The sequence below is a fragment of the Entelurus aequoreus genome, linkage group LG02 (genome assembly GCF_033978785.1).
Source record: "Entelurus aequoreus isolate RoL-2023_Sb linkage group LG02, RoL_Eaeq_v1.1, whole genome shotgun sequence".
Lineage (NCBI taxonomy): Eukaryota > Metazoa > Chordata > Actinopteri > Syngnathiformes > Syngnathidae > Entelurus > Entelurus aequoreus.
The window spans coordinates 53,479,140-53,551,228 of record NC_084732.1 but is presented as its reverse complement, the minus strand read 5'-3'; positions in this window follow the sequence as shown (position 1 = coordinate 53,551,228).

The following is a 72,089-nucleotide window of genomic DNA, read 5'->3' as shown; positions in this document are numbered from 1 at the left end:
CGCTAAATGTTAAATCTAAAGCTAAATCTTAAATCTAAATCCAAATGTTAAATTTAAATCTAAATGTTAAATATAAACCTAAATGTTAAATCTGAATCTTAATCTTAAGTGTAAATATTGAATATAAATGTAAGCACTAACTGTTAAAACTAAACCTACATGTTAAATCTAAACATAAATGTTCAATATAAACCTGAATGTTTTTTTCCTCACTTTCTGTCAAGTATGCTCGAACCCTCCTACCTAGCCCTAGACATTTTTACAATTTTTTCCTGGATTACTCACTTTTATTTTGGACTTTTTTGAAAGCTTTTTTGGAGAAAGACCCTTGCAAGATTTGTTGGTGCTCTTGGATTTCAGACTGGATTTGTTTGCTTTTGATCTGAGCTATGTACACTGCCGGTAACGAGCAAAGCGGACCTGTGATAGCTGCTAGACAACCCTTCTTTCGACATCCCTCTTGGTGCAGCTACACTTCTCCATCGTGGTCCGGACAACGAGAGGCTGGCAAGCAGCAGAGGGTGGCTAACAGCAGAGGGTGATAATCCCTGAGCGAGCGGCTGGAGCAAAACCGCATTCCGGAGCAATTCCAGCAGCGGGGTCGAGCAAGAAGCACCGGCGGCGGCCCGGGAGCAACTCCGACGTGATGACATTGTTGACTTTTTGTTGCTGTCCATAATTTTAAGGGCGTGTTTGTAGATGGATTCTAATGGCTCAATGGTTGTTTTGTTTGCTTGAGGCCAGCTAAGAATACAATAAGAGAAGTGTGACAGCATTTAAGTAGCTTTTAGTGCCTCAACGGAGAGCAAATTTCGTATACTTTGAAGGTGGCTAGATTATATTCAAGTGTTTTTGTCATGTTTTTTAAATGTCTTTTGAAATCGAGGGAGGGGTCAAGTATAAGTCTTAGGTATTTGTATTCTGTAACAGTTTTTGTATAGGTTTTTCATTGACAGTGTGTCAGATTCAAACACTGATAACATATATTAAACAGACAAGAAGCAAAGAATCATGCAGAGACAGAGTTACATTTTGCTCAATGAGGAGAGACGTATTGGGCTGTAGACTTAGTTACAGTTCCAACCTACGCTCTAAGGTACAGTCCCACATGCTCCTGTATTTATTTGGGAGGTCCCTGGTTACATCACTGAGGCTGCTTCTGAAGGAAGGTGGGTAACTTCAGCAGCCTCGGTTAGACACAATATATGATTATTCAGAAATGCAAATGTGCTGACACTCGTTATATCTCCCTGTCTCTGCTTTGTCTCCGTCACAGTACTTGATGTTCGCCAACACTGTGCCAGGTCTGGACACAAACACTGATACGAGACGACTCGCAATCCAAGATTGCGAGTTGTCCCTTTGCACAGATAGAAAAGTAAAATTTCAGCACAATTGATAATAACTATAGCAACGGCCTTTAAGCATAAGAGTTGTGTGATAACTTAGACATAATTATTCTAACACAGTGACAGTAGGGTAGTCATCAATAATACATTGTCTAGTATTCACCTTAACTGCAGAATTATAACAATATGATTAAGTTTTTGGGACTATTCAAAGAACCATTCATAGTGATCGCTATATTGGAAACATGGAAAGGGCAAAATATCGAACTGTAAGTATATGAACTGAATTAACAGAGCAAACAAGAATGGAGGCGGTGTTGCAATTGATATGATGAAAGACTTGCATTACAAAGTAGTAAAAAACATGTAATTTGCTGTTGATAATATGGATTAGTTGTATGTACAATGTATAGCATAAGTTCATATCCTAAAATCACATGGCCAAGCAGAATCAAAGGACATTGTGCCACACTTATTGATAATATTTTTACTAATGTTTTTGACAATAATACTATAAGTGGTCTGCTTATTTTTGACATCAGTGATCACCTACCAGTTTTTACAATCTATGAAGGAAACTACAGGAACAGGAACAAAGATGACAAAAAACATTTCAAAGACTATGCACCGAGGAAAGAATGACATTTTAATAACTGATCTGAGGGAACAACGTTGGCACAATGTGTACAGTATAGATCAGTGGTTCTCAACCTTTTTTCAGTGATGTACCCCTGTGAAAAATTTTTTAATTCAAGTACCCCCTAATCAGAGTAAAGCATTTTTGGTTGAAAAAAAGAGATAAAGAAGTAAAATACAGCACTATGTCATCAGTTTCTGATTTATTAAATTGTATAACAGTGCAAAATATTGCTCATTTGTTGTGGTCTTTCTTGAACTATTTGGAAAAAAAGATATAAAAATAACTAAAAACTTGTTGAAAAATAAACAAGTGATTCAATTATAAATAAAGATTTCTACACATAGAAGTAATCTAAAACTTAAAGTGCCCTTTTGGGGATTGTAATAGAGATCCAACTAGATTCATGAACTTAATTCTAAACATTCCTTCACAAAAAAAGAAATCTTTAACATCAATATTTATGGAACATGTCCACAAAAAATCTAGCTGTCAACACTGAATATTGCATTGTTGCATTTCTTTTCACAGTTCTTTTTGACAGACATTTTTAAAAAATCTCACGTACCCCTTGGCATACCTTCAAGTACCCCCAGGGGTACGTGTACCCCCATTTGAGAACCACTGGTATAGATGATGTAAATGAAGCATATGATAGTTTATTTCATGCTGTATGACAATCATTGTCCATGCAAACAATTTAGTAAGAAACAAAAGAAGAACAAACAACCGTGGATGACAAAAGGACTGAAAAATGCTTGCAACAAGAAAAATACGTTTTATAGGAAAATTATTAGGCTGAAAACAAGTACAAAACATATAAGAACAAGCTCACTGGCATACGACGAACATGCAGAAAACAATATTACAGTCAATTATTAGATAATAACAAAAACAACATGAGAGCAACTTGGGGGCATCCCTAAATAACATTATAAAAATAGTGCTAAAAAGGATCATCCTTAATACTTTTTAGATGGACAAACAAAACAGGACAATATGAATGAAGTAGCAGAATGCTTTAATAAGTACTTCGTAAATAATGGAACAAAACTAGAGCAAAACATTCTAAAAACTGTGTCTGTTAAGGACTTAAATGACACAATAGATATAAACCTCAACTCCATGTTCGTCAAAAATGTGACAAAAGAGGAAATAATCTAAATCCTAAAGAAATGTAAATCTAAGACCTCAACTGACTTCCACAGAATAGATATGAATGCGATCAAAAGAGTTATCGAAGGAATTTCATAACCTTATATCAGTAACCTATCAAACAGGCACATTCCCAGACAAAATGAAAATAGCAAAAGTTGTACCAATTTAAAACACTGGAGACAAACACTAATTTATGAATTACTTACACAATTTAAAAAAAAAAAACATTTAATTATTCAATACCGGACTGGACAAATTTATAAACAAAAGTGGATCACTCGCAGAGAATCAATATGGATACAGACCTAACATTTCAACATCAATGGCATTAATCAAAATAACAGAAGCGATTACCAATGCAATAGATGACAAACAGTGTGCAGCAGTAGTATTTATGAATCTGACAAAAGCATTTGATACAATTAATCATTAATTCTTAATTAATAAATTAGAATGGTATGGAGTGCACGTCTTGAACTGGGTAAAGAACTACTTAACCAACAGGAAGCAATACGTGAAGCAAGGCGAACACACGTCTACAGAGCTGAAAATATCTCGTGGCGTAGCTCAGGGATCAATACTGCGACCAAAATTGTCCAATCTTTATATAAACGACAATTATAAAGTTATAAAAAGACTTAAAGTTAGTATTTTTTGCAGATGATACAACTGCGTTTTGTTCAGAAGAGAACACACAAAAGCTAATACAAATAATAATAGAAGAAATTAACAAATTAAAAAGATGGTTTGACAAAAACAGACTATCTTTGAATCTCAGTAAAACTTAAATAATGCTTTTCGATAACAGTAGAAGAGAAAGTCAAACACAAATACAAATAGACGGAGTAGATATTGAAATGGCAAAAGAAAACACGTTTTTAGGTGTAATAATAAATGATAAAACAAACTTGAAACGTCATGTAAAAAATATACAACATAAAGTAGCAAGAAATATTTCAATAATTTATAAAGCTAAATGTGTTCTAGACCGAAAATCACTCCATATTCTCTACTGCTAGCTAGTGTAACTATATCTGACTGAGTTATTGTGCAGAAATATGGGCAAAACTTTACAAAAGTACGATGTTACATAATGTTGGATACAGAGAACATACAAACAATTTATTTATTAGATCAACAATATTGAAATTCAATGATTTGGTGAATTTGCAAACAGCTAAAATTATGTACAAAGCGAACTATAACCTGCTACCCAAGAATGTACAACAAATGTTCTCAACAAAAGAGGAGAACTATAACATTAGGGGAAAATGCAACTTAAAACATTTGCTTCTTTGTTTGATTTCATTCATTTAAAATAAAACAAAAAGCAATCAACATAACATTTAAAATAAATAATGAACAAAAAGGAGGAGAAAAGTAAAAATTATAATAATTGCACGTTTTTATGCACGTACAACCCTTAAAACCTTTAGTATATCAGTATGTGGGATTCAATTATGAAATGGATTAAGCAAAGAAATCAAACAAAGCATTAATACAATTCACTTCAAGAAACCATACAAACTACACGTGATTACAAAGTACAGAGAATAATTATGACAAACGCATTGAATTTATTGAAAATTATAAATTATTCATCTCATTATGTGAATCATAACTGACTTAACTATTTATGTATACAACTGTTCTATTCATTTGTACATAATTGTAAATTATGTACAAATGAAGAACAGGAAGTGAACATGTGTTAGTACTGGAATTGCTATAAGGTAGAAAAGGGGTAGGATAGCTCTGCTACTTCCTACTCCTTTTCGGACATGTTGTAAATACAAATAAAAATATGTGATGTATCATATTGAAATTGTATACATGTTCGAAATAAACTTTAACCAACCAACCAAATGTGAGCACTAAATCTCTCGCCAAGTGTAAAGATAAACATTTGTAGAACTTCAATATTCCACCAATCCGAGGCCTCTCAGCTGCCTCAAATCTGTCTCTCAGTGCACGACACACCTACATCTTTCTTAGTGCGGAAAAAAGGAATAATGACAAATAATGCCAATAATGTTACATATTTTTGATAATGTTAGCTCCAAACGTGTGAGTGTGCATAGTGTGTTGCATAAAGACAAGATGCTCAAACACCTGATCGCTTCACTTCCGTGTTTGACAAGAAATGGAATTTATTCTTACAGCAAGTCATGCAGTGTGCATGAATACGCCATGACTGTCATATAAGTTGCTGCCGCAGCCAGTTCACATGCTTGCTTTGTAAAGGTTCTAAAGAATGTGTCTTAATTGTGAGCTAAATGGTAAAAACATGATCATAGTGAGTATGAATTAAAGTCATCTTTCCTTCATCTTCCTTACTTTTAAATCACACTTCTTAGTGAGCCAAGTCGTTCCCATCACTCAGACGGTGGTGCTGTGTTGTGCTGCGGAGCAGGAAGGAAGATGGAAAAGTAACATATTAAAAGGCGCATATCGGCATGCGCCGGATCCTAACCTCTGACCAAAGATGACTTCACGTTCACTATGAATATATTGCAGTTTATCAGAAGTGATACATGTGCATATGTGCATTTCCCTGAACATGTGTATCCAGAAGACAATAAAAAAAAAAACTTTGAACACTAAAACATTTCAAACTGTCAAGTACTGTACATCAGTTTGAGAGTTCTTTAATGAAACACACTTACCTTAATTCATTATTTAAATCAATGTTGTCTTTTTCATATGATCACATTGAACTGCAATGCAATTTGCCAACAGTGCCAAATGCACAGAAAATCAACGACAAAAAAGGAGATGATTCTGATGATATTGTTTTAGTGGCTGCAGTGTGGCCTTTTTACACTGCACATCCTTTCAAATCTGGACTTCAAACTTGATATTGTTACTCTTGCTCAATTATAAACTAGGATCTATACTTTTTTTTATTGCAACAAAAGTAGAACAACTCATCTCACTGAGATTGGGTTTTGCACAGGTTAGAATGGCATCAAACTAACACCAATCTTTCCTCATTTCCTAATGTAGCTACAGTGAATCCAAAGGTTACCGTGTGTATGCTTTGTTGTACTGTACTTCCGTTTTTTTTTTATTCAGGTTCTCGTCACCTGTTTTCCTTGCTGCTGACGACTCCTCCTTTTTTCCTTTCATTTCTGCAACAAACTTTTCCATCTTGCCACCTCTGTTAGGTTTGTATTCATGTTCCTTTGTACTTACTACCTCTACTGGGTAGAATAGGGAGCCTGTTGATTAGATGGAGCACTGCTGCCACCTAGCCGCAGGCATGTGTATTGTTTTAACATGAATACTAGAGTGTAGATATAAATAATGAAAATACTCTCTGTCACTCATTATTTCCTGACCCACTATTTGAGGAACACTAGCTTTGTGTACATCAGCAAAAAATGTTTTAATCTGATCATAATCCAGATTAGAATGTTACTGTGTACGTGGACCCTGAAAAAAATTATCTATTATGACGTTAATTTTCATGCATCACACCTTAAATCAGAATACATTATTTTGACATGCACAGCACATGCCGAAAACGAGAGTGGAAGACAAAGAAGCAATGACTTCCACTGTAAACAAACATGGCTGTGTGCATGTCTGCTTGTCCGATGTTGTCCCGTTATTTATTTATCATTTTCCTTCTGTTCACTACTTTTGTTTGACCTCTCTTTTTTAAATGGAGCTGTTCTGTGCCCTCCATGTTGTGATACATACGAGTTGCCGCCCGTCTTCATGTTACGACATTCTGTGTACGTGCCTGGGGCTAGCTGTTAGCACTTGGAGTAGCTGTAAGGTTGTGAATAAAACAACTTGTTGAGATGACAACTGTATCCCTTCTTTTATTCTTACATCGACACATGACACACCATGCCATACTTTTATTTTTGCTAGTCTTGGCTTGGTTTTCGAGCCATAAAGTCAACAACAGTATATAACGCTACTTCTGTACATATTGAATGGGGAAAGACAGCAAAAAGACAATCCCTTCATTCCGAGAATATTTAATTTAGTCCACCCTTCACCACTGAAGTAAAGCTGACGTCACAGACATGCGCAGGAAGGATAATTTCGACCCGAATTCCAAAAGTGTTTCATTGCGCGCCAATCTTAATGAATATTGGCGTAAACCACCCGCCTTGATCCAAATGAAATTTTGATCCAACGGTGTGATCGGGTCAGAATATTCCGAATGGCGTGTTTACATGAAGCATTGTTATTTCGGTTAGGCTTTTAATCTGATTAAATGCGTCCATGTGCACATAGTTACTGACGTTAGGATGTTGTGGAGCCAACAGACACCAAAACGAAGAAATATAAAGTATCTCCTATAAGAAAAAACTTATTCAAAACTGTGTTTTCATGCGCACAATCACAGTTAGTGCCGATTTCTCTCAAACTGCACTTCTGGCATGCTAAAGATTCTGGAGATAAAAGCCCAAGAAAGGTGGCGATGATAGTCGATGTGTGCTGCTGTTTTACAACATTGCAAAACACCGGAGGTTGGAGAATGATGCCATGAATGTAGCGATAAGCTGGCTCCATGGTGACAGCCAGTATTACATGCAAAACCCTCATTTAAAAAGGGCAGAGTGGGACACAATTCACCCCCCAACAAAGCCAGCGTGCAGAGAAAGATCACATGTTACAGACTCACAATTACTTTACACAACTATCCAAACACTGCAAGTAAGGAGGCACTGTGTAATGACAGATTCATTATATTTTTTTCCCTCAGTATTGCATTTTCAGGCTAAAAAAGTTTATCTACCTGATGTACGATTGCAAAATATAACTGAAGTGTTTTCCATAGATGAATGGCAAAACATACATATTTGCATGTATGTGACTCAGTGAGAGAGACTTGTGTGGCTTATGTGAAAATCCACAAAGTACAGACTGCCTCCTCACCTCTTGGACCTGACGCCAAGGCTGTGGCTAAAGAGTCTCTTTCACCCTCCTCTGAGGATTTGTTTCCACTAGAGGACACGCTGGAACACAGTGCCATGTTTGAAATCTACTGGCACGTTTTTTCAAATAGCCGCCACGGCCAATTGGAGAAGCTTGGCTAATGATTTTATTCAATATTTAACATCCTTGAGCAGACACCCTGGCAGGGAGGGATGAACAACCAGCGAACTGCATATGAAAAAGATAACTTAAACTGGTCGTTTCAAAACTGAGATAACAAATCCCAGGAATGAGGTTATTGACATGCCTATGGTTTTGTTACAGCTTTATCTTCAGTATCAGCAGTCTGTGTTTATTCAACTTTCAATTAACAAAGGATCAGCCGGCAGGCCTTTAATTGATTACTTTAATTGATTGGTGGGGGCAAGGGAGGGGGGAAACCATGGTTGAAAAGCAGTTTGTCTTAATCAGTTGGGTGGAAATTTAGAGAGGCCTTGATTTCCTCCAGCTGATCACCCCTGCGTTGCATGAAAGTACTGAGTGGTAGGCGGTGTGTAGAAATTATCACAACTAAGACTCTCCTAGATAAATATGCATCGTTTTCGCTTGGCTAAGGTTGCCTTTCATGATTTAACTTTGTGTCCACAGAATGTCTTGAACAAAATATAACTATAGATCTCAACATCGTGTAAGTGCTGAAAGCTTCATTTATGATTGTGGTCTCTAGAAAAAACTTAACTCTTTAAGGTTTTGCTCACATTTGATTTTTTTTACTCAGACTTGATGAGTTAGTACTTTACGGAACACTCGTAGCAAAAATGTCTCTTAAGAAATACAAACAATATAAAGACAAAACTCGAATGGGAAACGGCAAACGTTAAAATCATATCAAACAAACCTTTAATGTAGTGATCACTGCAATCTCTGCTCCCTTGTACTGGAGTGCGTGGTACTTTGGTGAATTTTTTCATAAAATCTTGCACTTGATAACCTCTCGAGGAACGTTTATCCTTTTCGCGATTTAAACGGTTCGCACAGCCGCAAGCATAGGGTATTTTTCATCGAGAAAGGCTAAATGGCGCCGAATACCCATTGACAACAGATGCTGGCTTGACCACCACGCATATTTGACGTCATTTTGAATCCAAGCAATACAATCTCTCTCAACCTGAATAGACTGTAGATGGGATTTATGGCTCTTTGAAGGGAACTAGGGGGATCTGTTCAGAAGACTGCCTCGTTCAAAAGACTGCCTTGTTATAAAAAACAGCTCCCAAACGAACGGCTCGCAACTGCAAATCGGTTCTCATCGTTCACTTGAAAGAGCCGTTCAAAAGACTCGATTAGTTTACAAATAAGACATCTCTAGAACAGACAAGCGTACGTGTTTATGTTTTAGCCCAGTGATTCTCAAACTGTGGTACATGTACCCAAAGTGTTAAGCGAGCTCCAGCTAGTGGCAAGCCAAATAATCACTTGATTAAAAGTACAGTGTTTTATGTTCCTTAGTGTTACTGTTCAAACCATGTATAATGTTACAGTAGCCAAAAATATTAAATACACCTGTTAAATAAAACCTCAGCCTTGTTTTTAATGACTACTTAGGCCTACTGCGTTACTGTATTTTAATGTTGGTCATTATGGTGGTACTTTGACAGCCAAGTGTTTTCTGAGGTAGTACTTGGTAAAAAAAAAAAAGTTTGAGAACAACTGTTTGGTGTCAAGATATGTGAGCCTAAATACAACAACATTTTCTGAAATAAACACAATTTCATTTGATAATATATTGAAATAAATAAATATGTCAATTTTCTTTCACTTTTATCTTTTCTCTGTCAGGATTTGCCATTGTAAGTCAATTGCATGAACAGTTTTGGCGTTGTTTTTTACACATAGTGGCCTTTCTGATGCAACACTGGCCGGGAATTGGACCCCTGCCTTCTGCCATGGAAGACAGAAGCAAGTAAAGTACCCTTACACCATCAGGGATTGAATGATGTGTTATTTGCTGATGATTTAATAAACAGTACACTTAAATGTGGTATAAAAGTGTGTATGGATTTCTGTACTTTTCCACAAATATTACTTTGGTACCTGGATGTTTTTTGCCATATCCTTACGGACTATGCTTCGATTGTAAAAGGTGTAATGTGGCCCATTGTGTGCTGACTATGAGAGAAAATACATCCTTTTGAATAGCAGCAGGTGGACACGACACCTATCAAATATGAAAAACAGATTGTTAATCATCGTTTTCTTTTATGATAACTTGTAACAAAGACCTGGGGAATATTCAGCATTCCTGGCGACCTGTCAATGACACCAAGCGGATGTTCACAGATTCAGAGTTGTGAAAAAACCTTAATGACAGTATTTCCTGTGAATGTGAATGCTTCACTTCACTTCACTTCATGATAGTTAAGAGCAGGAGGTAAAACATATGGATGACTTCTTTCTAGTAATTTACATCCAAGAAAAAAGTGACAGGAGCAAAAATCCTTCCAAATATTTGTTCACCTGATGCTCAACTTAAAATGTCCAACCAAGTTTTATCTGACTCTTACATGACACAAGGAATATTTTTCAAGGTTCTGAATATGCAAAAAAAACATGTTTTAACATTAATATGGGTGCCTATGGGAGAAAAACTCCCTAAAATCTCCAATCTTCTAAGAGACACACAACCAGTCACTTTTGAAGTTGCGGATTTCAATTTCAAATTGACCGTGAACAGCTTTGTAAAAAAATAATAATAAATTAATTAAAAATAAAACTAAACAAAAACCAGCCTGGAGAAATGCCAGCTTTTTATCAGCTCCAGATAAGAATCTCATCTACTAAAAGATTGCCTGTATCAAAACATGTGCAAACTTGATAGCGCAAGCAAAGCTGATCTACTAAGCTTGTGCGCAGAGGATTGCGTCTCTTATTGAGCAAAATAGAGAGTGCAATCCGATTGGCGTTTCATTCTTCAATTATGTGCCAAATATATGTTGATTATTCGAACTATACTGCAGGTCTAATTATTTAGGCCTTGCAATGTCATTTGTCATGCTTAAAACTGTGACCAATGTTTTGCATCTATGTATATTCAGCATGTCTAGAATGTATGTGCAAACTGGCATAGTTCCACACTAATAGCTGAGAGAAAGGAGCTGCAAAGATGATGGTGAGATAATATTCCATCCAACTGCATGTTAACACATTTGGACTGTCAGAATAAAACAAATATGAGTTGTATCGTCTATTCGTTCAATGGCATTTTATAATTGTATAGCTGCGAGATGACTTAAGGGCTTATTAAAACAAATTTCATTGATTCGATTTATTGTTTGCTTGTTTTTTTTTAATGGTGTTGTTTTTTCATATAGGAGATAATAAATCTCCTATATAAAAAAAGAACATTTACCTACATATGCACCATTACTACACCACAGCGCATCTCAAAGCGCAACTTTGGCATGCTAAAGATTTATTTTTTTTCCGTCCAGATCGCGCTTCAGTACAGCCCAGAAAAGTTGGTACATATATTTGTGTGCTGCATGTCAACAACATGACGAAACACCACAGGTGTGCCCATATGACATACTTGCCAACCCTCCCGAATTTTCCGGGAGACTCCCGAATTACAGTGCATCTCCCGAAAATCTCCCAGGACAACCATTCTCCCGAATTTCTCCCGATTTCTAGCCGGACAACAATATTGGGGGCGTGCCTTAAAAGCACTGCCTATAGCGTCCTCTCTCACCTGAAAAGGAGACTATTATATATGTCTCCGTCAGTGTTGGAACTGACGTTACAAAGTAACGCGTTACTGTAACGCCGTTAGTTTCTAACGCGTTATTTTTTATATTCAGTAACTCAGTTACCGTTACTACATGATGCGTTACTGCATTATTTTACGTTATTTTTTATGTAGTATCGGCTAGAAACAGAAGATCTGAGAGTGTTTTATTGCAGCGCTGCGGTGTCGTTCTTCTATGTCACAAGGAAAAGAAAAGGCATGCTTTATGTGGTTGGGGGGGGCATTTATGAAATCTAGTGACAATATTTCATGAATAATATCCTTAGATTAACATTCTTAATAAATGGCAGTAAAATAAGCACACATCTGATTGAGGAGTCAGTGTTACAACCTGGCATTTACACATTGTGTGGCGTTGGGGTTGTCCGACTTTTTTTGTGGCCATAAACGCAGCACTGGCTAAGTGCCATGAGTGCATGTGTTGGTGCAGGTGAGCGAGCGAGCGGCTTCTGTTGAAACGACGGATGACAAAGTTGGTTTAAGCCTGGTTTGTATGGCAGAAAATTACCAGTTTTTATAGATAAAAGTTTTTTTTACTCATGTTTTTGGTGTGGTTACAAACAGTTTTGCTCAATAAAGTGATTGATGGAATTCCTGTCCGTAAAGTGTCTCGACAGACGATAATTGAACTGTGTTGACAAATATTGTTTTATTCATTGGGGCCACTCTTGTTGTCACCTGTCACTCACAGAGTTGCATTGCAAAATCATACAGAATAAATTGTAATGTGTTTATTTTGTTTAAAGTTCAGATGGGATTTTTGATTTCCTGCGCGGCATTAATTTGCAGTGCGCTGAGAACGCGTGAGCGGTGCGCAATTGCGCAGGCGCGCACCTTAGAGGGAACGTTGCCCGGCAGTGGCCCTTGAAAATCCGGGGGAGAAGGTGTAAATCTCGCGCCAGGCCGTACCCATATCCGCAGCAGGTCTCCAAGGTGAACAGCCTCTGGCATGTTCACCTTGCCAGAGGCAAGGTGAACATGCCAGAGGCGGTTTGTTGCAACTTTGTGACTTTATTGGTGTCTTGCACGTAGTCATCCACCAAGCTAGAGCACCTGCACCACTCACTGTTGCCGGTCCCTCACCTGTCTCGCCCACTCACTCACTGACGTCACTCACCTCACATGCTGTCATATCTTAAAGGGCCACACACACACACACACACACACACATACGCTACTCTCATAACAACTAACAAGACATCATGGCGAAGCCAGAAGCCGAGTTTCTTAACATTCTCACTACTTTTCTTTTGTCGAGCACAAAGAAAAGAACATTTTAGTTAAATGTAAGTTGTGTCTTGGATCAAAGATCCCATCTACTTAAAGTTAAAGTGCCAATGATTGTCACACACACACACAAGGTGTGGCGAAAATATTCTCTGCATTTGACCCATCACCCTTGATCACCCCCTGGGAGGTGAGGGGAGCAGTGAGCAGCAGCAGTGACAGGAGCTGCTGCTGCTGTCACTGCAGCAGCAGTGACAGCAGCAGTGACAAGGTTGTATATATATATATATATATATATATATATATATATATATATATATATATATATATATATATATACAACCTTGATGGGGGGTTTTGAAGAAGTTTCACAGGGCTTTGAAGGTAACGCAGGGGACTCACATTAGCTGGATCTTGCAAGCGTTTTTGTTTTTTTTAATCTTTAGAATGCAAAAAAAAAAAAAAAAAAATAGACCTGTGTGGCTCTCATAATGATTGTGAACGATAGGCACAATTCCAATAAAAGTGCAGTCTCCCTTTCAAACTGACCCATGTCAAGGGCACATTACACTTCTCTTCTTTCTTTCAGTTGACCTAAAATGACATATGGCTCAGTTATGATTTCAAGGACATTATCAAGCTCATCCTAACAATAAGAGCTCCTATTGATCCACAGCTCGTTAGCATATGATAAATTACTGATGCAAATGCCTTTGGTTGAGTGATAAGAGCAAGACAGTTTAGATAATGACAATAATGCCCTTCAGTAATGTTCCCTAATGGACAGCATTTGCTTGACTTAGAAGAAGCACACTTAATCTAAACCTGTTTGTCTTGTATTTATGTGCAGAGCTATTTGTGTCTTTAATTTGACTGAAATGAGGACAACACCGACCTTTTGCTTTGCATGACCACTTTAACCTGACTGGCTTTATTCATGTCCGCTTACTGTTTGCCCTTTGGCTGATGGTAATTGGTCTCTGTCTGGCACTAATAGCCCCTGGATGAGAATGTTATTCCCCTGTCTGTTGAGGGGAAATCGTGACAAGAGGCCAGCATGACCTTGTCTGGGGGGGGAGCAGCCCTCCTCCATCTGAGAGAGGCCACTCCACCAGGCTCCCACTAGGCTCTGGTATCTATCAGCATCTGAAGCTCTGCTACCAAAGCACCACAGCAGGCCAGCCAAGCACGGCCAAGAGTCGCTGGGAGCAGAGGGGATGGCGCCTCACATACACGGGATGAGCAAACTTTCTCATGCTCCGTTACCCGCAGTCATTTATTCCCTGGCTACACAGGTCCACAAGCGCTAACAATTGTTCAAGAAAAGCCATTCTTTTTAAATGCATAAATAATGCAGAATTCCGTCTTGGTAATACTTTGAAATTGATAAACCCTTTTTAGGTTGAATAATTCAACATTTTTCAAAAATACCAATGTCTATATTCATATATACAACGGTCAGTATTTTTATTATGTACAGTAACTTATATTCATTAGACTAATCCCAGGTTTTTATTCACTTGTATAATTTAAAATAATTTGAAAAACAAAACAATATTTGGACATAAATGCAGTTTTATTGTCAGAACACAAAACTTTTGTATGATGTTTCACTCAAATTTCCGTCATTTGTTTGCTCAAAACTTGGTAAAGATTTAATCTTTTTTTGCGTTGCGCTGCCTTTTACCGTCTGTGGTTAAGGTAAAGGATAATGTTTGGGTAAAGTATAGTGCATGATTAATCTGAATTTATACATGATTAATTTGATACTTTTTAGAGTAATTACATGAGTTTACTCGTTATTTTTGACAGCTCTAATTATTAACTTTTTGAAGGCATTTTGAGCAAATTTTGTGACAGTTTTTACAAGTACACATTTGCATAACATGAGTTATATGTTTCCAATATAAACTAGGGACATTATCTGATCAAAAGGCCTTTAAAAGGGTAAAAAATAAACATTAACCCAGTGATGTTTTTGGTTTGGACTAACGTTTATTGAGAATCTTAAGAGTAAAAGATAAATGAAGCCAAAAAATGTTTACACGCTTAATTAAAAAACTTAGGGACTTTCATGTCCTGTTTGGCTTTTAAGACATTTCAATTAAATTACAATATTTGACAAATTTACCTAGAATCCATACATAGACATATGCAAACAATAGAACCACTCCATCAGGCTACTAATTACACTAAGATGTCCAATTTTTTCCAAAGTTCAATTCTTGGAATCCATCCATCCATTTTCCACCGCTTGTCCCTTTTGGGGTCGCGGGGGGTGCTGGAGTCTATTTCAGCTGCATTCAGGCGGAAGGCGGGGTACACCCTGGACAAGTCGCCACCTTATCACAGGGCCAACACAGATAGACAGACAACATTCACACTCACATTCACACACTAGGGCCAATTTAGTGTTGCCAATCAACCTATCCCCAGGTGCATGTTTTTGGAGATGGGAGGAAGCCGGAGTACCCGGAATATGATTTAAAAAGCTCTAACACATACAATCAAGTTGTTTTTTATAGCATTTCATAGGATATTTTTCTTACCCCAAAGCACTTTCAATATACTGAAAATGTGTTCATTTGTCAGACGCCAGTCATCTTATTACATGATTTGCTCTAAGGTGATACTGTAGGCTTAAAGGGGAACTGCACTTTTTTGGAATTTGGCCTATCATTCACAATGCTTATGTGGGACAAGAAAAAGGATGTCATATTTTTTTGGGTGTATCCTACACATTAAAGAAACTCTGGCAAGATGTGGCTAACATTGAAGCTAATGGGATTCACCTTTATATTGTCGATAAAGCACTCTAAAAAAAACCTTTAAAAACCTTTTATATACATGCTGTAAGTATGTATGTAATATAGCAACATCCACATTCATGATAACATGTAATATTTACTGTATTTTGGTCATTTTAAGCATTAACATTGATAGCAGTGATTTCCTAGAGTACAAAGCAACATACTTCCCACTTTCGTCAACAAATGGGAGTGTTTGCTAACAATAATCATGGCAGACTTTGTAATTAACAACAACAATTACTTATTTGGGACAAATGCTTATCCACATCCTTATCTTTTTAGAGCTGAATATAAGGAGGATGAACTACTGGTTATAGAAGCTCAGCGGGCACGAGGAGAGCGTAAAACGGAGCAGACAAAGCAGAAAATCATGATGCTAATTGTAGAAAAGTTGGGAAGAGGAAATCGCAAACCTTTGTTATCGTGTGTTGTCAGTGCCATTCTTCATAAATATCCCTCAGCAATGAGGACACAATGGATCTTTTGTAGCTGCACATTCCCCACACCAGACAAGTTCCAGTAATCAAGGACAAGCTGCACAACGTTTAGCCAAAGAACAATTGCGTCATGTATCCTAGCTAATATTTGTAATAATTCAAGAAACGTTCTAGCCTAGGGCTGCATGATTTTTTAAATGAGAATTTCGATAGCGATTCGATTTGAAATTTTTAGATTTTATTATTTTAAATGCAAACCACTGCTAGAGTCATGAGTGAAGGAAGACAAGTGACTTTAAGACTGCCTTTTACAATTCACAAAAAAAAAAAAAAAATACATTCATTATGTGTTCTTGTCTCACATAGGGATTGTGAATGATGGGCAAAATGTTGATGATCCATTGCCCGGATCATGTTTTGTTAGTTGTAGACTCCCTTAGTTCTGTTTCAGCACCCCGGGGGTCTGTAGTTTTTGGTTGCCAGGGGTGCTGATTATTTTCACCTGCTTCTGATTAGTGTTCGGGGCGCTCACCTGCTCCCGGGCACTAATCGGAGAGCTATTTATTACTGCCCTTCGCCACACTCTGTCTGGCTGTTTTCTTTGCTTCATGCAACAAGTTACATTTGGTTATTCTTGCGATTCTTGATTCTTGTTCCTGTGCTAAGCGTCGCCATAGCTTCCCATGCTATCCGCACGCTTTTGTGTTTATTTGACTTTCCTGCCTGATTTATTGAAAATAAACATCTTCCTACCTGCACGCTGCCTCTGGAGTTCCGTCTGCATCTTGGGGAAACGATCCGCACACAAACATGTGACCCCGCCGTAACACAAAATTCCCCAAAGAGTGCAGTTTTTCTTTATAGTGCTTTGGTAATAAGCAAAGTCTTTGGTTCACAATTTTCCCACATCCCTCAATGCATTCATTTTATTGGTGTCAGGAATTGGAATACTGTCAAAAGTTTGTGTTTTTTCGGCGTGCAAACTCAGAAAGAAAACATCTAAATGTGTTATATTGTATTGTGTTATTTGTTCAATAATTATTCATTTAAATTCACGCAAAATCCTGCCCCCTGAGGATGAACCTCATATTCATATTGTTAATAATACATAATACGATAATAATTAGTTTAATTTTAGGCTTTTTTTCAGAGCACAGCCCAAAGGTTTTTGTTAGGCAAAGCCTCTCATATCCTATGTTAAAAACCAAGAGAGTGAGCCTTTGTACATGTGTTATGTTAGTAATGTTCTGTGTAAAGTTAAGTTGTGGTGTCAAGATATTTTCCATATAAGATATGACCAACACATCACTTGCTGTTTTCTCTAGGTACCTCATTCCCCCCTGTCACTCCATCTCCCGCCATCGCTGTGCTACTCTTCCCAGATAAATGTTTCATGAGACAACACCCATATCCTCTCCTCGAATAACGTCCTCCAGATATGTCCAAGAGATTATACGACACATCACTCCGTCACATTTACCTCAGGTTGCACATCTCATGGACGAACACAAATGCATCATCAGTGGAAGGCGCTACAAGACATGAGGCGGTATGGGCAAAAGGGCAGATCTGAATTTTCAGAAGTGATTGTCAAATAGAGTCTGCAATCAAAACATTTTCAAAGGGTTTATACTTTTCAAGATGAAGAAGTCAAAAGTGGGTCACATGCTACATTCACTGTAATATCACAGTAAATATTCACCACCTCATCATTATTTAATCATCCCCTAATGGAAAAGATCCCCACCCGAAATATAGACCACCCAACTTATTAATTTTCCAATATGTTAACAGCTGTAAATTTCAGTTAGCTTTTTGTGTTTTACCTTTCAACAGTATCAAAGAGATGCTATATTCTATCGTTATTGTGCACAGTATTGTATGATTGTACACAACCTGCTGATTCAAACAGCTATTGTCCAACACCACTAATATTTGAAAAAAATCTATTTGTGCTTGCTCAGCTTCTATAAGCAGCAGTTCATCCTCTGTATATTCAGGTTCAAAAAGATAAGGTCGTGAATCCTCATTTGTACAAAAATAGTCGTCTAATACGAGGTCTGCCATGATTAGCAAACACATGCTCTTGTTGCCGGAAGTAGAATCACACATTTATTGCCTGAAGTATAAAGTACTTATTCGGTGTATCAAATATATTTTTGTAAATTGATTTTTCTAAATCAATTTAGAAAAACTGAGCAGGTCTTACTTTTGAAATAAATAATTCTGCATTATTTTAGATGGACAATGCTGCATTTAAAATAATGTATTCTGATTTAAATTGTTTCAAATCAAATACATGTTCTACCACTTGTACTTTTATGGCTTATGGGAAGCTATAATCAGCTGATTGTGGGTGAAAGGTGGACTACACTTCAGGGACGTGCAGTCAGGCTAGGCAGGTGAGGCAGAGTCTCACTTTTTTTTAAAGAGTAAAAAAAGAATAACAACTGTTAACAAATAAGGTTAGTATTTAATCATTGAACTGTTTTATAATCTGATTTTCTGTACGAATGTTTTTTTTTGCATTTTCTTCAGTAAAAATCAAAAACATTTTACATATTCTGATCATATAGAGTGCAAGAAGCTGATATGAGGCTGCAACTATTGACGTTCAAGTCAATAGTGCGAATGACAACTTCCACGATTTTGTGTAATGTGTTATGTCCTGAGAGCAGTGAATAAATACATTTTAGAAACCAGACAAGGCAGTGCATAGTACTTGTTGTCTCACGTAAACGTTTAGTAAATGAGGCCCTATGACTTTCTACACTGTGGAATCTAAAGCCTGTGTAATGTATTTAATATACATGTGACATCATTATTCTTGCTTATCGGACTCTAAATACAGAAAAATAAAACTGAGAGGCGATGTAGTACTCTTTGGGCTTGATGTATCAAACATTTTTAAGTGTACTATTACACATGCAAACTTGTAGAGCAAGCAGAGTTGGTCTACTAAGCTTGTGTGCAGAGGTTTGTGTCTCTTAAGTGGGCAATATAAGGATCAGAATCCATTTTGCGTGTCTTGGACAAGCAAGCAAAGAGGACATTGCTTGTCCAAAGAGGACAAGCAATGATTTATCAGGACTAAAACTGCTCTGCAAGCGCTATTTTGCGTCTTTATCTAGCATATTTGAAATAGACGTGCAAATTGAAGCATTAAAGCACATGGCTGTGAGAAAGGAGAATCTCGCTGCAAATACTACTGGACAGAGGATCCTTCGTTCTACGAGTGTGTGTCAATCTGGACTCATATAAAAGAAAAATAATCAATGTATTGTCTATTCAGCAATATATACTTTAGATTTTTTTCATTTAGGCGACATATTATTATAATATATCTTTATAATATTTCTCTTATATGAAAAAAACGTTTCCAAATGCATTTTCTTATGTTTGGATCATTCCAGACGCATGCATTTGCTGCAGTGTTGTGATGGTCTACCACCTCCAAACAGAGTGTGCTGTCAGTGTGCTAAAAGTAGTTTGTTGTCTATAGATTTGCAGAAAAAGTGGCACATATTAAAGATGTGTGCTGCTTGTAAGCACAGGTTGAAGAGCATAAAAACATAAATGTGGAGTAAATGAGTATTTCCATGGGCACATGACGCCAGTAGTACAAGCAAACTCCTCATTGGTTGTGAGTCATACCAAAGACTATAGAAATGGGACCCATTACCTCAGCATCAAGGGTTGGAATCAGGGGTTAAATCACCAAAAATGATTCCCGGGTGCGGGCAACGCTACTGCCCACTGCTCTCCTCACCTCCCAGGGGGTGATCAAGGGTGATGGGTCAAATGCAGAGAATAATTTCGCCACACCTAGTGTGTGTGTGACAATCATTGGTACTTTAACTTAAATTTAAATAGGAAGTGTGTACGACGTTTGCACTTGTTATAAATACTTGGATCTTTGTCAATCAGACCCTTAGTTGCCACACACAGAGAGAGGCAATACAAATTGGTGTGGTGTATGTGATCCATTAGGCACTTGTTGCTACCATACTGTATTTTTTCCGCATAAGACACCAGCAGACTTTAATTGTTCAAAAATGTATTTACACAAACAAAATATGAGATAAATACCTAAATGTTCAGCTGAATGATTGAATGAATGTAACTACCAAGATGGAGGATTTGTTTATACTGTACAAGCACAAAAACGCCTCCAAACTGGATTTTTAAATCACACAGAATGTGATCAGACTTTTATAATCAACGTACTGTTAATGTAAAGATACATTTTAATTGTGTAAAGCATTTCTGCCTTTAAGGTACTCAAAGCGCTAGTCTAAAGCGATATTTTTTATATTCAGTAACTCAGTTACCGTTACTACATGATACGTTACTGCGTTATTTTACGCTATTTTTATGTAGTATCGGCTAGAAACTGAGAAGATCTGAGTGTGTTTTATTGGAGAGCTGCAGTGTCGTCCTTTTGATTCTTCCTATGTCACAAGGGGAAGAAGAGGCGCGCTGTGTGTGTGTGGGGGGGTGGGGTGGGGGGGGGGGGGGTGATGAAAGGGGGGGGGGCGTGTCTGTGCTTACTAACAACAAGACATCATGGCGGAGCCAAAGTCGAGTTTCTTAACATGGTGATATTCTCACTACTTTTCTTTTGTCTAGCACAAAGAAAATAACATTTTAGTTAAATGTAAGTTGTGTCTTGGATCAAAGATCCTATCTACTGCCCAAAACAGCAATTCAAATCTGCTGAAACACCTACAAAAGCAACATGCTTCGACAAAGCTAGTAAAGAGAGAAACACTTCACCTCCACCTCCACCTCCACCTCAACCACCACCTAAGGATTTTAACGGAGGGCCTGCTAGCCAGGACAACATTGATAGAGCCATTGCAGCGTATGTGCTAGAAGACATGCAGGCTATTTCTACAGTGGAGTCACCCGCTTTCAGGCAGCTTATTAGCATGATACCGGGCGTCAAACAGCAAATGACACGGAAAACATTTTCCAAGTACCTGGACAGTGAGGACATAAAAATGGAAAGCGAGCTAAAGAAAACACTCCAAACTCTGCCTCTGCTCATCATTCAGCACTGAAGGTACACACACTTTGTGAATTCTCTTATATACTCTTCCATTCTAGACTTTTAGAGTGTTATATTATCACATCACTCTAAATGTATGGACTATAAAGTTCACAAACATAAAAAGGGATCCTAGTGGGCCAGGGCAATCTTTCCTAATCTCTAAACTAAAACTGGGGAAATGCATAGAGTGTTCTGGGCTTCAGTACAGTGTTGATCTCCTGAAGACATGATTTTTTTCCAGAATTCCTTGGGAGAAAAAAAGGCCTGGTTAAGCTTCGTGTATGTCATGTGTGCCTTCCTTGGGTGAAGCCAGGATTACAGCTATGCTGTTATTATGCTGTTTGTTACTTATGTATGTTATGTTGCAGCTATTTAAAATAGTTTTGTCAATTTGTTCTGGCCTGAAATAAATTGAAATAAATTTGAAACATATCTTTGTCTTTGTGTGTTGTACGTAGACCACATTGCTTAGCAGAGTTCAGTGATGGAAATGCATGTCAAGGTGATCAACAGATTGTATTATTCTCCAGTGCAATAACAGTACTGAAATGAAGGCTAAAAGGGCATTAATGGGAGCCTTAAAAAAAAAAGAAAATAAGTAACTAAATAGTTACTTTTCACAGTAACGCATTACTTTTTGGTGTAAGTAACTGAGTTAGTAACTGAGTTACTTTTGAAATAAAGTAACTAGTAACTGTAACTAGTTACTGGTTTTCAGTAATCAACCCAACACTGCTGATGAAGCAGCATCAGGAGCAACTGGGGGTTTAGTATCTTGCTCAAGGATACTTCGACATGGTCACAGAGGTACTGAGGATTGAACACTCAACCTTCAGGTTTGGGGACAACCACTCTACCACATGAGCCATGTATAGGAGCATTTCCTGGGAGAAAATAGGCGCATGTACTTCATTTACACTAGAAAGGTAAATGTGTTTTTAGGAAGGTCACATTATGATTTTTTTCTACATTTAAAACACTTCCTTGTGGTCTACATAACTTGTAATGGTGGTTCTTTAGTCAACATTTTGCAAAGATTATGTTTTACTGACAATCTTCATGCCACTGTTTGACTGTCTCTTTACAATGCACCGTTTTGTGGCCGGTCTTATTTACATGCCGAAGCCCTCCTTCAGGAAAAAAACCCTCTTTGATTGTGTCTTCTTCCCGCCAGCCGTGTTGTCGTAGTTTTTGGCACTTCCATACAGAGTCTACTGACAGATATAAATATAATTTAAAAAATAAAAATAAATAAATAAAAATAAAAATAAAAATATAACTGCACGCAACTTTGTATTAAAAATGGCCACAGCGGAGGATGTGCATGTACGAGCCAGTCTGCACCACATTAGGAAGATAGAGAAAAATACTGAACGTATTGACTACAACTTTGGACTACACCGAATAAAAATGGCAAAATTGTGCAAAGCTCTCCGGGTAAACCTCCACCAGATATGGAGATATCAGCTGATGTAACTAAGGCAAAATACCTCACAATCCTCTCAATTTCCAAAAGGCTCATTCGGACAAAGTTTGGAAGAAGCAAGAGTGTTCTATAAATATCTCCACCATGCCTCCATTGTTTGCTTTCACATTTTCATGACTTATTGGGATCCCAAATACAAAAAAACAGGTAAGAAAAGTTGCTTTTGCATAATAGGACACTTTTTGTAAATACATGTAAATATAAGTATTTGATAACATTTTAATGAAAGTGAATTATGCAAATGTTTTCATGTTATCCCCTGAATGAGCAGCCTATATCAATATTAATAAATGCATATGGAATTTGCCTCACCTGCCTTACATGTCACTACTACACCCTGAAATGGTCATATTAGAGACAGACAACTATTTACATTCACATTTACATCGTCACTCATTGCCTTGAAATGAAGTCAGACCAATCAGCGAGCATCAGTTTGAATAATTTACTATTATTTGATAAGTTATTGTTTAGTCCAGGGGTCGGTAACCCGTAACTCCGGAGCCGCATGCGGCTCTTTGACCACTCTGATGCGGCTCAGCTGCATACTTGCCGACCCTCCCGGTTTTCCCAGTATACTTAACGACCCCCCCCCCCCCGATTTTCCCAGGAGACTGCCTCTCCTAGAAATCTCCCAGGGCAAATATTATCCTAATTTCACTCTAATTACTTAATCAAGGGCGTGCCCTAATGGCACTGCATTAATTGTCCTCTATAGCATTTACAAACAGCGTGCCAGCCCGGCCACATGTTATATGTTGCTTTTACTTGCACACGCAGGCGACAGCAAGGCATACTTGGTCAACAGCCACACAGCTTACACTGACGGTGACCGTATAAAACAACTTTAACACTGTTACGTTACAAATATGCGCCACACTGTGAACCCACACCAAAAAAGAATGACAAAAACATTTCTGGAGAACATCCGCACCGTAACACAACACAACAAATACCCAGAATCCCATGCAGCCTTAACTCTTCCGGTCTACATTATACACCCCCGCTACCACAAAACCCACCCATACATCATCACCCCCCCCCCCCCCCCCTCTCTCCGTGCGTCGGTTGAGCGGAAGAGTTAGGGCTGCATGGGATTCTGGGTATTTGTTGTGTTGTGTTTATGTTGCGTTACAGTGCAGATGTTCTCCAGAAATGTGTTTGTCATTCTTTTTTGGTGTGGGTTCAAAGTGTGGCGCATATTTGTAACGTAACAGTATTAAAGATGTTTTTGTACGACTACCGTCAGTGTAAGCTGTGTGGCTGTTGAACAAGTATGCCTTGCTGGCACTTACATGAGCAAGCAAAAGCTGCATTCAACATGTGGCCAAGCAGGTACGCTGTTTGGGCAGGCTGTAGAAGGCGCTGAAAGCAGTGCCAGCACGTTCTGAAAATTGGGAGTCTCCCGGAAAATTGAGAGGGTTGGCAAGAAAGACGCTATCAAGCGCCATTCAATTAAAAGTCGTGGGCCGCACTAACATTAAATTTCCATATTAAGATGCGTGCCGGTGCGTGTGTCAGAGACCCCTGGTTCCAACCCTTGATGCTGAGTGCCAAGTCCCATTTTTATAGTCTTTGGTATGACTCTGCTGGGGTTTGAACTCACGATCTACCGATCTCAGGGCGGATACTCTAATCACAAGGCCACTGAGCAGGTCTTACAGTTACATTACAGTTACACAGATCAAACTGTGTTTGTTGCTGTTGTTGTTGTTTTTTACTTTTCCAGAAATGTCATAAGGTTTACAGATATTACACTGATAACAAGAAAACTAAGCACACATCTATGAACTTACTCAGGGCCGGCCCGTGGCATAGGCCCTATAGGCAACTGCTAAGGGCGCCGTCCATCAGGGGGCGCCACGCCAGTGCCACAAATGTTGGAGAAAAAAAAAAAAAAAAAAGTTGGTACTATTATTTCTAAATACAAAAAATAATCCCACGTTAGTTAAAATGCAGAGTAAAGCCTATTTAATAGAAATATTATTTGTTACAACATTACGCCCCCCCATCCCCCCGCACGGTGCGCCCCCTCCCTTCCCGTATCATGACTCTTACCACATCAAAAAATCAACACAAGATGTCAAAACGGCAAAAACTGTCAGGTGCCCAGGGAAGAAAAAATAGAAAAGAAGAGGAGGAGAAACGAGAAAAAGACAGAGGTAGCAGGTAGGTAACGTTAGCCTACATTACGTTACAGAATGTGATAGTAACCTGGATTTTTAGCATTAAGCTAATGTTACATGATTTCGGCTAATCAATAAATAGCTAGTTCTGTTTTAACGTCGGGTTAATATTGTGGAGGGGGCTAAATTGTTATGGAAAATAATAATGTAACGTTAGGTAATTACAGTACTCCCACCTTACATTCCTCAGGGACATTTGTATTAGATCTTTTAAGCAGGTGTTTTTTGTTTACATTGTTATTGCCTTCCGGTTAGCTAATGTTTGCCCTGCGGGTAATAGTCACTTGTCCACCCCTTTATATATTAGGTATAGTTGTAAGCCTAGTTGTTAAAGTGCACATCATTAATGTTAATTAAGCAATATCACATGAGAGGGCATGCTGTTTTTTAATTTGAGCACTGCTGTGATTCGGTTAAAGATAATCATAACATAACATTCTCATATAATATGTTAATTTGCTTTCTTTAAGTAAAAAAAAAGGTCAAAGACAAAGCTATTCGGTTTCTTGTGAGTATACACTTCACTGCCGATGTGGGGGTGGGGGGTGGGGGGGGGGGGGGGCGCCACCTAAAATCTTGCCTAGGGCGCCAGATTGGTTAGGGCCAGGCCTGAACCTACTTAGAGTCCCTGCATTTTCTTATTGGGCTCTGCTGTGAGCGTTGCAAGATGAGGCCACATTACCTTGACAGAACAAGATGCAGTGTTTGCTTGTGTTTGCAGCTGGAGCACGCCACTCTTGTAATGATATATGCTTGCATAAAAATGAGTTGTGTTAATCGTATGAACCTTGGCTCTCTGTTAAGAGGCCTGCTGTTTAATCAGTGGTAAATTATACTGTCCAGCCTGTCATGGTAATTCGTCAGCACAAAGTGAGGTCTGCTGACAACAGAGGCAAATAGAGGTCCTTTAAAAGCCTCTGCGGGTGTTTGTGTATATATTTTTTAATACTTTTCAAAGTCTTCTGATTTGTGTATTAAATCAAGTTACTTACTCTGATATTTTTTCTGTTGGAAAATACATTTGTTTAACGTTACTTTTTACATAACCTAGAGTTCGTTTGAGCTTCTCACTTTAGGATAATTAAGTTTTGTTGCAGCTTATTTTCAGTATAGAGGTACTGTTCTAATACTGGATTTCTTCCCAGTATTCTATTTTCTAGTCCAGTTCTTAAATTTTAATGCTACAATAACTTTGTTGCGTTCAAAGTCAGATGAAAGTGTTGTGCTTCACTGTTTGATGTATCTTCCATTTGAAGTTTTTTTTTGTATGGATTGTACAGGTAAGACAAAAGTTTTCACATTCTTGCTTTTGTGGGAGCAACTTTTCCTGCTCAAACTGTATTGTAGTCCATCATGGAATAGAAAATGGAGAAAAACATGTTTTTTCAATGCCTTGAATTATGTTTTCAATATAGGGTTATGTTTTATACGTTTTTCAATATGGGGTCGTAGCCTTTGCAAACTTTAGTTTGACATGAGGAAATAGGACTGTCAACATATAAATATTAACAATCTGAGCAAGAATGATGGGTCACATGTGACCTGGCGGCCAGGTGGTCAAACACTTCCCAGAAAAAGTATCACCTATCGTGACAGTGACTGACAGTCGGAGGACGCAGCGTTGTTAGGATGGCGACTTGTGACACGAGAGGTGCGATTATGATCCGTCAAGGCAGCGTGAGCCCGCTGACAATGACAACACAGCTGGCAAGAGAGGGGCCAAACCTGTAACTGTGTATTTACTGAAGAGGCTGAAACCATCTTGGACAAAATATATTTATGGGCTGTTTGGTGTTTTTGTATGGACATGTAGAAAACATACAAATATAAAGATTTTATTGTGTACAGAGAAAATAGAGAGAGATACGTTTGGATTTTTGCTTACTTACTGCAAAGATTCCATTTATTTAACATTGTAATAATTACATGCAGCAAAAAGCTGGACAAAGCAAATTTTCAAGTAATACAATATATTATAAGTATGTCAGCTTTTTTTTATCATCTTGGTACTCCTGAACATTTCGTATAGAACAGTAGTTCTTAAACTTTTTTCACCAAGTACCACCTTAGAAAACACTTGGCTCTCCAAGTACCGGCATGATGACCAATATCAAAATACAGTAGCGTGGTAGGCCCAAATATTTATTGAAAACAAGGCAGAGGTTTTATTTAACAAGTATATTTATATCTTTGGCCACTTTAAAATTACACACCCCTTAAACAGTAACACTGTGTTTGAATATTAAAAAATAAAACACTAATCACTAAGTGATTCTTTGGCCTACCACTATATGGAGCCTGTGTACCCCTAGTGGTACCACAGTTTGAGAATCCCTGGTAAAGTGTGTAGTAATAAAAAAAAAAAAATCAATCTACTGGTACCTATTTTGTATTTTTGATAATATGATCATTATTGAATTAATATTTTTATTTTATTTTATTTTATTATTATAGATTTTTTTTGTCCTGTCCAGCCAGGCAAATCATATTGTTGATGTAGATGCCCATATCCAGAGGTGGGACCAAGTCATTGCTTTGCAAGTCACAAGTAAGTCTCAAGTCTTTGCCCTCAAGTCTCGAGTCAAGTCCCGAGTCAAGACAGGCAAGTCCCGAGTCAAGTCCAAAGTCAAGACTAGAAAGTCTCAAGTCAAGTCCCAAGTCCTGCATTTTGAGTTTCGAGTCCTTTCAAGTCCTTTTAACCACAGACTAATATTTTTACACAAATTGTGTATGCTTTTAAAACGCTGTATTTATTTATTAAAACAAGTGCATTTGAAATTGCAGGAAAAAAAATGGTGCTGACATTGCAATTCATAATAGCACTATTAACCAGTCATTTTAATAGTTTAAACAATTTTAAACATTTAACTCATTCCTTTACAGAATAAACACATTTGCAAAAACAAACATTAACATACTAATGGTTGTATTTTATGAAAATAACATTACCACAAAGTTGAGAAGGAGCAAAGATCTTCAATATTTGTATGTGAGAATCACAAAGAAATCTTCTGGGGGAGGATGACACCCCTACAGGGGTTTGGTTTACAAACTTTCAGCCCCACCTAAAACAAAATTCACCAGCCGCCACTGATTATGATGCATTCTCATTTTAGGCAAAGTATAAGACAATACTTTCTTAACAGTATAATTGTAACCAGGAATAAGTCTTCAAGTAACAATATTTAAATACTAACATTGTTGGGTAAGACAGCATTTGGTTTTATTCTGAATCCAGTGAAACAGATTGGTGGTTTTAGCTGATATAAAGACTTTCAGGTGTTTATATATGTTTAAGTATTTGGCAGACGCTTTTATCCAAAGCGACATACATAAAAAATAGATGTAAAACAATCACTGTAAACATTATCATTTAAGGGAAGAATGTAATACAAAATATCAGTACAAAGTGTCAAGACAGAATAAACTCTCTGCTGCTGCAGCAACAGAGTTACAGTCTATAGGTCCCTAAAATATATAGATATCTAATGTATTCATACATTGTTTATGTAGGATATACGCATGTATATATAATCTAATCATATTGTTTCTTCAACTTAAAAATAGCTGACCGTTTTTTTCCCTCTTCTCTGGGATTATATTCCCAGTTTTGATCTCGGACGTCTGGTCATTTATAGCGTATAAGAATATTATATTACTGTTAAGCAAACTATGAATAATAAAAACGCCAAAACATGTGTCCGTTATAATAGCTACACGTATGACAAAAAAAACGCGTGAAAATCAGTGGTATTCAGTGAGGTAAGATGAATTAAATTTGCTGACAGTTCATTGCTCCTGCCAAATGAATTGCACTGAGTGGAGCGGATCACCACTCCAAGATGGCGGCTCTGCGTCTCGTCTGCGCCAGTAGGCAGTAGCGCTCAATGCTGCGTACCCTTATAAGATGTCTATGGTTATAACGTTAGCAGTGAGTTTACAGCCTCACTGATTTAACTACACAACAAATAAAAGTCATGTTACTTAGCCAATAAACGTTATCTTACATTCAAAACTTACCCTTCTTTGTGCAACTTCAAATGTCGAACGAAGTTGGAAGTTGTTGCGTCTCCGTCTGTAATATTCGAACTGCGTGATTTGCATACGGCAATTCGTTTTTTGTTGACCAAGTCGTAGTTTTTATACCCGAACGAAACCAACTTTGGCATAATTGTTTCTCACTGCCGCATTGTTTGACAACTCATGTTCGGTGGTTGTCCTGCAATTGGATTGGATGAATGCTGTGTGATGAAAACAACGTAGATTTAATTTGATTGGCTGTTGTACTGACAGCACACACGCTGACAAGCAGCACACACGCTTATAGACACAGACGTATAAAATGAAAGATACGGAGCGCTCCCAAATAACTTTTTAAGGTTTGGGTTTTGGGGAAAGTAGCAAGTCATGTCAAGTCAAAAGCCTCAAGTCCAAGTGAAGTCACAAGTCATTGATGTTAAAGTCTAAGTCGAGTTGCAAGTCTCTTTACATTTTGTCAAGTCGAGTCTAAAGTCATCAAATTCATGACTCGAGTCTGACTCGAGTCCAAGTCATGTGACTCGAGTCCACACCTCTGCCCATATCTGCTGTATAGATTTACTTTACAAAAGAGAAATGTGGGATAATTCTCTTCTTGCCTTATTTGTATTTGACTTTATATTAATGTTTGGGGCAGCCAAACCGGAGCAGGAGAGGATAGAAAGAAGGGAAAAAAAGGATGACAGAGGGGGATAAGACAAAGAGATAACAACAGCAACAACAGTAACATCAACAACAACAAAAACAGAACAACATCAGCAAATACGATATGTACAAATATGACAAAACAAGTGATAGCAAAGAAGCAGTTAGTGAAGTAAATATTAATAACACAGAAATGACAATGAACATTATTACACTACAAATGGAGCAGTAAATATAACAATAGAAATAGCACTATTGATAATGAATAATAATAATTACCTCTATTCTCAATAATACAATTGTTTCAAATGCAACAATAGATATATGTAATGATAACTTGAATTATAAAAGAAAGCATATAAATAGAGGGTAATAAAGAGAAGCAAACTCTATTAACCTTGTAGATTGTTATAATAACATTAGATTGAGCTTTGTCAGTGTGTTGGGTTTGACCCAGTTTGCCCTAAGGGAACAACGTTAATATATGTTTATTGAAGAGTGATTATATGCATGAGTGTATGTATGCATATGTGCTTGCCTATGTACAGTATGTGTACATGTATGTTTGTACAGTGAATGTGCGTGTGGATGTATGTACCGTGAGTGTGTATGTATGTACTGTATTTGTGTATGTATGTGGGAGCGATTTACTTATACTTATATATGTATGTAAGAACCAATGTGTGTGTGTATGTATGGATGGATGAAAGAATGTATGAATGTATATATGTATGAATAATTGTGTTTATATGAGTATGTATGTGTATTTGTATGTATAATATATTTGTCTACTTTTGATTTTATTTTTAAAAAAAACATAATTTCAAAGGTGCAGGTGCCTTTGCTGGGACTTGCATTTTGGTTCTTATCTTAGTTTGTCGCTATATAAGGAAATTGCTTTTGTGTAACATTACAAAAGTTAAATGGAGACCATTGTAAATGATCATTTGTAGTCTGCTTTTTTGTTGCGTTAAACACTATCGTTTAATGTATATAAAAAGTAAATGTCATACTTCGGAATTCTGCAGTTTTTATGCCCAAGTAATAGAAAGCATGATACTACAAAGGCAATAACACATATTTTATACACAGTCAGATATAATTCATAGCATGTTGCAAGTAATTTGCCAAAAAAAAGGAACACAGAAAACGTTGCTTTTCCTTGATGTTTAATGATAGCAAAATTTGTTGTCTTTTTTTACTAGTCGACCATATTTTTGATCATATTTTCTGTCCCTGCTTTGTTCCCTGCAAAAACGTACATTTTCCCACTTCATAACAAAATATTACACCGTTTTGTACAACGGTGGATGTGCATATTTTGTTTAACCGAGCTTTGGTCTTACAACTTCCTATAGTTCTTCTATCGCTTCTTTCAACTGCTGCCCAGAGACAAAACATTATCTGCCAATATTCTGGGCCGCATATAAAAGCTGCATAATGAGCAAAGATTTTATAATGTGACAGCAGTGGAATAAAACACTGCCCCACATAATGTAATGAAATGTGTTCTATGCCCTGGATCCAATATTAACAATCAATGTAAAATGTTGTTTATATTTCTGCTCAGTCAGAGCACAGTTATGTGACAATACAATATAATAAGCCTGTTCATATTGTCACAAAATGATTATACAACTCAGAGATGCCTTAAAGATGAATAACATACAGTCATGGCCGTAACTACTGTAACAGTTAAACTAAAATATTATTGTTTCTTCGATAATGTCAAAGTAGGGTAGTGTAGTGTAGTGTAGTGTAGTTGTGTAGTAGTGTTGTGGTTGTAGTGGGAACCCCAGGAAAAAAGTAAAGCAGGAAGCACAGTCATTCTAAACGAGAAGCAGTTCTGTGTTTTTTGTCAAAGAGTATTTTCTAAACGCCCCACAACTTGGACGCTACATTGGTGGCAACGGTGTCCTGAGTGTGTACCTGGCATTTTAATTTTTTTTCCCTCTTTGGACAATTACCAAACTTTCTAGTCGGCTCTGCTAGCCAGCTAGCTCTGCTCGTGTGGGACATGTTGGGCCCAAAACGTAAGTGTTTTGACTTCAACATGGACGACGATTATTTTGAGTGCTGCTGCGTGGGCTGGTCTTCTGTGTGGTGTAAGACTCGAGCTCCTGGCGGCATTTTGCGGAGAAGCCCTTTGCTACGTGAGCGAAGCAGTTTGAAAGTTTGAAGCCACCGCACAAGCCAGATTTGGAAATTACTCCGCTGCTTTGGCGGACCTCCTCTCGACAAGACCGGATGGTGCAGCTTTCTTATTATGAGGCTGTTTGTCACCGGATGTTAGGGATGATGTTTGATAAGAAATTATCGAGTTCGAGCCTATTATCGAATCCTCTTATCGAACCGATTCCTTATCGATTCTCTTATCGAGTCCAGATAGGTTGTTGTATATGGAAAAAACACACAATATTTGGTTTAACAAAAGCTCACTTTTATTGTATAAGAAAACAATTTAATCTAATAAATAAATAAATATTGACTGTTACCCCCCTAAAAAAATAAAATAAAATAAATAAATATTGACTGTTGTTACCCAAAGTATATTAAGTGGGATTTTTCAGAAAAACTAATATATACAGTAACACAAAAACAACCTGTCTCTGTGATCACTATAGGTGTATAAATAATAATATAGTGTTAAATAAAATCAGTCCCTTGGGCACAAAATTGAAAATAATACAGCTCTCCAAAAAGTGCACTTCTGCTGCTATTTGACATAACTGTTTGTTATGATGCTTTGACATTTTTGCACTTTATTTCTTTATTGAACGAAAATTCTATGAAGAGAAAAGTTATTTGCAAATGTAGTTACAATGCTAAAAAATGAAAAGTTAAAGCTAAAAAAAGAAATACACTTTATTGAGTTAACATTATTTCTTTATAGGGGGAAAGATGTTATGAGCTAGGGAATATAACAACTACACTACCCAGCATGCAACGGGAGTGACGAGCAAGCGCGGTAGCCCCGAAAAGTGTTGCATATCGTCACCCGGCAGCTAAGAATGAGCACGCTGTGGAAGTAAACGTCAAGAACTCAGCCAGCACGCCTCGTCTGCATTATTTATAATTAGACAGACAACACATATACAGTGGGATTTTGTTTTGTTTACAAGGAAAGAAAAACAAAAGTTAAAAAAGGGAGATGACATATATGTATGTGCTGCGGTTGCATAAAGAACGTTGCGACAGCTGCCGTAAAGGAGGTGCGTTGCTAGCCTGGTTGCTATGTTTCCGGTTGGTCGTAAAAGTGTTCTTCATGTGTTTGCTCAAATCTCTCAGTAAAGTTATTCATTGGATTATACCTTTTGTTTTGAACTTTATTACACATTGGAGCGCTTTTTCCCGTCCATTTTTTTCCTGCTTTCGCTCTCTGCGCCTAATGACTGAGCTACGTGACGTCATTTCTTGTGATGTCACACGGAGCATTTCTGGTTGGGACGGGATTCCTTCCGAGGGATTCGAATAAATAACCAACTCTTTTTCTTTACTATAGTGGTCTCGATAACGGGTACCGGTTCTCAAAAAGGGATTCGAGTCCGAGGACTCGGTTCTTTTCTTATCGAACAACCGGGAAAACCGGTTTCGAGTATCATCCCTACCGGATGTCCAGGGTGATTATGAGTGTATGAGGGGGAAGTTGAAGGAGACAAGTTTCTCCTACATTTTTAAACGTGCATCTTGGCGCAGCCCAGCCAGCCCGCCGGAAGTTTGGATGTCTATGCGGCCGACATCTCCAGGCTTGTGGCAGAGGCTTTTCGGGAATATGACAAAATGGCTAGAGATGGTGAGACTTTTAGGAGCTTTCTGGCTGGCATTGTTGTACAGGCAGATGGGGAGGAAGCATAAATCATTGCTGGCCGTTTTGAAGTTGCCAAGCAGGCTCTCAGGGACAGCACACCTACCTACTCCATCTCACATCCTCAGGTAGTGGCGACCGTTAATTCGACATTGCAGCAAATTATTGCAGGGGATTACAACGCAAATGTTACTGAAAAGCTTGTGCATGCCTTCGAACGGCTCACTACAAAAATGGACAACTTGCAGACAGAAGTGAAGGATCTGAGGTCATTGCTCCTCTTTTCCTGGGGCACATGAGGACAGCTCGGGGGAGCACAGGCAGAAAGCAACGTGTCCCCTGCAGCTGCGATTGTGGCAAGTACAGCTACAGGTCCAACGCAAGGATCTTCCATCTGGACAAGAGCACGAGGGGCCGGCCTCCACAGAGTGGGCGTCATGATAGATACGAACACAAGGATTGGTCTTCACCAAGGCAGGAGACCCGACACATCACTGCTGGCTTCTCACCGTGTCGGTCAGACTACGAGGGCCCGAGGGGGGTGTCATATGCAGAGAAACAGCAGCCGAGATGGGGTGTGAGGTTTCTTTCGGCCTCCCGAAGTTCACCATCCCCATCCCTGGACAGACATAGGCAGGGAAATGCCCAGTAGCTGGTATCGAGACCCAGATGGCAGTGCTGTCGTCACAGGGTCACAGCGAGGACACCACACATACAGTGCCATATCTCACAATGGACTCCTGTTTGGTTGGTGAGCCCAAGTCCACAGTCTATGTGAAATGGCTTGTCAAGAGTATTGACGTGGCTGTATTAATTGACTCTGGCTCGACAGTTTAATTGGTTACAGAGGAATTCAGGAAGTCCATTTCAGCCCCCTAACTTATATTAAATATACATGTATAAATGTATGTACACTGAACAAAAACATAAACACAACACTTTTGTTTTTGCTCCCATTTTTCACGAGTTGAACTCAAAGATCTAAAACTTTTACTATATGCACAAAAGACCTATTCCTCGCAAATATTGCACAGGTGTGCCTTATGCTGCCCACAATAAAAGGCCACTCTGAAGTTTTATCACAGCACAATGCCACAGATGTTGACTGCAGAAATGTCTACCAGAGCTGCTGCCCGTGAATTGAATGTTAATTTTGTTCTACCATTAGTCGTCTCCAATGTCATTTCAGAGAATTTGGCAGTACATCCAACCGGCCTCACAACCGCAGACCATGTTTGACCACACCTGCCCATGACCTCGACATCTAGCAGGTGCGCCTCCATGATCGTCTGAGACCAGCCACCCGGACAGCTGCTGCAACAATTGGTTTGCATAACCCAATAATTTCTGCACAAACTGTGAGAAACCATCTCAGGGAAGCTGGTCTGCATGCTGGTCGTTGTCATTGGGGTGTCGACCTGACTGCAGTTTGTCGTCGGTTACAACTTAAGTGGAAAAATGCTCACATTTGATGGCATCTGGCACGTTGAAGTGGTGTTTTCTTAACGTAGGATTCCCGGTTTTCACTGTTCAGGGTAGGTGGCTGACAGCGTGTGTGGCAAATGGTGTTGAAGGGGCTGTCATGGCATGTCTACATCTTGTATCTTGATGATATAATCATATTGAGTAAGTCATTCAAGGACCACTTCAGTGCTCTTGATCTTTACCCATATTGTGATGGCAAACATTTATGTGCCTTTGTATAAACTGCAGTATTTCTGTGAAAAGTACATTCTGTGAAAAGCACATTCTGACTAGAGGATGACTTTGTCCACATGACTCACTGTGAAAGTATCTCTTCTCCCTTCTCATTGCTCATTTCGAAAGTGTTAGCATCTTCATTCCAGTTAACAGTGCACCACTGTCTAAACTGTTGGTATGTTTGCTGTTGTTGTATCATATGCTCTCTCCCCCTTCCAAACATGGCTTACTCCCCCCTTTCCATCCAGCATTCAGTGTAAAAAGAGCAAAGCGCTCCTTTCTCAGCGTGCATTCCTTCCATACTTGCTACAAATGAGACCTTTGCCTTTTGAGTTGCTCAAGTTTTTCAAATAAATCTAAGAACGGCAATGTGTGGCCATGCAAAAAATGGGATGTTTTCAGCTTTCAGGAATTGTGTACAGATCCTTGCAACATGGGGCCGTGCATTGTCATGCTGCAACATGAGGTGATGGTCTCGGGTGAATGGCACAACAATGAGTCTCAGGATCTCGTCACGGTATCTCTGTGCATTCAAAATGCCATCAATAATTTGCACTTACATCCGTTGTCCTGCCCATACAATAACCCCAGCCCCACCATGGGCCACTCGATTCACAAGGTTGACATCAGCAAACCGCTCTCTCACACAACACCACACACGCCGTGTGCCATCTGCCCTGAAGAGTGAAAACCAAGATTCATCCGTGAAGAACACACCACTCCAACGTGCCAAACACCAATGAATGTGAGCATTTGCCGACTCAAGTAGGTTAAGATGACAAAATGCAGTCAGGTCAAGACCCTGATGAGGACCACGCGCATGCAGATCATGGTGGTCCACCTGCTGTATTTGGAAGTCAAGGGATAGTGTGGTTACACGTGGTCTGAGGTTGTGATGCCGGTTGGATGTACCGCCAAATCATCTGCAACGCCTTTGGAGGCGGCTTATGGTAGATGAATGAACATTGAATTCACGGGCAACAGCTCTGGTGGACATTGCTGCAGTCAGCATGCCGACTGCACGCTCCCTCAAAACTTGCGACATCTGTGGCATTGTGCTGTGCCTTTTATTGTGGGCACCCTAAGACCCTAAGGCACACTGTTGTCATGTCAGTCAGGTTCTGTTCTCAGAGATCGAGCCCGTCCCAAACGCTGAAGACACGCTGTGCGTAGGGCTACTGTGTGAAGAAGCACAATAAAATGTAAATTATAGAATGACAAGGCGCTCCATATAACATTTTACCCCAAATGTATTCCTGGCCATGTCATGCTCTGTCACTGATTAGAATACGAGGATAGGTTTTCCGCACATATTTTCGGTGACTCTGAGACGTGCGTTATTAGGCCTTGCTTTGCAAAACAGAAGGTATTGGGTTCAAAACCCTGTCATGGTGTAAATTTTGGTAAGGTTTTTAAATGTATTTTTTGAATATGTAAAAATTGTTTAATACGCTAATACTTCAACATATTAATAAGGAAAGTTGACTGTTACAAAATAATGCTAAATGTCAAAGATGTTAGATAATATAACACGTGTTTTAAGTCTCCTCTTAAGACCCACTTTTATTCTTTGGCTTTTAACACTACGTGAGTTGTGTGGTCCTCTGTTGTCCTCTGTGTTTTTAAAATTTTGATTTCTATTTACTGTTTTAATTGTTTTTACCCTTTAAAATCGTTTTTAATCATATTTATTTGTATATTGTTTTTAGATTGGTTTTATATTTATTTATTTTTTGTTTTTATTCAGTTATTGGTGGAGCTAAGGATAATATTTGAATATTGTTTTTAATATTGTTGTGCAGCACTTTGGAAACATTTTTGTTGTTTAAATGTGTTATATAAATAAAGCGGATTGGATTGGATTGGATGATAGTTTTGCCTCAACGAAAGTTTTATTATTTTGGAAATTCATTCTGTTGCCTATGGTAATGTAATTTGTATGGTACTGGGATACACATGATTTCAGCCTTTCAAAGCTCCTCTTGGACCACCAATGTTTGACCTTGGTATTTGTCAAATCCTAGTTACGGCCCTGCATACAGGACATAGAATACAGCAAACTTTAAATGTACAGCATGTTCTGATACAAAACAACAACATTTATTAAAAACTAAAAACAAGCAGCAGAAAAATGGCCATCGTTGCTCGGCCAATTTATGGCTCCTGAAAGTATGCACAGAAAAAGGTCGAGTATGATAAACAGTCTGCAATAATTAAGCTGATGGCTTATTATGGTGATTGTAAATCAAATATATGCAGTATTTGACAAAAGTGGAAACAAGGAGTGTTGGCATTAGGCCAGTTAGAATTGCAGTGCAGATGAACAGATGCAGGTGTGCCACATCTTAGACCAACAATCTGCAGAGAGAAACCAGTTTTGTGCCTTTTTGTAAAAGTAGCTATCTCATACTTTACATGAACATTTGCAGTGTTTTCATTGTTCTTTGTTCACATTGCAAATTGAAAATGATGGATTCGATCACTTAAAAATAAAAGCTGTTATTTATTACATCACTAGTGATGGTGGTAAGCTATGTTTTGTTGCCACAGCTGCCCTGACTAAACAATTTAAGCCAACAGCCTCTCCGACCACCACCAAACATTCATTCACATTCATATACCAACATAGTCGGTACGCGACACAAGGTGAGTGAAATGTATTGCTTGGTTTAAAACCAGAAACCCTTTGGTTTCTGGAATACCTGCTCTCTATCCTAAAACACAACTACCACTCCTAAAAGTGTATATATATATATATATATATATATATATAATATATATATATATATATATATATATATATATATATATATATATATATATATATATATATATATATATATATATATATATATATTAGGGGTGTGGGAAAAAATCGATTCGAATTCGAATCGCGATTCTCACGTTGTGCGATTCAGAATCGATTCTCATTTTTTGAAAATCAATTTATTTTTTTCAATGTATTTATTTTTTATTTTTTAATTGTATTTTTTATTTTTTAAATTAATCAATCTAACAAAACAATACACAGCAATACCATAACAATGCAATCCAATTCCAAAACCAAACCCGACCCAGCAACACTCAGAACTGCAATAAACAGAGCAATTGAGAGGAGACACAAACACGACACAGAACAAACCAAAAGTAGTGAAACAAAAATGAATATTATCAACAACAGTATCAATATTAGTTACAATTTCAATATAGCAGTGATTAAAAATCCTTCATTGACATTATCATTAGACATTTATAAAAATAAAAATAAATGAACAATAGTGTCACAGTGGCTTACACTTGCATCGCATCTCATAAGCTTGACAACACACTGTTTCCAATATTTTCACAAAGATAAAGTAATATTTTTGGTTCATTTAATAGTTAAAACAAATTTACATTATTGCAATCAGTTGATAAAACATTGTCCTTTACAATTATAAAAGCTTTTTACAAAAATCTACTACTCTGCTTGCATGTCAGCAGACTGGGGTAGATCCTGCTGAAATCCTATGTATTGAATGAATAGAGAATCGTTTTGAATCGGGAAAAAAAATCGTTTTTTCAATCGAATCGTGACCCCAAGAATCGATATTGAATCAAATCGTGGGACACCCAAAGATTCACAGCCCTTATATATACATATACATATATATATATATATATATATATATATATATATATATATATATATATATATATATATATATATATATATATATATATATATATATATATATATATATATATATATATATATATACACTACCGTTCAAAAGTTTGGGGTCACCCAAACAATTTTGTGGAATAGCCTTCATTTCTAAGAACAAGAATAGACTGTCGAGTTTCAGATGAAAGTTCTCTTTTTCTGGCCATTTTGAGCGTTTAATTGACCCCACAAATGTGATGCTCCAGAAACTCAATCTGCTCAAAGGAAGGTCAGTTTTGTAGCTTCTGTAACGAGCTAAACTGTTTTCAGATGTGTGAACATGATTGCACAAGGGTTTTCTAATCATCAATTAGCCTTCTGAGCCAATGAGCAAACACATTGTACCATTAGAACACTGGAGTGATAGTTGCTGGAAATGGGCCTCTATACACCTATGTAGATATTGCACCAAAAAGCAGACATTTGCAGCTAGAATAGTCATTTACCACATTAGCAATGTATAGAGTGTATTTCTTTCAAGTTAAGACTAGTTTAAAGTTATCTTCATTGAAAAGTGCAGTGCTTTTCCTTCAAAAATAAGGACATTTCAATGTGACCCCAAACTTTTGAACGGTAGTGTATATTATATATATATATATATATATATATATATATATATATATATATATATATATATATATATATATATATATATATATATATATATATACACATATATACATATATTTTTCTTTTTTATTGTATTTTTATTTTATTTTATTTTTTTAAATATTTATATGTATTTAGAGTACATATATATTATGAAGCCATTGAGTGTACATGCTGACAAATGCAAATGTTTACTATTTGCACAAAGATGTTTTTTATGGATGAGAGAGTTCAGTAGTATCCATCTAATACTTTTGTCAACTTGCAGTGTTTACTGTTACTGGAATGGTTTGTTTGCTGCAGTTTTGTTTATCCCTTGAATTCCACTCCATTTCCAGGCTATTAGATGTTGTTTAGTTGTCATCAAAAGGAGTTGATCTATGAAAGTTCTTGTGTTTTGAAAGAGAACTGAATTTTGGCATTAAAAATTAAATGGTATATTGCAAAACACCACGTCTTATATTTGGGGCAAGTGTTTGAGCAGATGTTCCTTCAGTGATCTGTAAATAAGTGGAATTGTAGATAAAGACACTGAGGAGGCTGTAAGATATTCCAGAAGCAGCCCAGCCCCGATTCAAATCCACTCTAAGAAAATAGTGCATGAGCAGTCAAAAAGTGTTAGTTCGAAGGCCTATAGGATTTTAGTATCTTCTAACCATTTTTTCTACTATTTCTTCCGCTGCCTTTCTCCACAGACCCTCTCTCATTTCTGCTTGAACTGGGAGTTGGGGATAGATGAAAAAGACCTTGGAGAAGGCTGCAAGATTAAATTAATCGTCAGTTGGAGGAAACATATCCATGAAGTGTGCATAAGTGCAAAAGAAATGAAAACAAACAAACAAGCATATATCAAAGAATATGTTGAGTCATCTATAAAAAAAATAACTGAGCGACTGGATGCTCTGTGGGGTGCATCTCCTAAAGCTGGGATGCATGTTTGGAGGGAGCGTGCTGCCCTCGACATTCATACGGTATTTGATGAAATATACAACAATGGTTCCTCAGACGGAACAAGTACTTGTTGAAAATGCAAATATGCTCTTGTCTGTGACACGCTGTAATTAGATAGAACAATGTGATCTGTGATCTCTCTCAGTGCTCATCAAGGGCTTTGAGAATGGAACAATGATTGACCACCTGGTCCTGCCACTCCATTGGCTAAATACATTTAACACATTTTCTTTAGAAAATCATAGCATGATTGTATGAGATGTACACGGTCAGGCTTCTCTTTCTGCAAGAATATATAATTATTCTGACCGATGACTTGCAAATCCTTGCCATTGTTCCTTTCTGTTATTTTAAATACTTCCCTAAAGACAGGATTTTTTTAGTCCATCCAACAAAAGGCAGTGTACTATAATTTTGGAGGGTTATTTCAAAAACATTAGTGATTATTTTGATGGGGGTAAAGTGTATGATTTTACTCACTTATTCAACAGTGTATGTAAGAACACTCTTTTACATACATACATACATACATAAATACACACAATATATATATATATATATATATATATATATATATATATATATATATATATATATATATATATATATATATATATATATATATATATATATATATATATATATATATATATATATATATATATATATATATATATATATATATGTATATTAGGGCTGCGAATCTTTGGGTGTCCCACGATTCGATTCAATATCGATTCTTGGGGTCACGATTCAATTATAAATCGATTTTTTCGATTCAACGCGATTCTCGATTCAAAAACGATATTTTTCTGATTCAAAACAATTCTCTATTCATTCAATACATAGGATTTCAGCAGGATCTACCCCAGTCTGCTGACATGCAAGCAGAGTAGTAGATTTTTGTAAAAAGCTTTTATAATTCTAAAGGACAATGTTTTATCAACTGATTGCAGTAATGTAAATTTGTTTTAACTATTAAATGAACCAAAAATATGACTTATTTTACATTTGTGAAAATATTGGACACAGTGTGTTGTCAAGCTTATGAGATGCGATGCAAGTGTATTTTTTTAAAATAAATGTCTAATGATAATGTCAATGAGGGATTTTTAATCACTGCTATGATGAAATTGTAACTAATATTGATACTGTTGTTGATAATATTCATTTTTGTTTCACTACTTTTGGATTGTTCTGTGTCGTGTTTGTGTCTCTTCTCAATTGCTTTGTTTATTGCTGTTCTGAGTGTTGCTGGGTCGGGTTTGGTTTTGGAATTGGATTGCATTGTAATGGTATTGCTGTGTATTGTTTTGTTGGATTGATTAATAAAAAATAAAAAATAAAAAAAACAATTCAAAAAAATCGATTTTGGAAAAATGAGAATCGATACTGAATCGTACAAGGTGAGAATGGCGATTTGAATTCGAAACCATTTTTTTCCCACAACCCTAATATATATATATGTTACATATATGCTAACTCATGGTGTTTTTTCTCTTATACTTTGGTTTAAAAAAAAAAAATAATAATTTCAGTGAGATACATTAGCTTTAATTATGCCGAAAATAGTTAAGTCAAAAGAGGATTGTCATTCGGAATGGAGAGGCAACCAATCAAATAGTTTCAGTTTCAGTTTAATTTTCAGTTTATTTCAAACATGCATATGATACAATGTAATGCATCACATATTTCCAGTTATTTCATTACAGCACGTCCGAAAAGGAGTAGGAAGAAGCAGAGCTTATTTAATCCTACCCATTTTCATATCATAGCAATTTTATCCCATTTGCTTGTTTTCTGTTTGTAACAGAACATTGAATAAATAAATAATACATAAATAATACATAAATAATATACCGTAGTAAGTAAACAAATATTATTTACATAAATAATCATTATCTCAAAAAAAAAAAAAAAAAAGGCTCAAGATGTTCATCATAATTGTTCTTCTTTGTACTTTGTGAAGACTTGTAGTTTGAACAGTCTCTTAAACTGAATCATATTGGTGCTTTGTTTTACTTCTTTGTTTAATCCATTCCAAAATGTAATTCCACATATGGATCTTTTTGGTCCTGAACATATTTTGCTTTATTCATTATTGATGTGTTTTTGGCCACTGAATGTTATATATTTTTTACATGAGGTTTTCAGTTCATTATATCATCTATTATTACACCGAAAAATGTGTTTTCTTTTATCCTTTCAATGTCTACTCCGTCTATTTGTATTTGTGTTTGACTTTCTCTTCTACTGTTACTGAATAGCATTATTTTAGTTTTACTGAGATTCAAATATAGTCTGTTTTTGTCAAACCATCTTTTTAATTTGTTAATTTATTCTGTTCTTGTTTGTATTAGCTTTTGTGTGTTCTCTCCTGAACAAAACACAGTTTTATCATCTGCAAATAATACTAACATTAAATCCTTTGTAACTTTACACTTGCCGTTTATATAAAGATTGAATAATTTTGGTCCAAGTATTGATCCCTAAGGTACGCCACAAAACCTTTTCAGCTCTGTAGAAGTGTTTTTGCCTATCGTCACGCATTGCTTCCTGTTGGTTAAGTAGCTTCTCACCCAGTTCAAGACCAACCCTCTGATGCCATACCTTTCAAATTTGTAAATTAAGATTTTATGATTGATTGTGTCAAATGCTTCTGTTAAATCAATAAACACTGCAGCAGCACATTGATGTTGAGATGTTGGCTCTGTATCCGTATTGCAGAGGTGGGACCAAGTCATTGCTTTGCAAGTCACAAGTAAGTCTCAAGTCTTTGCCCTCAAGTCTCGAGTCAAGTCCCGAGTCAAGACAGGCAAGTCCCGAGTCAAGTCCAAAGTCAAGACTGGAAAGTCTCAAGTCGAGTCCCAAGTCCTGCATTTTGAGTTTCGAGTCCTTTCAAGTCCTTTTAACCACAGACTAATATTTTTACACAGATTGTGTATGCTTTTAAAACGCTGTATTTATTTATTAAAACAAGTGCATTTGAAATTGCAGGAAAAAAAATAGTGCTGACATTGCAATTCATAATAGCACTATTAACCAGTCATTTTAATAGTTTAAACAATTTTAAACATTTAACTCATTCCTTTACAGAATAAACACATTTGCAAAAACAAACATTAACATACTATTGGTTGTATTTTATGAAAATAATATTACCACAGAGTTGAGAAGGAGCAAAGATCTTCAATATTTGTATGTGAAAATCACAAATAAATCTTCTGAGGGAGGACGACGCCCCTACAGGGGTTTGGTTTACAAACTTTCAGCCCCACCTAAAACAAAATTCACCAGCCGCCACTGATTATGATGCATTCTCATTTTAGGCAAAATATAAGACAATACTTTCTTAACAGTATAATTGTAACCAGGAATAAGTCTTCAAGTAACAATATTCAAATACTAACATTGTTGGGTAAAACAGAATTTGGTTTTATTCTGAATGTAGTGAAACAAATTGGTGGTTTTAGCTGGTATAATGACTTTCAGGTGTTTATATATGTTTAAGTATTTGGCAGACGCTTTTATCCAAAGCGACATACATAAAAAATAGATGTAAAACAATCACTGTAAACATGATCATTTAAGGGAAGAATGTAATACAAAATATCAATACAAAGTGTCAAGACAGAATAAACTCTCTGCTGCTGCAGCAACAGAGATACAGTCTATAGGTCTCTAAGATATGTAGATATCTAATGTATTCATACATTGTTTATGTAGGACATATGCATGTATATATAACCTAATCATATTGTTTCTTCAATTTAAAAATAGCTTACCGTTTTTTCCCCCTTCTCTGGGATTATATTCCCAGTTTTGATCTCGGACATCTGGTCACTTATAGCGTATAAGAATATTATATTACTGTTAAGCAAACTATGAATAATAAAACTCGCCAAAACATGTGTCCGTTATCATAGCTACACGTATGACAAAAAACCGCGTGAAGATCAGTGGTATTCAGTGAGGTAAAATGAATTAAATGCGCTGACAGTTCATTGCTCCTGCCAAATGAATTGCACTGAGTGGAGCGGATCACCACTCCAAGATGGCGGCCCCGCGTCTCGTCTGCGCCAGTAGGCAGTAGCGCTCGATGCTGCGTACCCTTATAAGATGTCTATGGTTATAACGTTAGCAGTGAGTTTACAGCCTCAATGATTTAACTACACAGCAAATAAAAGTCATGTTACTTAGCCAATAAACGTTATCTTACATTCAAAACTTACCCTTCTTTGTGCAACTTCAAATGTCGAACGAAGTTGGAAGTTGTTGCGTCTCCGTCTGTAATATTCGAACTGCGTGATTTGCATACGCAATTCGTTTTTTGTTGACCAAGTCGTAGTTTTTGTACCCGAACGAAACCAACTTTGGCATAATTGTTTCTCTCTGCCGCATTGTTTGACAACTCTTGTTCGGTGGTTGTCCTGCAATTTGATTGGAGGAATGCTGTATGATGAAAACAACGTATAACTAATTTGATTGGCTGTTGTACTGACAGCGCACCAGCTGACAAGCAGCACACACGCTGATAGACAGACACACGCGTACAAAATGAAAGATACGGAGCGCTCCCAAATAACTTTTTAAGCTTTGGGTTTTGGGGAAAGTAGCAAGTCATGTCAAGTCAAAAGGCTCAAGTCCAAGTGAAGTCACAAGTCATTGATGTTAAAGTCTAAGTCGAGTTGCAAGTCTCTTTACATTTTGTCAAGTCGAGTCTAAAGTCATCAAATTCATGACTCGAGTCTGACTCGAGTCCAAGTCATGTGACTCGAGTCCACACCTCTGCCGTATTGGTTTTCTGTGAGTGTTTAATTTTTATTCATTAATTTTTCCAATCTGTTGTTAAACACTTTTTCAATAATTTTACAAAAATTGTGGAAGTAGAGAAACAGATCTGTAGTTTGTAAACTGGTGTTTGTCACCAGTCTTATACATTGGTACGACTTTTGCTCTGGGAATTTGCCTGTTTGAAATGATAAGTTGCTAATATGTTAAATGTTCTGAAGTATCTTCAATAACCTTTTTTATTGTTTCCATATCAATTGTGTTACAATCAGTTGAGGTCCTGGATTTAAAAATGTTTTCACAATATTGATTATTTTTAAGTTTTGTCACACCTTCGAGGAGTATAGAGTTGGGATTTCTGTCTTTAGTGTCATTCAAGTCCTCAACAGACTGGTGATATGGAATATTTTCCTCCAGATATGGTCCAATGTTAACAAAGTACTTATTGAAGCTTTCAACTACTTCGTTCATATTGTCATTTTTTAAATTTCCATCTGATAAGTGTGTAGGATAATCCTTTTCAGCACAATTTTTAATAATGCTATTTAGGTTGCCCCATGTTGCTCTCATATTGTTTTTAATCCGGTCCAATAATTGACTGTAATATTATTTCCTTGATGTTCGTAGTATGCCAGTTAGCGTGTTGTTATACGTTTTGTACTTTTTTTCTGCCTCTGTAGATCTTTGTGTTATAAATATTCTATATAATGTATTCTTCTTTTTGCAAGCATTTGTCAGTCCTTTTGTCATCCATGGTTGATTGTCTTTATTTTGCTTCTTACTAAGTTGTTTCAATAGACAGTGTTTGCCATAAGGCATCTCGAAGGTATTAAAAAAAATACCATATGCGTCATCTACATCATTTTCACTGTAGACCGTGTCCCAACTTTGATTTCTCAGATCATTTTTGAAAGCTGTCATTCTTTGCTCTGTACATATTCTTCTAAATGTATTTCTGTCATCACTGTTCCTCTTCTTGTCATTTCTGTCATATATTATGAAAACTGGCAGATGATCACTGAAGTCGGATATTAGCAGGCCACTTGTGGTATTGTTTAACAATACCACACGTGGCCTGCTAACAATAATTGTTATCAAAATCATTAGTAAAAATGTTTTAATAAGTGTGGTGCTATGTCCTGATATTCTGCTTGGCTTTGTGATTTTAGGATATAAACTCAGGCTGTACATTGTGTCCATAAAGTCTTTTGGGCTTTTGTTTGTTAGGGTTCAAAAGGTCAATGTTGAAGTCTCCACATAAGAAAGTAATTTTTTGACTGATTATAGTACAAGTGGCCTTAATCCAGTTCTCAAGCGTGTCAATGTTTGACTTATACTGCAAAAACTGAAATCTAAGTAAGATTGAATATCTCAAATAAGGGTGATATTTGCTTATTTTCTGTCTGATAAGATACTTCTTCTCACTAAGCAGCTTTTATGTTAGAGAGTTTTACTTGTTTTTAGTGTTTTGGTCCTAAATGATGTCAGTAAGATATTACAGCTTGTTGCTGAGATTTGATGACCTATATTGAGTAAAACCTGCTTGAAACTAGAATATCAACTGTTGCAAAGCTGTGTCATCAACACTCACAAGTATAAAACTGCTTTTTCAAAGTAAGAATTTCTTATTTCAAGCATGAAATAAAAAATCATGACTTTGACACAATTGTGTCTCATAATTAAAACAGATGACAGCCAAATGGACTTTGCTGTTTTATTTTCAATGAAACAATAGAAAATATGCACTCATAAAGTAGTACAGTTGGCACAGTACAGCAAATTGACAGTTAATATTTAAACTTTTAACATGCGACATTTCAAATTTTTTAAAACAGAAATAGTTCATGCACATTCAGATAAATTCTTCAAAATTACAATAAAAAAAGTATATTCCTTGCGCACAAATTGACTGAAAGAGCACGCACTTGGCGCGATGATGTCATGTTATCAATGGGGAAATGCAACGAATGTAATGCCGAGCGCAAATCATTATGTCAAGATAATGGCACCAGCAATTACTTAATTTAAGAATATTTTTCAACATATTGAGAAAAAAGGTCTCATATTTGTTTTTTCTATCAAGAAAAGTGCACTTGTTATTAGTGAGAAAATACTTATTTTAAGGTATTTTTGGGTTCATTGAGGTTAGCTAATTTTACTTGTTTTGGAAAGTCTTGACAAGCCAAATGTTCTTGTTCTATTGGCAGAAAATTTTGCTTAGTTCAAGTAAAATGCCCCTAACTTTTGTAATTTTTTTTCTTATTTTTGAAGACTGACTTTTTGCAGTGTAGGTGATCTATATATACAACTGAACAGTACGTTTTTTGCTTTTTTCATGACATATTTCAATGGTGATATATTCTAAGATATTATCAATAGCTAGTGACATATTTTTACAACTTTGTAGTTTATGTTCTTCATCACGTACACAGCTACTCCCCCTAAATTCTTGTTGATTATGTTGATATAATTTAGTTCATATCCTTCTAGATCAAAATCCATTCCTTTTTTAGCATCCATCTATGTTTCTGAGATAGCGATAACTTTGAAGGGTTCGTTGAATTGTTCCGAAAAATGCTTCACATTGTTTTAGTTTGCATATAAACTTCTGCTCTTGAAATTAATCATTGAAAGTTTGTTGTCTATTTTAATGTTTCAGTTATATTGATTTAAAATGAATGTATAGTTGATTTTGAATATCATTTGGAATGAGATGGGACAATATTAAAAACAATAATACCACAGTTAAGTTGTGCTACAGTGGAGGTCTACATGGATGTTGTGTAAATTCCCATTCTGTTCATTTTAAGATCCCAAACTAGTTGTCACTGAAACAACAGCGTTTTTGCTTGTTATGCCCAAGAAGAGTTGTATTTCAACTTACAAGTATTTTGAGATACGAGCTATCTCTTTGTTTTTGTTATTCTTTAAAGTGGACCTTAATGCAAAACCATGGAAGCATGGAGGAGATCTATGTAAAACAATCTTGCCTTACATCATACTGCCTCCAAATGAGCCTTTTGGAATTTGCCCCAATTTGTGACGTTTTTCTTAGTTGTGACATCAGTGGATATCTCCAAATATGGTAGAAATTTACTCGAGAAGCTTTGCACGAGGCCACCATTTGTTGTCAATAAGTTCCTTCTTTTTCTCTATCCCCTTGTTGTGGGGCAGACTGGCTCGTACGTGCACATGCATCCTCCGCTGTTGCCATTTCAAATAAAAAGTATTCTAACTAATATCTGTCAGTAGACTCGTTATAGAAAGCAAAAAAATACAACATGGCTGACGGGGAGGAGACATAGTCGAAGTGGAGTTACTTAAATAAGACCGCCCACTAAACGACATATCCTAAAGAGTTGGTTAGAGAGCGGCTTGAAGATGGTACAAAACATAATCTATGCAAAATGTTGATCAAAGAACCACCATTATATGTTATGTAGACCACAAGGAAGTGCACTGCAAAAACTGAAATCTAAGTAAGATAATATCTCAAATAAGGGTGATATTTGCTTATTTTCTGTCTGATAAGATAATTCTTCTCACTAAGCAGATTTTATGTTAGAGTGTTTTACTTGTTTTAAGGGTTTTGGTCCTAAATGATCTCAGTAAGATATTACAGCTTGTAGCTGAGATTTTATGACCTAATATTGAGTAAAACATGCTTGAAACTAGAATATCAACTGTTGCAAAGCTGTGTCATCAACACTCACAAGTATAAAACTACTTTTTTAAAGTAATAATTTCTTATTTCAAGCATGAAAAAAAAAATCATGACTTTAACACAATTGTGTCTCATAATTAAAACAGATGACAGCCAAATGGACTTTGCTGTTTTATTTTCAATGAAACAATAGAAAATACGTACTCATATAGTAGTACAGTTGGCACAGTACAGAAACTGACAGTTAATATTTAAACATTTAACATGTGAAGTGTGAAGTGAAGTGAATTACATTTATATAGCGCTTTTTCTCCAGTGACTCAAAGCACTTTTACATTGTGAAATCCAATATCTAAGTTACATTTTAAACCAGTGTGGGTGGCACTGGGAGCAGGTGGGTAAAGTGTCTTGCCCAAGGACACAACGGCAGTGACTAGGATGGCGGAAGCGGGGATCAGACCTGCAACCCTCAAGTTATAAATAAATGATAAATGGGTTGTACTTGTATAGCGCTTTTCTACCTTCAAGGTACTCAAAGCGCTTTGACAGTATTTCCACATTTACCCATTCACACACACATTCACACACTGATGGCGGGAGCTGCCATGCAAGGCGCTACCAGCAGCCATCAGAGGCAAAGGGTGAAGTGTCTTGCCCAAGGACACAACGGACGTGACTAGGAAGGTAGAAGGTGGGAATTGAACCCCAGTAACCAGCAACACTCCGATTGCTGGCACAGCCACTCTACCAACCGAGCTATACCGCCCCGCCCAACATGTGACATTTCTAACAATTTTGAACAGAAATAGTTCATGCACATTTAGATTAATTCTTCAAAATGACAATTAAAAACATTTTGGCCGGGAGCCGGGCTGTATATATGCGCACTAATTGACTGAAAGAGCACGCACTTTGCGCGATGATGTCATGTTATCGATGGAAAAATGCATTTTTAGACAATATGATTTGCCTGAGCAGCTAGGAGACCCCGAGAATAACAAGTGGTTGCCTTGTTGCCTTTCCATTAAGAACAATACATTAGTTTTTAGTATAAGTTTGCTGGTTTCAAGAAATGTAATGCCGAGTGCATATCATTATGTCAAGATAATGGCACTAGCATTTACTTAATTTAAGAATATTTTTCAACATATTGAGCCAAAAGGTCCCTTTTTTTTTCTAGCAAGAAAAGTGCACTTGTTATTAGTGAGAATATACTTATTTTAAGGTATTTTTGGGTTCATTGAAGTTTGCTAATTTTACTTGTTTTGGAAAGTCTTGACAAGCCAAATTTTCCAGTTTTTTTCTTGTTTTTGAACACTGACTTTTTGCAGTGTGTTTAAAAAAATCACAATAATTTGAATAACGAGCCTCCCCTCCGCCGCGGTTGAAGTAGTGACTGTCCACAGATCGACAATCCTGCCCTCCAACCAGCAAAACTGAGAGAGTTAGTGTAAAGGAGAATAAGCTTAAGACCGAATCAGACCAGTCGAGTCAGCCTGACCGCAGCACCGTTAGTCCGCATTACATGAAGCTTCAGCCAACCTCCACGGCATGCAGCCCAAAAAATCCAAAGGAAATAATAATTCATGAAAATACTTAGAAGCTGTCGATGCTGTGTTTGGCATGTTTCAGTTTGCTCTGTCTCATCAAGACGATCGAGCATTACCTTTGGTACGCAGACATAACTTGCTGTCAGTCTGTCATTTAAGCCTTGTGTTGTCCTCATTTCCTGTATACACCCCGTGTCCTCCGGGCCAAAATGACCCGTCTTCACTAAACCCCTAATATAAGCAGCTTAATTGAATTTAAACACCAAATTTCATCTTGCTTGAAGAAACAACTTGTCATTCACCACACAATGTGTGAATAACTGAGTTTTCCCTCTTCACTTTATTTGTATAGCTTAAGAAAAGCAAAAAAAATTGCGTTTTGAATGCATTTTTATTCATCCCAATTACTCAGTTTCTTTCTTTTCTTTCTCCAGTGAACAATTGAAGACAATGTACAATACAAACATATGAAAAATAAATTAACCCATTCAACTATTTAACTAATTAACTAACCCTAATTGGCACATGTAGGGCAGTATGCAAGTGCGCAGCCTTTGCAGATGTATTTCTTACACCTGCAGCACACAGTATGTGTTTTACAGTCCTTCTTTTGAGGGCAGAACTGACATCTCTTCCTCTTACTTGCCCTAGCTGGGGAAGTGGCTGTGGTAGCTGGATCCTCAGGTTGATCAGGAGCTCCTGCACTCTGAATAGCTTTTACAACTGCTGCTGAGGCTTCTGTGCGGGGGACATGCTTCTTTCTTTCAATGAGTGGAATTGCAAGTGCCTTTCCCAGCAGCTCCAGGAACACCCTCCTCTTGTTCTGCTTGCGAGACATCCAGGTCGGGTTGATCTCTCTCCAAATCACAAAGGCATTGTAGGAGGAAACATCAATGATGTTGTGGAAGATGACCAGGGGCCAGCGGGCAGTCATCCTTCTGCAGCTGTATGTTCCAATCACCTTATCTAGGTTGTCCACACCTCCCTTGTTGCGGTTGTAGTCTAGGATGATGTCTGGCTTCCTGTCCTCACGATCACTAACGTCACCATCTGTGTGCAGTGTGCTCAGAAGAACTACATTGTCTCAGACCTCTCTTATGGCTGCAAGTTTGTCTGTCACACGTCTTGCTGGTCTTGACTCATGGTCATCAAATCGTATCAGTCTTGAGTAGGTGTGAAAGAGTTTGAGTAGCATTGTGGCTCGGAAAATTGGCCTTCCACTCTCTGCATCCCATAGACTAGTTGCAACCTCACCTCGGGACCTGTATACACCGGCTAAGATTAGCAGTCCTAAGTAGGCCTGCAGGTCAGTCTCATCCATCTTTTTCCAGCTGTCTCCATATTTGCAAAAACCCTCCAAATTTGTTATCTCCAGGATTATGTTTTCAATTGCTGGTGTGATAAACAGGTAGAATGTAGAGACAATGTCATGGGCACGAGAAAGGCCATACCTTGTTGGTCCTGGGGTCATCTTTATGGACTGGACTTTCGCTGATATGTTGGATCCACTATGGACTGGACTTTCACAATATTATGTCAGACCCACTCGGCATCCATTGCTTTCGGTCTCCCCTAGAGAGGGGGGGGGGGGGGGGGGGGGGGGGGTTTACCCACATATGCGGTCCTCTCCAAGGTTTCTCATAGTCATTCACATCGACGTCCCACTGGGGTGAGTTTAGGGCTATATAAATAAACATTGATTGATTGATTGATCTTTATGATGTTTTGTTCTGCATGTCTGCCTTGATGGTCATATGCTGCTGAGGACCATGTTATTTTGCCATTTTTTGAAAGGAAAGTCTCTCTTTCAGCTTCAGGGTTTTCTTCTTTTTCTGAAGATGATTCATCATGCTCTGGGTTGTATTCCTCCCCATCTTCTTCTTCTGATACATCCTCCACTTCCTCTTCTGAATCAGAGTTGTCTTGCTGGACATCTGAAAAAATCAGCTCTAGAGCCTCTTCAGCGGTATAACGCACACTCATGGCTTCAGAACAGACATAATTCGGGGCCCTGTGATCTGCAGCACCTTTATAATCTCTGGAAATCCACAGAAAAAGAGCTCTGCTACTGTTGGACTATAACAACTAAAACGTTGTAACATTCTGTGATGTATAAATAACTCTGTGACTTTGATCTCAACACTTTGTGACTCACGAGTCATTTTGACCCAAAGACCACTTTTGTACATTTTTTTGTACAGCTTACATGGAAATGTGAATAAAAGCAACATTTCACTTTTTCTACTGTTGGTGCCAAGCTAGGAGAAGTCATAAAATTTCAAGTTAAAAAAATAACGTTTCTGGGATTTCTTTTTGGTTTTTAACACAGTGGCGGGTCAAAATGACCCGAGGACAACAGGAGGGTTAAAAGCATCCGTGTAGAACGTAAGCAAAAATTTCCTATTTCCTATTGTTACTCAACGGAGAAACAGCCCTTAGGAGACACCTACAAATGTCTGGTCCCCTAGGTAAATGCTAAACAATATCATAACATTATTTCATAAAACAACTCTAGTTGTTTGTGTAGTGGATTGTCCGGAGCTTAAACAGGCAACAAAAGTAGTTTAGTACAACAAATGTATTTACCCATTATCAAAAGTGCAGGTTGAATTAAGTTGTCCGTGCAGACAGACAAAATGTACTCCGGAGCACACAAGACACACACAAGCCAAAATCTCTCTCAGTCCTGGTCTCCTCTCCATCTTTATCTGGGTCTTCGTGCGTCACGGATTTGTTTGTTTTGGATTGTCTGTTCCAAAACAACCTTGTATCTCTTAGTCATATTTGGACAATCTAAACATTCTGTAGACAGGTTGGCACGACTTAATATTCACTTTTGTCCCACACCCGGGGACACAGAATAGAAGAGAAATTAAATGAGCATACATTCTTGACAGACACGAAATATAGTTCAAAAAGTCAGAAATTCCACAACATTCCCCTCTTCCAGGGTTCTAGAACCCTGGGTCATATTGATTTCTGACGTAGGCCGCTAACTTAAATCTCTACCACAGATAGAGGCAAAAACCTCAATGTTTTTATACGAGGCGAAAATTCCGTATATGACCCTCCTACAGAGCGATCGCTGTTACCAGCCTGCAGTAAAACCATCTCACAGAACACAATTAGTGGCCTACCCTTTGATTTAGTAAAATAATAACAAATACTTTGATCATGAACATCATTGAACATAATTAGATGAATGTATATAGACTTATGACTGTAGGACATTTGCAAAAATATTTTTTCCGGCATTTGCAATGAATGTAGTTACAAATATTGTTAATTACCAATTGATTTTGAACACATAACTGAATTTCGTATGAGTCCATGTTCGATTAGTGCTCGCGTGGCCTGCCGACACTTCGTTGGGCTTTTGGCTGCCTTGGTGAAGAAAGAGATCCACTCAAACAGTCTGTCTCTGTCTCTTCATGGGGTGTGGTTCAGTCCATTGGGCTGACTGTTTAATGGCATGTGCGCGCTGGCCGCTTTGGGGAAAACTGAGGTAGAGTTGGAGCTGTGGGGGCTTTTGGGGAAGGCTGGGGCAGAGTATGGGGCGTGGGGCTTTGGTCCAGACCCTCGGCTTGCTTCCAGGCCTCCTCGTTGCTTCGGCACTCCCGACACATCTTTCCACAGCTGCTGGAGTCCCGACGGACACATTGGCTGGCAACCTTAGTCGTTCTCGTCATCGCTGGCAAGGTGTTGTCTCTCCTGTCGGTTCCTTCCAGTCAGGTATCGGGTGTTGGTCCTGGATTGGCTTTGACCGTGCCCCTCTCAGCAAGTGCAAGGGAATCTGGAGTGGCGGCTATCATCCTCGCATCTGCACAGAGGAACTGGCACACAAATTCTACATTTTGCAAACATACCATTTTGGTCTCATGGTCTTTCCGCCTTCCTAGGAAGCTGATCTTGTGACTGAAGATGATAACCTGTTTTCTTAAAATGGTTGCCGTTGTTTGACCTAATCTTTTTGGGGAAACCATGTCGGGATATTAGATCATTCACAAAACATTTAATTACTGAATTGGCATCCTCCTTTGAGGTTGGGGTTGCTTCCGCCAACCACTGCAATTGTCAATCTAAATCCTTACGTTCCTTCGATTAAATAAAACCTCAAAACGCTCAAACTTGACCCAATCCAAACTTACCTCCCCCCTCTGTCCCTCTCACAGGGACAGTGTTAGTCGTAGTAATAGTAATAGTAGTAGTAGTAGTGGTAGTAGTTTCAGAAACATCCAAGAAAAAGAAAAGGCAGCTGATAGTCAAGTGCAGCAAGAACAGAGGCGGAGGACAGGTCATGTTCGAGGTCAATGTTTGCTTTTTCAATAGTAATTTGATATTTTTACAACACCTAGTGAATTATTGTGGCCTCAATAATTCACTATGTAGTTGTATTCAATTTAGCCTATCTATGATGGGACAATGCACAGAAACATTAAGTTCAGTAACAGATATGTTCTGTACCAGATTATATCTAAATAGCTACTTTCCATCTGCAGTGCCTGACTACCTAAATTAAAGGGATCCAAAAATCAAGCAATACATTTATGACACTAATTTACCATAATTAATAATATATATATACATTCATAATAATTAATAATCAACAAATAATCATACTGTAGCATGTAATCAATTTTAAGAAAAGTCACCAAATGCCCCTTCATCGACACATACTTACCATACAATACAACCACACCTTATTTACATCATCACACAAAGACCATACATGCTCTTGTTCACATCTGTAATCATTCGTAAAAACAACTAAGATTTTAACAGCTATACCTCACAATTTACAACAAAAATGCTCTCATGGATAAATATACTACACATTAAGTTGATGTGTCAACATAATGCCCCTCTTAGTGACAGAGTGAGCAGCTTTGATTTCTCCAAAGCCACTTTTTAACTTCAAATTTTCTATTCCTTTTGATATAACGGGGAGAAGGCTAATTGGTCTGTACTTGTTCATGTCTTCTTTATTTCTTGCTTTATGGATTTAATTATAGTAGCAGTTTCTCGACGTGGTAGGGAAAGTGTTTTCCGTTATTGATTTATTTATCAATTGTTGTTATAGGAGCAATAAGACTATCCTTATACGTTTTTAGGAAGATAGTGTCCAACCCGTATATATATATATATATCTCTAGATCGTGAGTCTGATAATGCAGGGAAGATTTTGTTTAACTTTGTTTCATTTGTTAATTCTAAATTTAGTCCATCCTGAATGAATGACAATTATTTGCACTGATTTTGAGGGACTTTTTATTCAGGGTTTGTACAGACTAGATGAAATGTTCATTAAAATTATTACTTATGTCCAGACTGTCTGCGATAGTAGCGCCATTGATATTTAATGTTATAGTGTTGTTTCTTGTTTGCTCTCTTCCCGTAAGTTTGTACATGGTTTTCCATAACTGTCTAATGTTCCCTTTTGCAGCTTTGATTAATTCTAAGTGAAAGTCAGCCTTAGACTTACGCATAAACATTGTAACTTTGTTCCTCAAAACTTTTAAAATTATACGATCTGTATTTAGACCTGTTATAATTGCTCTTATGAGAGCTGAGTCCCGATGTCTTATTAGAATCCAAATTGTTTTATTAATCCAAGGTATTTTTATTTTAGCACTCTTCTTCTGGTTTTGTATTAGTGTATTTACAGATGATCTCTTTGATTGTTGTCATCCAATTGTAATTCTAGTAGTAGTAGTAGTATCATTTATATTAGGGCTGCTTATCATTTGTATCATGTAGAACAGTGTTTTTCAACCTTTTTTGAGCCAAGGCACATTTTCTCCGTTGAAAAAATGCGGAGACACACCACCAGCAGAAATGATTTAAAACCGAAACTCAGTTGACAGTAAAAAATCGTTGTCGCAATTATTAGATATGACTTTAAAGCATAACCAAGCATGCATCACTATAGCTCTTGTCTCAAAGTAGGTGTACTGTCACCACCTGTCACATCACACCCTGACTTATTTTGACTTTATTGCTGTTTTCCTGTGTGTAGTGTTTTACTTCTTGTCTTGCGCTCCTATTTTGGTGGCTTTTTCTCTTTTTTATTTATTTTTTATTTTCATGTAGCAGTTTCATGTCTTCCTTTAAGCGATATTTCCCGCATCTACTTTGTTTTAGCAATCAGTTGTTTTTATCCTTCTTTGTGGGGACATTGATTGTCATGTCATGTTCGGATGTACATTGTGGACGCTGTCTTTGCTCCACAGTAAGTCTTTGCTGTCGTCCAGCATTCTGTTTTTGTTTACTTTGTAGCCAGTTCAGTTTTAGTTGCGTTCTGCATAGCCTTCCCTAAGCTTCAATGCCTTTTCTTAGGGGCACTCACCTTTTGTTTATTTTTGATTTAAGCATTAGATACCTTTTTACCTGCACTCTGCCTCCCGGTGTTTCCCACATCTACAAAGCAATGTGCTACCTGCTGCCACCTACCGATATGGAAGAGTATTACACGGTTACTCTGCCGAGCTCTAGACAGCACCGACACTCAACAACAACACATCATTTGCAGACTATAATTACTGGTTTGCAAAAACTATTTTTAACTCAAATAGGTGAAATTAGAAATTAGATAATCTCCCACGGCACACTAGTGTGCCACGGCACAGTGGTTGAAAAACACTGATGTAGAAGCCGTTTATAATATCCTTAAGTTTCTTTCTGCGCGTCTTATTTAACCAGTCCAGATTAACGTCCCCCATGACGTTACTTCTTTCATACTATGCTGTTTGAGGATGTCTGAAAATGAATCGAGAAAAATGTCTTTAGCTGTGGTCGGTCGGTATACTACAATTACCTTGAAATACATTTCTGAGGAAAATGTGATTTTAATTTTAACATACTCAAATTGATCTACTTTTAATGTTTTCCCTTTCATAAATCATAATTCCTCCCCCCTTTGTCACTCAATCTGTTTTTTCTGTAATCTTGTACCCCGGGACATTAATTAGAACCAAAGTTTTTGCAGGTTTTAACCATGTCTCTGATAGGCAAAGGTACCCCAGATTAGAGTCTGACAGTAACTGCTGGATTTGTTCAGTATGTTTCCTGTTGTAGAAAGTTTTAATGATGCGGACACGTTTGTTACTGAATACTTTCTACAGACTTCTGTCTGTCTGCGACTTTGTGTATGTAATAAGCAACTGTAATTATTTGATATGCTTAAATTTTTTATTTTAGCTCAGCTGTTGTGTAGCTGCTAGCTCCTTGTAGCCTACAGCAGGAGTGTCCAAATTGCAGCCCATAGCTATGTTTTTACCAGACAACCGAAATAATTGAAAATGTGGTATTTGCGTATCGTTCCGATCAGCGGCAGCTACGCCCTGTTTTAATCATTCGACCTAAATCTTTAGTTTCGTAGGCAGGACAGAGGACAAGGGAACAATGTGGGACAGCAATTGTCCATCTTATACCATGCTAATTGTTGTAAGGATGGTTCACATGAGCGGCCATACCTTGAGTCCCACCATATATAAGAGTCAAAGGGCTCCTACTATGAGTCGTCTAATTGGTGATCATACACTTTGGCGGTTTGGGTGGCAGGACACACGGACGCACCTCAGTCAGCCAGTGCTAGGACAGTTGGAGCAGTCCCCGTCCTCCATTCGTTCCTGGGAGGCGTCCCCAGTAGTTGTCAGCTGATGTCGTGCTGTCAGGCAACATCAGGAAGTTCCTTCTGTGCGGTATTGGATTGTCATGGCACATTTCGTAAAGCAGGTCATTACAAGGTGTGTGCAGGTTGACCACAAAGGAATGCTTCAAAGATTGTGTGGCACCATTGTCAATCCTGACATTGTCCGTTGACACTTATGTCCAGCAGGGGTCTGTTTGTATCTCCTTCTGTTTGTCCTGCTGTGGGCGTCCTCTGTCACACCTGTATGATGTTCTGGCTGCAATTTTGGAGCTTGTCTTGTTTAGAGAAGTTGGCAGTCCCCCGGCTGCATAACAGTTTCCACCCTAGCTTGACCTAGGACAACCGCGACTACCACCCAAGTCCGTCTGTCTGGTTTTACGTTTTGTTGAGGTTTTTTCCCTCCAGAATTTGGAACTCAAAACATGTACACCCATTGTTTTCATCTCCTCTCGGTTAGTTCAATTTTGCATATCACGTTTTAAAATCACAGTCTTAACTATCCCACTAAATGTTAATCAATAACCCTAATTCAAAGATTATACGTACTACATGTGTATTTAAGTACCCTTTTAATTCACTTAAAGATTATCTATAAGTTAATTTAAACTATCATTTGTCTATCAGTAGGTTCGAGCAAGCTGTCATGCTTGCACTCTGACCTCCCGCTGTGCGTGATATTCTCCAAAAAAAAAGAATGTTTTTATTCTCGTTTCTCCTTAGCTTTCAGCTAAATCTTTTAATCTTTTACCTTTTAACGTCCGCACTGTTTTTATTTTTATTGTCTGCATTTTAATTTTGCTTTTATTTTCTTTCACTTCACTTTGTTGTCTGTGAAGCACTTTGAGTCTGCCTTGTGTATGAAAAGCGCCACACAAATAAAGTTGCCTTGCCTTGACTTGCCTTTCTCCGTCTGGTTATCCAACCTAGTCACAACAAACACACAAGGCCATGCTATAAGCGCCAGGCCTAATCACACTTCTCCTCTTTTTAACACTTTACATATCAGCTCTTATTCTAATTATTAATGTAGGCTGTTATTTGTAATTATTATTCAACACTATTCACAGCAAAAATGGTTGTAAAGTTATAGTTATTCGCATTATACTCTCAAAATCTATAGCTAACTGAAAGCTGTTGAGATTTGGTGTGCCTCCTTCATTTATTCTATGTTATGCCATTATCCTCTTTTAGCTCACCATCCAGAAGTATGGTGTACTGCAATGTCTAAATACAAATAAAATACTCCAACCTAAAATTGTCAGACTACACTTTAAAGTAAACCGCCTTAAAACTTACTTTTTATTATATTCATTTCCAAAAACTCACCTCCACCACAGCAGACATCTTCCTCAATCCTATCCCAATACTCCCATAACTTAGAAAGGGGTTTCACAATAAATAGTGGTTAAGTAGTTATTTTAAGTAATAGATCTCAATATGTGGAAATTAATAAGACTAAATTGGCCCTAATGTGTGAATGTTGTCTGTTTATCTATCTGTGTTGGCCCTGTGATGAGGTGACGACCGGTCCAGGGTGCACCCCAGATGGGACCTAAACTATTTATACTTAATCTAAATGATATTTTTTCAGTATCTTAATAAATTAAATGTATCACGTTTGCAGATAATACAAATGTATATTGTTCCGGAGAAGACTTGAAGAAAGTGTTGAGGAAAATCGAGGTCGCGTTGATTCACCTAAAAAATTATTTAATATAAATAAGTAATCATTGAATGATAACAAAACTAAATTTGTGGTGTTTAGTGATGCAAAGTCAAATTGTGAAACAAAAATTAAAGTTGAATCAAGTGGAAATTGACAGAGTATATGAACTACATTCTTGAGAATAATAATTGATCATTAATATGTTGGAAGCCGCATATTGAACATATTAAAGAAAAATATCCAAATCCATTGCTATTCTGTATAAAGTAAAACACATGCTAAATAAGAAATGTCTACATATGTTATATTATTCCTTTATTTTTCCATATGTAACATTGTTTTGAAGTTCAGATAATTTATTTTTAAAACAATGGCAATTATGTTTTTGAGTAAAGAACAACAACCTCCCTGCTTGTATTCTCAGCTTATTTGCATTATAAAGAGAAAACTATAATTTACGGGGGATATTGATTTTTGAAATAGGTCAAGTAAGATAAAAAAAAATACAAATGTATATCAGTTTTAGGAGTTAAATGGTGGACCATCCTCAGTGATGAGCTGAACACATGTAGTTTTTTGTTATGGTTTAAGAGACCCTTGAAAAGTGAAGTTTTTTTAACATTATAAAATATAGCAAAAATTACTTTCATCTTTTAACGTTGATGTTCCAGGTAATCTAATGTATAGGATAGGCAAATATAAGCTTTGGCTTACAGTCTATTCTTTTTCCGGTCATTCTTTTATTTTCTTTCTGTGTGTAAATGTGTATTATTGTTAATATGTCTAATATCTACTGTTAAACTGCTCACACAAACTGGTTGATGGTTGATTATATGACCAAAATAAACCTATTTCATCTATTCATTCATTATCTATCGCACTCATAGTTTTATTCCATTTTGCATCTAATTATTCCTATTGATTTCTTCCCATTTCACTCAAACAACTAAACAAACAAATAAACAAACTTGCATCTAACCACAACCAACAGCATACCATTTACGAATACCTTCATTTGTCACTTTCTCATCTTTTCTTCACTTTCGTTTTCCTTTACAAACAACATCCTGTATCCATCTCTTCCTTACACTTCACACAATGTTTCTATTTTCTGTTCTCCTAGAAACCATTCACGTAACGTAAGGTTATAAACATCCTTTTCCCATATTTTCTCAAACCATTCCCTTCACCCTCAATCTTCCTTCACCTGCTCTCTCTTCCTCTCTCTCTCTCTCCTTCTCTCACAATACAAACACAATAATCCAAAATAATCAGTCTTATAAAATACAACAGGGTCAGCAGCAATCTAAAACCTGCATCATTATTTCTCTCTTAACAATTTTTCCTCCTTCATAACCTGCATTTTATAATTTTAGCTTTAGATATGATTTAGGGCAGTGGTTTTCAACCTTTTTTCCCAGTGATGTACCCCCTAATTAGAGCAAAGCATTTTTGGTTGAATAAAAATAAAATAAATAAATAAAATACAGCATAATGTCATCAATTTCTGATTTATTAAATTGTATAACAGTGCAACATATTGCTCATTTGTTGTGGTCTTACTTGAACTATTTGGACAAAACACACAAAAAAAAAGATATAAGAATAACTAAAATGTTTTAAAAATTAAACTAGTGATTAAATTATAATAAATATTTCTATACATATAATCAATCATCAACCTTCTTTGGATATTGTAATAGTGATCCATCTGGACTAGTGAACTTAATTCTAAATATTTATTTTGTTGAAGTGTTATTCTATAAATATATTTATAAAGGATTTTTGAATGGTTGCTATTTTTAGAATATTTAAAAATCTCACGTACCCCTTGGCATACCTTCAAGTACCCCCCTTTTTGTCCGGGCGGAAACACCATACCCTCCTTTGAGAACTACTGATTTAGACTATAAAAAATCCTTTGTCCCACACGGCATTAAATTGTACAACTCCTCTCTGGGGGCTAGGATGACAGGGGATGCAAAACAATAACAGTGCAATACTTTTTTATATCATGGTCGTTAATGCCTAGTTTCTCTTATTTTACTGTTCTATTTTTATTCTCATTGTGATATTTTTCTATTTTGTTTCTATTTATACCCCTATTAGTTACTGTTTACTTTTTACTTCTTCTTCCTGAGAGAACTCTCCTGAAGGAATCAATAACGTGTTATCTGTCTATCTATCTATCTATTGTTAACCCGAGCACCATTCATGACGTCTCGTCCTTGTAACACTGGACAGATTTCTTATCTTGCAGACATTTATTTCCATTTAGTTTTATTCTCTACATGTAATTCTACATGCACCTTCATTTATCCCTTTGAAATTTGCTTTCTTTTATTATTTATTTCAATTATTGTTTTGGTGTTAGCTTACGTTCTCGTTCTTTGTCTGTCTTCTGATTAGAATTTGTTTAACGCTTCTCTACGTTTTGTTTTGACTATGGCGCTGAGTCTGGCATCTCTTATCTGTACTTCCTCAGACTCTATGATTCACAGTTGCACAGATGTTTTTTAGATGTTTTAGAATATAAATTTAAATTTTATTTTATTGTGTGTTTATTCTTAAAAAAAATTTAAATGTCAATGTATTTAAATAATCAATGTATCTTTATCAAATTTAAATTCAATATTATTAATTTATTTGTTGTATAACTATTAATTCAAAGTTACAATGTGTCCTACTCTATGATGTGTGTGCGTGGGTGTGTTTGTCTCAACTTCCACACAGGAACTGGATGGATCAGATAATGCAACAAGGCTGTTCAATACAGTATATTACACACATAATTAATGACTAATGATTTTAACAATGCTTCAATGTCCCAGTCCAAATGTATGTATTGATATTTAAATGTTTATTTATTCATATACAGTATATTTTATTTTTCCTATTATCAAAACCAACCTGTCAGCCCTCTCTTCAGATTGAGTACAGCTGTCCACTATATATATATATATATATATATATATATATATATATATATATATATATATATATATATATATATATATATATATATATATATATATATATATATATATATATATATATATATATATATATTTAAAACTAGCTCAATGCTCATCTAATCCAATGCTACCCTAGCTCAATGCTATGCTAACTCAATGCTAACCTAGCTCAATGCTATGCTAACAGTGTCACACCTCTTCGGCCCACTTCTCACGTGCAGCTGTCACTCACACAGCCTCGTCACACGCACACATCCCTTATCTTAAAATGTCTCCCAACAGGGCCTCCTTTTTTTTATTTTCTTACTGAGTCGCACGCACACACACACACACACAGAAATTTCACCAGAGAGCGAGAGCCTTTTTCTGTACTCAAAATCTCAGTGCCTTCTTACAAACTATAATATCGCACAGTCACAATCACCAGCACAGTTAAAAACAAATTCAAATGACTGGAATTCGCTCGCAGCGCCAAAAGGGGGGGGGGAGTTCTGGACTTCCCTGCTTAGGCTGCTGCCTCCGCGATCCAACTTCTTGATAAGCGGAAGAAGATAATTATATGGATGGATCATTCACTCATATGTTTTCTGTACATAACTTTGTCTATTTTCTCACAAGCACACACATTTTGGACAATTTCCCAGCTTTTGCAGATTTAGCGGGGGTGCGAGAAAAAAAACGTGAAGGGAGGGGGGAGTATGCTTGCCTTTCAGAGGAGGGAAATAAAACAGATTAGACCTGCAGTTGCTACACAATGTTATTAAAATACACACATACTTCTCAACATTCATTTCATTTCATTTCATTTAATTTTTATTTATCTCCTTCATTGATGTGCATCTTTGATAGACAATTATAACACAATTATTCAGTTACACCGTTACACACCAATGCCTGAGAAGGAGCAGGATGAAGAAAAATCTTATATTTTCCTGCCCCCTTCACATAATACATAGTCTTACTTAATAATATGTGAACCAACAATTACATCCAAATATAACGAAAACAAAACAAAACAAAACAAAAAAAACACAAGTGAAAAACTTCATGAGGTACAAACCGAACAAAAAAACAAAAGAAGTAATATACACCTCAAGGGATGATACAAAACAAATACAAAACCAGGCAAAAAACAAGTAAATTAATAAATATAAAGCAAAATGTAAACACTTATGGCTGTCCATATGATTTTATTGTTCTGTCTTTATATATTTTTTTCAATTGGAATATATTTTTACAATCTTTTATCTCATTATAAAGAGAATTCCATAGTTTAACCCCCACCACTGATATACACATTTGTTTCAAAGTTGTCCTTGAATACTGATGTTGGAAATGACCTTTTCTTCTATGCTCTTCATTCTCAGAAGTGATGACAAACATTTGTTGTAAATTTGCTTGTAATGTTTTGCTTTTAGCCTTAAACATGACACATAATGTCTGTAACTTTACTAGCTCCTGTAATTTCAATAAACCTGAATTAATGAATAATATGTTAGTGTGTTCTAAGTAATCTACTTTATGAATAATCCTTATAGCTCTTTTCTGTAGTTGATACAATGCCTTTATGTTACTCTTATATGTGTTCCCCCACACTTCCACACAGTAGCTGATTTTTGGCAATATAAGTGCACAATACAATATGCGCATTGCCCTATAATCTAACACATATTTTACCTTATTTAATATAAAAATACTCTTAGACATCTTTTTCCGTAGATGTGCAATATGAGATTTCCATGTCAGACCGTCATCCAGTATCACTCCTAAAAATCTAAGTTCAGAAACCCTTTCAATATCAATTCCATTTATTGAGAATTTGATCGTTTCCTCCCTTTTCCTCTTACAAAAAATCATGAACTTTGTTTTTTCTACATTTAATGATAATTTATTGGCATCAAACCATCTCTTAAGTTTAATCATTTCCTGTTCAATAATTTTTGATAATGCTTTTAAGTCGTGTCCCGAACTATAAAAGTTGGTGTCGTCCGCAAATAATACAAATTTCAATTACTTTGATACCTCACATATATCATTAATATATAAAATAAACAATTTTGGTCCCAAAACCGAACCTTGTAGAATTCCACATTCAATCCTCATTTGTTCAGATGTATTACCCATAAAATCCACAAACTCTTGTCTATTATCTAAATAACTTCTTAGCCAGTCTAAAACTACTCCTCTCACACCAAATGAATACAACTTGGACAATAATATAGAATGATCTATAGTATCAAATGCTTTTTTAAGATCGATAAATATCCCTATAGTGTATTTCTTATTATCAGTTGCTGTTGCTATATCCTCAATTCTATTAATTACAGCTGAAGCAGTGGATCTATTGGTCCGGAATCCATACTGCCTCTCACTCAATAGCATGTTCTTTTCAATAAAACTATCTATTTTTTTTACAAATATGTTTTCAATTATTTTAGAAAATTGTGACAGTAGTGACACTGGTCTGTAATTAGTGAATCTATGTTTATCTCCCGTTTTAAAGAGTGGAATTACCTTTGCTACCTTCATTTTATTTGGAAAGGTCCCTGTTTGAAAATAAAGATTAAACATATAACAAAGAGGTTTGATGATACAGTCAATAGTCTTTTTTACAATTATCATGTCTATATCATCACTGTCTGTTGATGTCTTATTTTTCAGTTTTGTTACCACCGATACCATTTCATTTTCACTAACATCTCCTAGAAGCATGGACTGTAGCACTTTGCTTCCCCCTCTCCATCCACTCTGTATATCTTTATGTTCTCCAATACTCTCTGCCAATTTGGGTCCAACATTCACAAAAAAAGAATTGAATCCGTTTGCCACTTCATTCATATTTGTTATCATCTTATTATCCTCATTGATAAAATGGCTTGGTGGGTTTGTAGGCCCAGATGTTTTTCCTATTACCTTGTTCAGAATATTCCAAGTTCCTTTGATATTGTTTTTATTTTTTTCTAGTAAATTATTATAATATTCTCTTTTTGCTTGTCTCATTATTGTTATCAATTTGTTTTTGTAAACCTTATATTTCGTTTCAGCATCCTTTGTTCTTACTTTTATGAAATCTCTATAAAGTTTGTTTTTCTTTTTACAAGCATTCTGTAGTCCCTTTATAATCCAAGGCTTTTTATTGTAGCTGTCTCTTTGTTTCCATACATTCGGACAATGCTTTTCATACAATGATAAATATATAGTAAGAAAAGCCTCATATGCAGCATTTGCTTCTCCCCCATACACCTCATTCCAGTCTGTTTCAAATAAGTCCTTCCTAAACCTATTTATTGCCTCTTCTGTTCTTTTCCTCCCTCTTTTTATCAATTGGACAGTCATAAGTAAGAAACACAGGTAAGTGGTCACTTACAGTATATCATTAATTACTAGTCCACTTTTTATATTATTTTTTATGTCATTTATAAAGATGTGATCAATTAACATTGCACAATTTGTCGTTATTCTACTGGGTTTGGTGATCAATGGATAAAGCCCTCTACTATATACCACATCCAAGAAGTCTCTTGTTGATTTATTTCTGGGTGAGCTTAGCAGGTCTATGTTATAGTCGCCACACATGACAATTGTTTTATTTTCCTTCACCTTACACAATAATTCTTCTATCATTAAATGCTTCTACTTTAGACCCAGGTGTCCTATATATACACGTAACAATAACATTTCTCTTATTTTCTATTTCTACCTCTACAGTTACACATTCAAATAAATCATCAATTACCACTGTCATACATTCCACAGGTCTACATTTCAATTCACAGTCAACAAACAGGGCCACACCTCCTCCCTTCTTGTTTCTTCTACTACAGTGATACAACTCATACCCGTCAATGGAGAAATCGATACCTCTGTCTTTATCGATCCATGTTTCAGAAAGTGCTATTATTTTGAATTTGCCATTTAGAGTCTTCAGGTATTCGTCAATCTTTGAGAAATTTGCATATACACTTCTACAGTTGAAATGTATTAAAGAAAATGTATTATCTAAACTAACATTGTCATTGAATTGTTCCTCGGTGTAGTAGTCACATGTAGCATTGATTGAGTTTAACAGATGGTTTTCTGGGTCAACATCATTTTCAAAGTCATACAGTTTATAGTCCATGTATTCAGCTCTTAGAAACTTTTGATTCTCAGTTGTCTCACCTTCTCGCTGCGTAGCCTTCCCCGTCTCCAGCCAAGGATGAGCCGTGTCAGTCATAAGTCTAGCAGGTCTCATCTATATTGATCCAAGTCGCGGAGCTCTCGGATCATGACAACTTTGGCTTCTTCATATGGTCCATTTAGCCGAATCATGATTTTGCAGTTCCGTGTCCATGTTGCTTGTATCTTGTTTTCTTTTCTGAGGATGCGTGCTTGTCTTGCAATGTCAGCGTTCTACTTGGTAAGATGTTCATTGATGTAAACCCCAGTTCCCTTCAGCTTCCTTCCCTGCCGTAGTAACTCCGTCTTGTGTTTCCGATTTACAAACCGGATCACAATGGCTGGGTTGGTTCTGCTGTCCTTCCTGGGGATAGTCTGGCACGCTGAAATGCTGCCACTTTGAAGAGTCATGTTCTTACTGGAAAAAAAGTTAATTACTTGCCGTTCAAGTGTCACAAGTTCGTTTGCCGGGGCTTCGGCGTCCTTGTCAGCGTCCCTGCTGCGAGTCCCGGCCACTCTTGCATATGTGCGATGTTTGGTTTCTAGTCCACTTATAATTAAATCGTCCATTCTGGTGTACTGTTCAATTTCGTCAATTCTTGCTTCTAGGTCAACAATTTTCTTGTCTTTTTCCTTGATGATGTTTTTCAGCATTTTGATTTCGGTCAACAACTCCATGAGTGTGTCTTGCTGTTTGGCCACTGTCCTTACATCCTCCGACAGGGAGTTAAGCGATTTCCTGATCTCCTCCAAGTCTTCCTCGAATTTCTTGTGTTTCGCACTCATTTTCTTAATTCACTTGCTTTTCTTCTTAATTTCAGTTCGGTTTCTTTACTGGCTAAAACTCACAACCCAAATTGCCGAGACGCGTCACGGCACTTTCGCCTTCCCACCGATGGGGTCCCGTCCGGCCTGGCAAGCCTCGCTCCAGCCTCTCTCCTCTCCCGGGGCTCGCCGCGGTCACCTGCCGGTCTCGTCTCCGCGAGATGGTCCCGCTGCTGCCAGCCGCTAGCCGTTAGCCGCCAGCCTGGCCTCTCCCTCGCCGCCCTGCTGCCGTCACTTGTCGCCGCGAGAAAGCTGCTGGTCCCGCCGCCGCGAGGTGGTGGTGCCGCTGCTGCTGTCCGGTAGCCGGGCCTCTCCCTAGCCGCCCCGCTGCCGTCACTCGCCGCCGCGAGAAAGCTGCCGATCCCGCCGCCGCGAGGTGGTGGTGCCGCTGCTGTTGGCTGCTAGCCGGGCCTCTCCCTTGCCGCCCCGCTGCCGTCACTCGCCGCCGCGAGAAAGCTGCTGGTCCCGCCGCCGCGAGGTGGTGGTGCCGCTGCTCCACGAGGTGGTGGTGCCGCTTGGCCAGTGTCAATTGTGTCATCTGCGAGGGAGGAGACGTCAGCCACCCTGGTCTCATTATATATATATACACACATTTATAACCACAAACCCCAAAAACCCTGGTCCGGACCAATATACCAATATAAACAACTTTGCACGCGTGCTTGTGGAACGGCCGTCTCATTAACACAAAACCAGGTTCCATAATTGCTCATACAACGGCGATTAACCCGTTCAGTGGAGCAGCACCTGCGTTTATTCCCTGACCAACACGGATAACTGGCCTCTAAGGCGCCATAGGACCACTGGGAATCACCCAACAATCCTACAGACATCGTGTCTGGTCAGTCCATACAGTTTCACCAAGTTTCACCAAAGCTCTACCATATGCAGCCCGATCTCTACCTGTCTATCTGCAGCAAATTAAACAGATTCGTGACAACTTGGCTCAGTTGATCTCCTTTACCGGAGTCACTGAATGGTCACCTAATATGAGGCTTTTTTACACGCTGAGTCACAAGGACTAGGGACCGCTGCAGTTTCCACATAGACAGATATGTCGCACCTTCATAGACGTCATCAATTTATATGGGCCAAATGTCACACCAGTTAGCAACCCTGCCTTAAATTTATCTTTGTCCAACTCTGGCTAATCTGATGCACTTGCAGAGAGAAGCCTCCTTTGCCGACAACGACAGAGGAGGGACAGGTTAAAAAATGTTTTTGTCTCACATCGTCTATGCTCAAACACTCCAAACCACCAAAATTCTATTAACAATCCCCTTATAGCTAAACACAAGAAATCACAAGTTTTCAACAAACACACAGACAAATAATCACATATAAAACAACTCAATCCAACCATAATTTACCCCATTCCAGGTTGTTTTTGGAGAACCTGACTAAACCTATCTTTTATCCAAAACAGGTTCAGCAATTAGTCTTATCAATCCGGCTCTCTCCAGGCAGAAAATGTTTACACTTTAAGCAAACTGCTTACCTTGTGATGCGCGCGTGCAACACATTGTCTGCCTGACAGAGAGAGCGGGAGCGGCTGTCGACCTGTAGTTTCTGGGCCATCCTGTTCCTGACGCCAATTTGTGTAGTGGATTGTCCGAAGCTTAAACAGGCAACAAAAGTAGTTTAGTACAACAAATGTATTTACCCATTATCAAAAGTGCAGGTTGAATTAAGTTGTCCGTGCAGACAGACAAAATGTACTCCGGAGCACACAAGACACACACAAGCCAAAATCTCTCTCAGTCCTGGTCTCCTCTCCATCTTTATCTGGGTCTTCGTACGTCACGGATTTGTTTGTTTTGGCTTGTCTGTTCCAAAACAACCTTGTATCTCTTAGTCATATTTGGACAATCTAAACATTCTGTAGACAGGTTGGCACGACTTAATATTCACTTTTGTCCCACACCCGGGGACACAGAATAGAAGAGAAATTAAATGAGCATACATTCTTGACAGACACGAAATATAGTTCAAAAGGTCAGAAATTCCACAACATTTGTAGTACGTTCTATTCTATAGTTTTTTTTTTTAACAATCTTTCTGATCTACAAGTTTGTTTTTCTTTTTAAAAGGCATGTTACATGTTAAAATTGTCGTGTTTTAGGAGGGCCAAGCACAGATTAAATTGAATGAAATTAATTTCAAATGGCAGGGTTGATTTTAGATAAGAGTGTTTTGAGTTACGAGCTCAGTCAAGGAACTAGTTGAGCTCGTAAGTCGAGGTACCACTGTAGTGCACTCTATTTAGTCGCAATTGCTTCAAGATGCAATTAATCAACTTTTCCACATAATCACCACATACTTTACGCTATAGTGAGCGCCATATATAGGATACAGATTGTTCTCTTAGGATGGATGTAGACATACTAAATAATTGCATCTAATAGGTTTACAAACAATTACTCTGAATAGAGAAAAACAATATCATACACCTTTTTTGTTGCTTGAAAAACTATAACATTTGCCTGTCTTTTACAAATAATTTCGCCCAGCCACATCAGGGAGAGTTTTTTTGCTGGTGTACTGTAGTGGTTATTAATCTACAAAGAAATAATTACTGTTTCTAATCACACATGAAATGTTCAGTAAAACAAAAAATACATTCCAATATAAATCCAACTGTTCAAAGAGATGTATTATTGATGCATAGAGAAACAAATGCTATCTGGTGTCTTGATTCACATTTCTTTATTATTATGCTGAATGGTGTGCCTTGATGTAAGTTCCATCATAGCTCAGCGCCATGACGGCAGCAGCTTGATGCATTCGGCTCATTCTGCTGCTTGGATAAATTAATTGGATTAAAGATTTGAATATCAGTTCCTTTCTGCAATCATGCCTGAAATCCCTGTCGTAAACAACACAAACATATGTTGCCTGCCTCTAACCCCCAACACGTGTCACAAAGTTGACCAAAATGAAAGAAGAACGGATTGAGGAATTAAACACTGATGGCAAAAACCTGAGGTCGTTGTTAAAAACAATGTGATTTGCATGGAATATATCAGTGATGATCAAGTGTGCACATCATTTTTTATCATTTTTATTTTAATATAATGACTTTCTTTACTCTGCAAAGTCGGGTCTTCACTGTCTATGGGTGTGTGTGTGCGTGTGTGGGTGTGTGTGTGTGCGTGTGTGTGTGTGTGTGTGTGTGTGTGTGTGTGTGTGTGTGTGTGTGTGTGTGTGTGTGTGTGTGTGTGTGTGTGTGTGTGTGTGTGTGCACGTGTCTGTGTGTGCATGCGTTGGGAGGAGAGAGAAAGTGTATGTTAGTGTTAGAGGAGGTTTGCGAGTGACTTGTACAAGGGTGTCAGGAGCGGATGCAAATCAGCACTGAGCAGCAGCGTAAAACCAAATCAGAGAAAAATAGAAATGAGTTGAGTGAGAGAGGAAGTGTGTGGAGTTCACAGCCTGGGCTACTTTCACACCTGCAGCCAATGAGCTTGTTTTACACTCAAATACACGCACACACACACACACACACACACACACACACACACACACACACACACACACACACACACACACACACACACACACACACACACACACACACACACACACACACACACACACACACACACACACACAGGATGACAACCTCATGACATGGCAGCAGCACACCACAGCATGCCACTTGAGCATCTACTCAATCACAACCCTTCTAATCACATGCAAATGTCTCTGCTGTTGTCCTCAGGTCACATCCATCACATTGGAAATACATCCAAGCACTTTTCTAAACTTCCAATGAAGATCCACTCAAGTAGGGGGTGTTCGGTGAAAGAAGGAACCTTCTCTCTCAGCCTTGAAAGTGACTCACTTTTAATCAAACACTTCAGCAAATGACCAAAATTAGCGCACAGTTTTTTAAAATTTTCCATGCGAACGATTCTAGACGATATTCCCTACCTCTACAACACACTTATTTTAATCACGGTGTGTTGGTTTTATGTCTCTTGAGGCAGAAACTTTTTTTTCATGTGTCGAATGCAGAAAAAACATTAACATCTGCTTTTCAATGTATCAAACATTCTGTGAAAATCTATCCTAAAACTTGGCAATTTAATTGCTCCTGAGCATAATGTGAACATATCTTTTTTGATCATGCATTGAGATTTGATTGAACACACCTTTTGAAATAAAGCATTTATTCTTCCTTTGTGCCTGATATCAAATGCACCTCTGTGCCAATTGACAGTGGTCCTGTAAGCTTGGCGAACTTGATTGATGCGCTTGAGTTAGTTACACTGACTTGCATCACATCTTTGAGCTTTAATTTCATTTGA